The sequence below is a fragment of the Diachasma alloeum genome, unplaced genomic scaffold (assembly GCF_001412515.2).
Source record: "Diachasma alloeum isolate Michigan unplaced genomic scaffold, Dall2.0 Dall_scaffold_00183, whole genome shotgun sequence".
Classification (NCBI taxonomy): Eukaryota; Metazoa; Arthropoda; class Insecta; order Hymenoptera; family Braconidae; genus Diachasma; species Diachasma alloeum.
Window position 1 is genome coordinate 723,601 of NW_021680349.1, and position 69,444 is coordinate 793,044.

General features: G+C 36.6%; 5 protein-coding genes across 6 annotated transcripts in view; 1 reads left to right on the forward strand and 4 right to left on the reverse strand.

The window, feature by feature from the left end:
• LOC107047660 (glutamate receptor 1) overlaps positions 1 to 16,579 on the reverse strand; it is a 261,472-nt gene extending 244,893 nt beyond the window's left edge. For both annotated transcript variants that reach the window (XM_015270463.1, XM_015270458.1), the window contains exon 1: positions 16,397 to 16,579. In XM_015270463.1, coding sequence (XP_015125949.1) covers positions 16,397 to 16,568 — 172 coding nt within the window. In that variant the 5' untranslated portion in view covers positions 16,569 to 16,579. The remainder of the gene's footprint in view (positions 1 to 16,396) is intronic.
• Positions 16,580 to 24,657: 8,078 nt separating this feature from the next.
• LOC107047474 (transcription initiation factor IIE subunit beta) lies at positions 24,658 to 28,437 on the forward strand. Its single transcript, XM_015270249.1, has 4 exons — positions 24,658 to 24,834; positions 26,756 to 27,020; positions 27,114 to 27,320; positions 27,857 to 28,437. Exons 1-4 carry the CDS (start codon positions 24,773 to 24,775, stop codon positions 28,175 to 28,177), a joined length of 855 nt encoding a protein of 284 aa, XP_015125735.1. The 5' UTR covers positions 24,658 to 24,772; the 3' UTR covers positions 28,178 to 28,437.
• Positions 28,234 to 41,617, reverse strand: LOC107047480 (ras-related and estrogen-regulated growth inhibitor). Its single transcript, XM_015270254.1, has 6 exons — positions 41,336 to 41,617; positions 40,308 to 40,421; positions 30,791 to 30,847; positions 30,241 to 30,314; positions 29,168 to 29,434; positions 28,234 to 28,609 (listed from the first exon to the last, which is right to left on the reverse strand). Exons 2-6 carry the CDS (start codon positions 40,402 to 40,404, stop codon positions 28,454 to 28,456), a joined length of 651 nt encoding a protein of 216 aa, XP_015125740.1. The 5' UTR covers positions 40,405 to 40,421; positions 41,336 to 41,617; the 3' UTR covers positions 28,234 to 28,453.
• Positions 41,618 to 41,905: 288 nt separating this feature from the next.
• On the reverse strand, positions 41,906 to 44,341 carry LOC107046509. Its single transcript, XM_015269132.1, has 5 exons — positions 44,203 to 44,341; positions 43,803 to 44,133; positions 42,549 to 42,669; positions 42,062 to 42,473; positions 41,906 to 41,973 (listed from the first exon to the last, which is right to left on the reverse strand). The coding sequence occupies exons 1-5, from the start codon at positions 44,339 to 44,341 to the stop codon at positions 41,906 to 41,908; spliced, it is 1,071 nt and encodes a 356-aa protein (XP_015124618.1).
• Positions 44,342 to 45,092: 751 nt separating this feature from the next.
• On the reverse strand, positions 45,093 to 57,515 carry LOC107047468 (tyrosine 3-monooxygenase). Its single transcript, XM_015270243.1, has 6 exons — positions 57,045 to 57,515; positions 49,286 to 49,397; positions 48,565 to 48,678; positions 48,419 to 48,475; positions 47,151 to 47,970; positions 45,093 to 46,727 (listed from the first exon to the last, which is right to left on the reverse strand). The coding sequence occupies exons 1-6, from the start codon at positions 57,111 to 57,113 to the stop codon at positions 46,202 to 46,204; spliced, it is 1,698 nt and encodes a 565-aa protein (XP_015125729.1). The 5' UTR covers positions 57,114 to 57,515; the 3' UTR covers positions 45,093 to 46,201.
• Between the last annotated feature and the right edge of the window lie 11,929 nt (positions 57,516 to 69,444).

Sequence of the window (69,444 nt, forward strand, 5' to 3'; positions counted from 1 at the left end):
AACTCGGATTATAACAAAATAGCTTTCTACGCTTTTGTACGACCAATTGGATGGGGAGAGAAATGCCTTCCTGGATGGTACTGGGGATTTGTTATTTAGGGGACAATGAAAGTTTTAAGGGGCATAGAATAACTCCTGAAATATTATTCATAATATTTTTGAAATTGCATGAAGTCACGAGGTATTTTCTGTCCGTTTATTGGCAATTACCTTTATGACGTTCTCAACGTTGCACTGAGCCCGGGATCAAAATGATGATAAAATCTCTGACATTTTTTTACTTCTAGAGAACTATTTTTTCACTGAATGAAATGGCAAAGTATGTCCAAAATTTGAAGATAGAAAAATAGGATTGGGAAATCCATGTGAATAAAAATCCATTTCTGAAGAGAAATGGGTCTCTCAATTAGTGGAAATTTCTCTTTTTATCGAAACCGTTGCAATTTGAATATTTTTGCGTCGAGAAAAATTATTGATAATAATTTTCAAGGATAAAGAAGATTAAATATGGCTTTTCACTTTGGTTATTCAAAAATATTCATTTTGGAATGGGGGGGGGGATTATGTTTACCATGTTCAACAGTTATTTTTCTAACAGACTCCATTATATTTTAATTTTGTCAGCCGTATTTTTTCATTCAGCCCGTCGTAGTTTTTCATTCGTTCTCAAAAATAAATGTTTGAGTGTGGTGATGAGAGTCCTGCATTCTATTTCTCAAATGAAGAATTGCAATGTTCCCATAGTAAAAAATAATTTTACAGTTTTTCCGTATAAAAAAAAATTGTTGGCGCAAAATTTTCATAGTTTCTCTCTCTACCTCCCTCCCTGAAAACATCTGTTCTGTTCTTTTCAATAAAAGAACTAGGAATAACCCAGAAAAGATGTGAAGAAAGAAGTGAGATGGGTAAAGGCATCGAGGCGGCGTATGACCGAAGAAAAGAATTAATCGAGCGTATCCCGGCGCGTTGAGGATCGTCGGGTTCTCGTCTCCCCGACGATACAGCGTGCTGGCTATACCTGATACCTACACATAAATACTCGGATATAAAAAAAATAATAATAAAATCGCCCAGGGGATGACGGGGAATTCAGTTGAATTGACTCTACTATATATCCTCGGATAATCCCGTGGGCCATTGAGGCCCGTCCGAGCGAGTCAGACATCCGCGGTCTCATTAATTCCAAATTCCTCCTCTTTTCATTCAAGGGGCGCGCCAGGGGGAGCGGGATTTAACCTAAGAACTGAAGAGGAATATGACTGTCGTTGAGTCATCCTCGAAGCTTTTCGGTTCTACGATAAGCCTCAACTTTAGGGACTCTGTTACGAGGGCAACACACGAGTTTGACTGGTGAGGAAAAGGGCCAAAGGGTGGACGGTGGTGGAGAGTGTTATTTCCTCAGAAACGCTGGAATCCCGCTTGACGTACCACTGCGGTTGTGGATCCAATGGAAAACCAGCAACTCGTATTCAGTACTACGGGCTCTCTGTGTGTATGCCAAACCGTCCTACTACCCCCACAGATCGCGGTTTCAGGCCTAGAATTTTCCACGGTCTCGGATTAACGATTTTCAAAAGGTGTTTGTAACCCACATGAATAAAAAATAATGCTTCCATGAAGGGAGGAAAAATTTCCGGGAAAATCACTGCACTGAGAAGAAAAGATAATTCTGCCAATCAAATTTGTTTTAGACAAGAAGTTGGAGTGAAATTTTGTATGGAAATTACCGAAATTTGTTTCTCTGAAACAAATTTTATTGACGGAATTATATTTTTTTCTCAGTGTAAAAAAGTTGAGTATTCGTAGTGCAAAAGTCCAATGTGGGTGTTCTTCACTCCATATGTAAGGAAAAAATGCGAAAGGAATGGTGAATTTTTCTCGATTGCTCCAAAAAATTTAACCAAAATTTCGTCAAAAATATTCCACGGTGATTTTTCAATACAGTTTACTGTAAAAAATTAAATTCACTCCGTAGTAAAATTTGACTCGGGGCTGAGAATGAACTGAACTCTCAAAAAGAGAACATCAATGTCATTAACATTGATGTCATTAATATCAAATGTTTTATCCAAAAATATCAAAGCATGTTGAAGAAAAATGAAAACTTTGTTGTTATTGTGATCTCTGAGGAGGAACTATTCGTTGATATTGACGTTTTTTCTGTTGTTTGTATCAAATTTGTTGCGATTAGCTATCTTTTCACATATAACCGGGTTAGATATTAACGAGACTGAACATTAATCGAATCACGTGCCTGATGAAGCCAAAATATTAATGGAACCTCACGAAATGACAATTAGATAAATGTTGTTTTCATTTTTCTCCAAAATCCCTTGATATTTTTGAATAAATGACAACAATGGACATGAACCAGACCATAAACCAACTATTTTCTCCTGTGGAAATAGTCTCAGAGAGCAAGACTATATGAACCAGAACAAAAATAAATATTCTCTCTCGTTTCCTCTCCCTATTCTCGAATGAATGAAAATAGTGACAAAAATCCAGGTGCTGAGTGCTCGCCATCAGTCCCTCACGTCAGAGAGAAAAAAATTTAATTCCCAAGAATGCGAATAAGACTCTGAGTGCATTTCTCCTGCATGAATATGCACCCAAGACAGAGTATAATATCGTATTACATTGACTCCACACAGTGCCCGTGGAAAACAAGAAAGATGGAGAGGGCGTTGGTACACGTACAAAGACATAACGTTATTTTCGATAAGAAATGGCAATGCCATCGGAGCCGTCAGCCTCGCGTCTACCTCTCGACGCTTTTAAGGGATTCGCTCCCTGGAATTTTTAATATTCCCGCCACTCTAGTCGTTTCTCACTCACTTGGCCCACTTCTCTCTCTTCACCCTCTTTGCGATGTTAGAAATTGAAGGAAAACACCGTGGCATTCACAATGCCCACTGACGCGGAACATTTCACTCATCCTCATATCAAAAATTTCAGAAAATATGGTACACGAGGGGATTAATTAAAATAAACAAATCACATTCTTCCGGTAACTAAATATTTTATGATGCGATATTACTCAAATTTTCTACTGAAAGTAATTCACTGAATAACTGTAGACAAATGCGGCATAGACATCGTCGCGTAAACCCTGTAGAGTTTGACCTGAGGGAGAGAAGATGGGAAAACGGATCGGGTACAGGCTCAAGCGCACCCATTAAGCATCGTATTTCACGGATAGAGCGAAATGCTGCGAGGGTGGGAGGTGAGAGCGACCCATCCAGAGCACTCTACTCTCTTCTACATATATTTTTTTTCATTTCCCTCCCGCTTTCACCCGACCGCGCGCTATTCCACGGAGTAACGCAAAAGGGGCGTCGTGTAAACACCGGTTTTACCCGGAAATTTCTAGTCATAAAAATTTTTCCCTGTATTTGAGGCAAAACGGGCGTAGAAAAATAAGGGAGAAGTTTTTATCGTCTCGCTTTCATTTTTTTTTGTCATAAAGCAAGACTTGTATTGTCGATGGGCCTTTGATATTTTTATTAATTTTTTTTATTATTTATTTACTTTAATTTTCAAGTATAGAGATTTAAATTATGAGTAGGAAAACGTAGGGATAAAAGTACTTTTGAATTTTCTTTGAATGTCCATAACTTGGAAATAAATCCATCAATTGAGCTCAGTCTGGATTCGTCACGAAGAGGAAGAAATGTATTTTACAAAGAAAAAAAATACCACGTTTTACCAAGTCTTTAATGGATTATTAATATTAAAAAAATAATGCAAAGTGCTCCACTCTCCCCTACTTATGGATACTATACCATTTGCAATCCCAGAATTTTCTATCAGTTAACCCTGTTTCATTTTTTCATACTTTAGCGTGTTTCTTCACGCTTAAAAATTTTTTAAAAAAATAGAGTTCCTAGTTGAATGCTTCTATTAAGCGCTGGCATTTTCCGTTTTATTCTCGGGGAACTTGTTTAGCTAGAAAAGAAAGAAAAACGTTGAACGGACAGAAAAGCGACGCCGCGTCGCCCGGTGCGAGTAAGTCCCTGTTGATCGCTCGAGCGGCAGTGTTGCTATATTCACTGCCACACTTGAAATGTGGGCGTAGCGGTAAGCGCCAACGTGGCAGCAGCGCGCTCGGTTAAACCCAGCGGCGCTGCGCTAAACGTGCGATGGGTGAAGGCTGGCGAACGAGCGCGAGGGATCAAGGGTTAAGAAGTCTCTGTTTGATCGAATCATTGGAGAATCAATGAATGTTTGAATTGATTAATGAATTATCCCACGATAATTCGGAAAAATTGGAGAAGTTTAGTGACCTGGGAGGAAAATGTCATTTTGTGCCCGCCGGGGCGAAACAAAATTGCATGTGCACCTCGGGTGGGGAAAACATAACTTTCCACCACATTGTCCATGAAATTTCAGTTGTTTTTCCAAAAGTGCTTGAGGCAGATAAGTTGCACTCCCCGAAGGCCATTTTCCACCACGATGAAGATCAATTTACACACAGCTTGGCAAAAAAGTCTATTAAGAAGAATTCGTGTTGATTGTTCATGTTAATGCAGTATTGAATGGAACCCAGGACCGGCGGTTAATTAGCGGAGGGGATGTAGGGGTAATTAAACGATCATATTACGTAATGTACACATGAGATCCATGTCGTCATTGGAGTCGAGCCGTCATCTCTACAAACATCCAGGAGAGCGGAGGGGGTGTATGGGTGCATGGATCGATCGAGATACACTCAAGACCGTGGGGGTTTCCGGTGACCATATGTGCACACGGGAGATTTCCTTTCCGTATGTACACTGTGGATGACAACGATGTGTCCTATCATCGCTGGGTACATATCGCATGCTAATTTCCGGTTGAAAAATCTAATACCCTAGGCTTCCTCGGCTTATCGGAGAGATCTTCATAAATACTGACAACTGTTTAGATATTGGAAAATTTTATTTCGCTGCTTTCATATAGAAATGTGGAGAGAAAGTTTTCGCAGAAGGGCGGGAAACTTTTGAAAAAATAATCTCGCTATATTGGATACACGGCGGAAAATATTATTGGAACAAACAGGGGAGATTCTTTATTTAGGTGCATCCCCTGCGGCGGAGATGTTTTCATGGGCAATATATAACCACTTGGTTTTGAACAATGTACCGAGATTGTAGTCGATATTGTAGTCGATTGTAGGTATAGAAATCAGTGTTTTGTTACCAACTAAACCGGACGCACACCTCATTTACTTGTGAGATGTTTTCTTCATTTAAATTTCAAATGTAAAAATGAATGATGAGTGAAAAATTAAGGAATAAATTCGAATCTTTGATCAATTCCTTTTCACTTTTAAAGTGAGTCGATCAATACCCGCAATTGTTGAAAAATAAGAAAAGTAAACAATTTTCTTGAATTATTCAGAAAATTCGACAATTCTCAAATAGGGAAGTGAATAACTTTCTAAATTTTTCTCGAAGAAAAAAATAGACATTTTCCTCAAATTTTCTAAAAAACCGAAAAATTTTCACGGATATAGATGTTTTTGTGTATTTTCTAAAATACGCAATTTATATCCAAGTCAAAAAATGGAAAACAATGAAATTCATGTCATTCTCGAAAAACGGAAACTGGAATTAATTGAATTAATGAAAAATGGAATTCATGAGATTCATAAACGACAATTACGAGAAAACGAGACAATTATGACGCAAAGAATAATTTATGAGTTTGCAGAATTTGAAAATACTGCGTGCTTTTTAGCGACTTACTTTACGCGACTCAATGATCAATCGAAATTGAGGATCAGCGATCGGGCAGTTTCGACCTATTTCGATATAAAACAACTTCATGACACTTTCATCTCTCATAGATAGTTTTATTAGAGATACTAGACATTTACGAGAACTACTTTGATAATCATTGATTTCTATCACTGAAATTTAGCGCTCTATTGCTAAAAATTGGAAATGAGTTCCTGAAAATCATTGGCATGTCCCTAAAAACCAAAATATTTTTTCTTCCACGAAAAATTTGCAAATTCAGTAAATATCCAAAACAGCAAAAAATCATTAATTTAAAGAATTGATCACACTTCATTTCATCTGACCTACACATAAGATAACCCGTTCTACCCCAGTATTTTCAAAACATCACGGAAATAGACTCTGAAACCGATGAATATTTTTCCGTAAAACTCACTCAAACGATATTTTCTTCAGCCCAATTGGACCACCAAAAAATCCAAAAAATAGTGGAACAATTTCAAAATAAACTACCTCACCAATTATAGGCAATATTGGAAGCTCTCTTCGTCGTGAAAACCGTGTTCATGCGGTTTTGTCATTCTAATAGGAACACGATGCATCAATTATAGAAACGACATTGGGAATATATAACGCGTATGGGCATTGCATTACACAGCAGATCTACTCGCATAACTGGCTAACCGATCGTCGGCGATTATATCCCATGCAACTCTCTCTGTCATCCATAAATTATCCATTTGCAACGGAATTCAACGCATACCAGTGATATCCCAAATTACAACCGCCGGGCTCTTACACTATTTCCAATGATTGATCCTATTTTGCAGGTCGTTGTAAAGAATTGAATTAATCCATTAAAACTTAATTCTACCAAACTACTGAACACATTAAACGCTGTAAATGTACCGAGTTTCTTGTGTAAAAAGAGGCCACTGTGATTATAATTAAAGCACCTCCAATCACTTAGGGAAAATTCTAATCAAGCTAAAATTCGAAGTAAAGCGAAACAAGCGTACTCATTATAATGAGAAACAAGTGGAAAATTACTTTCGTCACAACATAATTACTATATTTTTGCTAATAAATTGATAAAATGCTTCCAAATGGAATTTCCATTGGAAGCAATTGGCAATGGATTTTAAATTGAATTCAATGATTCATTAAATCAATGATTCATTCAATTAAACATTGTTCCAATATTGGCAGTCGATATTACCCCAACTTTGAAATTGTTCACCGTTTCCTGAATATTGGTTTCAAAATAAATTTTTTCAATAGCAGATGATGCAATCAATCTCATGATCGAACTCAATCAAGATGGCATTGGGAACAATATTTTAAATCAGAATTGGATTCATTTAAACAATAATTTTTTCAGTTGTGGACAAACGATCAGTTCCATACACACACATACGTGTATACGGTGATAAACGTACATGCGGTGATAAACGATTGGAGGTATTTTAATTATAATCACAGTGACGCCGATGGTCTAAAATTGCATGTTCGAACTCCTGAGGCCAAAGTTAGTTATCCTGACACGAAAGAATGGAAATTTCGGATATGACGAATACAATGCTTCCCTTCAGAAGTAAAAAATGCAATTCTACCAAACAAATATGTTTCAGGCAAGAATTTATAGGGCGATTTTTTGTGGATATATCGGGCATTTGTTTGTCTGAAACAAATTGGATTGGCAGAATTACTTTTTTTTCAGTGTATCAACAGTACACATTATATTTTCACAATATACTCCTATTGCACACAAAAATTGTGCTTATTTAAATGTTCCCCGTGAGTTAATTAAAAACGTTATTAATTCAGGGAATTGTAGGACAAAAAAACATTGTATTTCAATCATTTTAAAAATGATTGTAGTCTGGTTGCACTTCCAGTAAAAACTACATTAAAGGGAGATTTTTAGTTTTTTAAATAAATAAATACATAAAAACAAATCATTAAAGCCTCACGGCATTTCAAATAGCTCATGCAACGCACTAACTCCCATGCAATAGTAAAAATTCCAATTTTCTTTGAATGTCTGCCTAAAATCTTGTAATTCTACTAGATTTATTCAATTTTTTGCTACAATTTTGATGAAGATTCCCGAAGAATTTCGGGATTAACCATGGACTGTCCATAATGTCCCTAACCTACCTACGATCCGCCAACTATTCCCCGCGATCTAATTGAAAAACCGCAACGAATTGCAGAAATTTTCTAGCAACAAACAATTGTATTCATTTCAAATCCTCTCGTCCCAAAAAAATATAATTAATCCCTCGTTCCATCCCAACTCAAAACCGCCCAGAACCCCAGAAATAAAATCCCCGAAATGAAGAGAAACACCCCGAAAGAATGAAGAAAAAAATATTCATTAAAAACTCCCTGCATTCCCTGAAATTTACGATTACACCGGACAACCGCGTAAAAAAGGTTGGCCAAAATCACGAAAAATGCTACCAAAAATGAGGTTAAATTTTCTTCAGCCAAGCCGTGCGTTAGGGAACACACGTCGCTGTGCTGTCTTGTTCGGGCAGTGCTGTGGCCATTAATCGCATTAGCACAGCGTCCGACGGGAGGTGCACAGTGAGTAGGTTTGGTGTTGTAGAGAGTGGAGCTCGGTACGTCGCGCGTACCTAACCACCAAAGGCCAGTTCGTACCAGAGACTGCAATGTCTATACAACAAACGCGATAGAATGAGAGGTATGGCACGAGAGAATGAGGAGTGGTACAATCCGACAGAAGGGGAGAAGATACCGAGGTGGAGAAGGTACACTCTCTCGGGGGTATCAATCAAATAACAAGAAAAGCGGCGCCAGGGCCAACGGGGAAATCCATCACTCGATTAGACCGTAATCGCCACGGGTTTCTCGCTTCTATCCTCCAACGATGCTTTGACTGCGGATGAGGACAAACGAGGATTTCGGTATAGCCCTGATTGATCGTTGCCCTCATCCCAATTCACCTCCCACCTACTGTTTTCAACGCCCCTTTCTTCACGAGTTAATAAAATTAATGAATTGTTCAATTCAACGTAACACTAATTAATTGGACGATAAAAAGTGTGAGTAATTGACTTGCCCACTGTTGAATGGAGTTTCGAAGTTTAATGAACAGTTTTTTTAATCAAACTTAACGAATAAGTGGAAACTTCCAATTAGGGGAGAGTGGGGAATTTTTAATTGAACCCGAAACCATCATATTTTATTGATTACGGTTGATTAGACTGTTGGAAAAATATTGAAGTTTGAGGGACAGACGTCTTGGAGTTTTTAGGAAGGTGACGTTGAGTGCGATTTAAGGGGAAAAAATTGTAAAATTTCAGATTTCACTGAAAATTCTATGGAATTCCTAATTTTTTAACAGCACAGAGATAAGAATTCTTTAACCTATTTGCATCTTCAATAAAATCACGAATGTTCCGTGTTAATTTATTGTCAATATTCAATTCATTCAAAAATGAAATCTATATTCATCTGAATTATTCTAGTTTCTATTAATTTTTAGGGAATAACTGGACTGAAATTGATGCACTCCATTAATTTTTTCATCAAACTAAATTTTTCACTCGGTCCTTGGCTACCAGAAATTTCAGCCAAAAATTTTCAAAAGTGTACAAAAACCAAGCAATAATTGATTTAGACTTATCATTTTGTCTATTATTCGAGATCTTTACCATTTACAAATCCTTACCAAGTCTAAGGTAAATATATTGTGATGGGGAATTCACATTTCATCGCGTATACCCCTCGGGATGATGGTTTTACTATAAGCGCGCTGTATTTATTAATAAACCAAGTTTTAAGAATCATTAAATTAAAAAGATATTAGAAACAGAATTTTTCTTATAATTTTCTCTGTAAAATTCCCACAAATGCTTTTTCACGTGTATTTCGGGTTCAATATAATATTCCTTTGATTTCAGTCGATGAACTCGCCCCAGGTTTGAAAAACATTAAACTAATAAATAATACCCTCCAGCCTTATTTAACTCCATTATGATGAAAATTTTTAAATTCCCTATATCTAGTAGAACGATGTTATTGTTCGGCCACAATGTAAAATACAGAATTTTTAAAACGAAAAGATATTTCAAGCAGAAATGTAACGGAAAATAGGTTCGATCAAATCACAATTTTCTCTGAAAAATCCTCTCAAATGATTTTTTACGCATATTTTCACATTGAATATTATCAATGGACCGTATTCCTTTCATTTCTGTTGATTGATTCGCAGATAAATAATGTAATGAATAAATAGACATTTGAAGTGCCACGAAGAATGGGTTCAATCAAATCACAATTTTCTCTGTAAAATCCCCTCAAATGGTTTTTCACACGGATTTTCACATTGAATATAATGGATAGATCATACTCCTGTCATCTGGGTTCAGTGACTGCCCCAAGAAATTTATAGAAAAAACTTTGGACCATTGAAAAAATACCACCGAGCCTTAGTTAGTTTCATTACGGTGCCATATACTCTGATATGATGGAAATTTCTTAATTCATCCCATATACTCTGCGGAACGCTGGTTAGGGGTAGTTTGAGCCGGCTTCTCCGGTTAAATATACAACAGCAGCGATAAAACAAGGATGGGGTAATAATAAGTCCAGTAGTGAGCGTGAAGCTGGCTGTAATAAGTCCGTCGTAAAGACAATCCGCTTTTCCCCGGTTTTTCAGCCTTAGCCCACCACCGACCAGCCCCATCCCACTGCTACTTCTTCGTGCATTTTTTTTTCTACAGATACTAGACAAGGGGTGGAAAACGTCTCTACCTCACACTCTCAGAGCGAAGGGATATGTAAAAAGGCGAAATATAGTTGTACGTTGGAAATTGGTTGAAATTTGGGTAGCCATTGGCTCTGATTTCTCAATTTTGAGGATTTGAATTCACGGAGAGAAATTTTCTAGAAAAATTCTAGTACGAGTACTGGAAAAAATCACAATCCACCGGCTGTGAAAAATTCTGGTGCTGTTAAGGTAAAATTTCTTGGTATTTGTAGTTAAATTTCTAGGGATTTCTGTGAAATTTTCACAGAAATACGGGGAAAAATTCACGTTTTTCCCAATAAAATTTCTAGTTTCGGCACTGGAAATTTTTCCTGGCCATCCCTTTGAGCCTCTTTTCCCGATGATATCTTGATAATAGTTTGAATTGTTAAACTCATCGTGAAAATGAAATTTGACATCCAATTAAATTTTCATTATATTGAAAATACGATAGGTTTCTGAATTTTAACAATTTAATTTATTATTAATTTATTATTAACTCTGCAATTTTCCACCTGTGTGTAGCAATCATTTTTTCTATCTATTACAATAAAACAAGAGAGGCTGAATGGAGTGCCAAAGATTGCTTAAAAGGGAAAAATATTTGAACATAATGATAATGTTGTAAATTTAAATTCAATTTAAAATCAAATTGTTCATGAAATTTCTCATTCATCTTAAAAATTCAATGAAATATAGTTTTTCAAGCCAAGTGATCATTGATATTTCAATCAATTCCAGCTTGAATTTCCAAACTCATCGTGAAAATGACATATTGCATCGAATTAAATTTTCAACCGCCTGAAAATACGATATTTGCCCGAATTTTCCCAATTTTCAATCATTTTAATTGTCACATGGATTTAAAAATTTAAATGTCATAAAATACTCGAGAAACCCCCTGATTCATCAACAACAAAATGTAACAACAACAATGTTTTTATATGCCCAAATTTCCTGTAAATTCGTCGTTGTTGAAATTTTCTACATTTCTTACTCGAAATTTCAAGAGTAATTTTCTACCTGTGTATAACAATAACCCTTTTTATCTTCTATAATAAAAAAATAAAAGTGAGGATGAAGGGAGCATCAAAGATTGCTTAAAAGGGAAAATGTTGTTTCAACATAATGATAATGAAGACGCATGTGCTGCCAAAGACCCCGTGGCGTTCTCATTCAGGTCAAGGACCCGTCGAAAGTGCAGTGCTGGTTAAATCACGCTTCGTCTCCCATTTCCCCCAGTGGAAAAGCTTAAAAGTTCCATCGTCAATGTGTACGTGTGCACGTCACCTGGGTCGACGTTACTCTCTCCCTCTCTCTGCACATAGTTTTTTAAGAGTGAAACAAGACGGGGGGTGGGGAGGGGGCTGGAGGGAGAAAAGGGGGCCATTGCATACGTTCGCGTATGTATTCCAGTTTTACGTTTTTCTCTTCTAGGAATTTTTTTTCCCTCGTTCCCCTTTTTTTCAAGCAACTGGACCTTTGCACGAGGCAAAGTGAGACGACGGTATTTCTATGGGTACTCATCATTCACTCCTCTTCCATGCATTCACCTCCCACTCTTTAGTCTCCCTCGGAATTCCACCCCGCAGAGTCTCCCCCTTTCTCTTTCACTTCTGCAATGGCTTCTACGAGCGTACATCCACGGGAATCTGCACTGATGGTAATCTGTCGGGCTTTTAACCACGTGTCTCGGCCAGGACCGATATAACCGAAGGGTTTGTCGATATTTTTTTTCTCTGTCCGCGAGAGCGGTTGAACGAGATTCTTAATAGCAATGTTGCTGAATTTGATTTAATTTAATTAGATTTTTTACACGAGTGGTGAAAAATTTCATCACAATTCACTCCTACACTGCTGGAAAAAATTTAAATTCCACGGACAGTCGACTGGTAATTTTCAGGAGAGTGATATTAAGGTATATCCCAAGATTGTAACACCCAAAAGTTAGTCCCTATGGATTTTCGGAAAGAATTCTTGATTTAATTTATTGCATTCTCAAAAGTCATTGCCTTTTTCCATTCTCATATGTTGTTGGTGTAGGCAACAATAACTGTTTTATCAAATAAAAAATTAATTGTTTGAATCATATAAGAAATGGTTTCATGAAATTTCCATCTTTTAGAGTTGAATATCGCAGAAACTATGTAGGACAAAATTTTACAAAAAATTGACCGTATTCGAAATTTATTGAATACAGTTTTTTTTAATATCGTAAGAACCGTTTTCTCATAAGCTGGAAAAATTGAGTTCGGGGGGCCATAACCCCCGTTCAGCCTAAGCTTCGCGTGTTAAAAGCCCGTATTTCATTATTTATTATTGCCTAAACTGTGCAGTCCAGCTATTATAACCATTATCTATGAAAAATTCAATAAAATCGTAAATTTTTGTTCAACGTTAACTTGAAAATTTCTTGACGTATATAGATGTTCAATGAAAACATGAATATTCAGTGCCGAATTGCACTGAATTTTCATCAATTGAAAATTCAAGATCACATTTACCGGAATTGTACTGATTTCTCTTCAATTTCAGGGAATAAGAAACCTGATATTAACAGTTGACATTGATTTTTCCATGAAATTCTGAATTTTTAATGACGAATTTAACTGAAATGTCAGTGAAACCAAAATGTGACAAAAATTTCTAAAAAGTGTACCCAAGTTTTCAGCTACTGGGCCATTTCCCTCACAAATACTGCAAAGATATTTCAATTTTTACCAAAAAGTTTGTAATCCTTCCTCGAGTTATTAACACTTCTAACTGAAGTTCTGAAAAAATTCCTGAAAAGTTAATCCGCTGCACGATTACCCATTTTTGAAACAAAAATTACCCCTTAAACATAATTCCACTGACAAATTTTCCATTCATATTTCAGTAACTATTGTTGCACACCAGCTTATCTCTCACATTTTGTATGAAATTTCAAACATGGATAATAACTCCCGAATTAATATCAGTTCCTTTGTCACAATCAAACCAGTTGACACTGCATAGTTGAAACTCATATCATTAAACCAGAAACAACAAAATTCACTCTGAAGAGGTTAAATGTCACGGAGAAGTTGACTTAATGAGGTCAGAATAATTTGTACTGAAACCGTTAATTATTGGGCAAATGTGGTAATGAGATTATTAGGCAAATCGCTAAATGTTCGGTGAACAGAGACGGTGTGAAGAGAGGAGAAAGGCCCACCAAGTGGCGAGTGATGAGAGTAACAGACAGGATGTCGCTACGTCATACAATTCCTCCCCTTCCAGCTGAGCCTTGGTGAATCCCTCTCGCAATACAGGAACGTTCCAACTACCAATGCCAAGCGATAATACGACCGCGTTAATGCGCTTACGCGAATAATAATACGATTCGCATATTCAGCGAAACCTATGATGATAGGTCCCTCTCGCTACCGCCTTCTCTCTCTCCCTCGCTCTCTGAGCCATCCCCGGCACTTGCTCTCCCCCGTTTGGTCTGTCTCACTCGATGTACCACCGCATTTTCACTCGTCTGGGTGCATTCCGAAATCCGATTCGTACTACTGGTATACGCGCACATTGCTTCGACTAAAAACCATCCCCTTCTCCTGGATTCACCGCCCCCCACCCTATGATCGATCCATTGGTCTTCCATTCAAACGAGCGTACCAAATTTCAAATGGAATTTCAACTGCATCTCAAGTGTTTCCGTCATCTCAATTCAATTGGTCGATGTTTCATTCTTGGCGAAATATGAATTTCAAAATTTTCTGGAGTGTTTTAAAAAATTCAGGAGAACTGCGGGAGAGTTCAAATTATGGTAAAATCTGACGAATTGATTTTTTTAAATATACGGAATTTAAGGGATGGCCATTAATCATAGAATTTTTCAATACTAAGAGAATTGGAATCTTATAGTGATTAAGTTTTTACGTGTAATCATCGAAATTAAAAAATAGCAAAATAACTGATAATATGGAATTGTCAATTCTCTGTTGAGTAAATAATACGACATTTCATAAAAATGATTTTTGATTGACTAATTAACTGTCAATCTTCCTAATTAAATTATTGATTGATAAGATAATTCGAAATTAGAATATTTTAATTGATGATTAATTTAATAATTAAACTTTTCAGAGTAATAGGAATATTAACAAATTGACTGGTTCAAAATTTAACGATAATTCTAATTTATGATTATGGCTATGTCTGCGGAATTTATCATGAATCATTTCGTGTTTTGAATGTTGGATATTTGTTATCGCGATTTAATCGCTCCAACATTTTGCATGGTTGATATGGATTTTTTTTCATATTGTTTTCCCATCTTTTTTGTTGTTTTGTATTGATATTTTTTGAATATGCAGTAATGGTATTGAGATTCGTTGATTGGCAAAGCTAAAGTGAGAAATTTCTTCCGCAGCACTAGAAAAATTGTCATGATATACCAGAAAAATTATCGTTTAGCACCAGAAAAATGATTGAGGGCATCATAATCTTTCAGCTGCCGCACGAGAATTTTTCTGGTGCTGCATAGTAACATTTCCAAGTATATGAATTATCACTCGAAATTCTGTAAAAATGTACCAAGCATGTCATCCACAATTTTTGAAAGTCAATCTTAATAAAATAATTTTAGAGAATACGTCCACATCCACAAAAGTGATGATGACTCAACTATTTCCAAAAATTATATATAAACTCAAACTCAAATGAATTTCCAACCGATAATATTCTCAACATAAAAACCAATCGCAATCATTTCGAAAATTAAATCCCAAAAATTCCGTTAATGAATTTAAAATCCAGTAAAAGTGAACACAAATCATAAAATTAAAAAAACACCAATAATACTCTCGCCCCATGGGAATAATCACAATTGTGGCTCAAGTCCAATACAACTGCCGTTATCCACTGCATTATCAGTGCATTCGTGATCATGGCATCCATCCAAGGTCGACAAACTGCATAAAAATAATTTCCACCCCCCCCCCCCTCTCGAGGAACAATAAAAATCAAGACATTTTTTTCTACACATTATCATGAGATATCCGAGTCTCGGTGGGAGGAAAACAAATTGTGAGGTGATAATGAAAAGGGGGAGTGAAAAAAAAGGGATAGGACGGCGGGGAAAAGTCGCGGAATACCTGAGCGTAGTTTCACACGACGTTCAACTTTCCCCCGTAACTCGCAATTGCGCCGACATCTAAAACTTGCCCGATGAAGAAGTTTCTCAATCTCACTGGTATACGCCGACGGCTATTCCCCCCTCACCCCCTCCTATTTTTCTGTATAACCCCTTTTATTTTTTTCCACTCGTGTGCATCTTCCACTCAAACTTTTGTGAATAACAAGAATGAAAATACGGCAGAAGACAGAACAGAATGAGAATCATTTGTATTCTCACAGTGAATGTCTTATTGAGTACTTTTGAATTGCGGTGAAGTCGTTATTTATCATAAAATTCACCCCAGAATAGGGGGACGAGGGTGCAGTCGTTTAGGACAAGACGGAGGGTGTCACTGTTACTTGATAGCTGAGAGAAACGATTCATTCTCGGGAGATAGTAATCAACCGACACGATAAACACACTATTCAAGTTTGTACACTTTGGAGATCGCTTTGTCACACACGTGTAGCCAACGAGATCAATGTTTTTTTGTAAGGGAAGAAGAATTCTCGTATAAATTAACAGATAAAAACAGAATTAAGAAAAAACAAAAAATGTTTTCTCTAAAAAAACGTAAAAAATGGAAAAAATTGTCATCTTTGTTTTTGCCAAATTAATAATGTTTCAAAATGGATAATTAATAAAACATCAATCAACTTCCCTTTAGCAAAAAAAAAATATATGATGTTCAGACAGTTTTTCTTCAATAAAACAAAATGAAGATGAAAATCATAAACAATAACTCACCTATAGGTATTTTCTCGCTAGCAGCGGCTGAAATTCCAGGCACGATGAACACGGTAACCAGTAAAACTCCAACACTCATCATCAAAACTCCATTCAACTTAAATTTTGTGCGTAAACTCTTCGTAAACGTAAGAGGTGGATTACCACCCTTAACGCGTACCGGGAGCATCATTCACGCTCCGTAGTCTGACACAAACTAGTATCGGGGTGGTTTTGACTTGAACTCGGGCTCTCGGTTGAACCGCCCCAGCATCCCGTTGCCTCCTCTCTCCTCCGTGCCCTCTTACCGCCCCTCAACCAGCCGCCCCCGTCCCCCCGGCACTATCCCACCGGTTTTCCCGTGATCACGCGCCGACTCCAGCAGCATTTCCCCCCTTGGCCCCATATCGCAAAGGGTGGAAAGCGTACGGTTAACGCGCATGTTACGTCACGCGACTCCCCCTGTGTGCCGGAGGGATGGGGTTATGTGGCCCCGGTACACTTTTCTATCGTAACGTTTCATGCTGATGCGGTTGTCTCTACACCTTGATTCAGCGCTGGAACTCATGCCCTTGCTCTGTCATTAGTTAGTTTTTATTCTGCACCACTGTATACTGCCTCAAATTATTTATTCTGAGGTGGTCGGGGCGGGACAGTGTGTTCACGTCTGCAATAATAAATAGGGATTTTTTGGGTTATTGTTTGGTGGAACTTTCAGGGAGAAAATTTTTCAATTTCTGGGGAACGATGGGAACAACCGGCTAATTTTTTGAATACATGGAGGGAAATTATTTAGAAAAATTCGAGGGCTGTTAAGCTACAATTTCTAGGGATTTCCGTGAAAATTTCATTTAAGAACGGGAAAAATTCATGTGCTACTCAATAAAATTTCGAGTGCAAGCACTGAAATTTTTCCCTGGCTGTCACTTTACGCCCTTCTTTCCCTGCTAGCACTAGAATTTTTCTGGAGAATTTCTCTCCGTGTATGAGACATTTTTTAATATGTCGTCTTTTCAATTAGAATACTTGCGATTGAAAAAAAAATTGTTCTTGAATTTGGAATCATGCAGTGTTTTTAATTTAAGGATATCTAAATACGTTTTAAAATTCTCGATAGAAAGAATCCTGTTTAATTTATCCTGAGATGTAAACATCCGATACAGGTAAAAATGAAGTAATATATGAGGTAACTGTTTCGACTTATTGTTAAATCGAATTTGTGATCGAAAATTAGTCATATTAGATGAAGTACTACTGAAATATTATCCTCCACAAATTGAGTTTCACCATTGTTTAAGGGGAAACCGCACTGAAATTTAAAAATCGCAGAGGCCTTTATTTATTGTGATGAGTTTACTACTTCTACTTCAGTTTTAATGTAAAAAAATAATAGTCAAATTGAAGTACGTAGTGAATCACTGAAGTCATTCTTGTCAAAACAATGCCAATAGAATGAATTATATAGAAAAACCAATATCTATGTACCATTCTCTACTAGTAAATATCCATTGAAAAACACACACAAAAGTTTCATAATTTATAATAGAATTGCCGCAAAAGACAAATAGAATGAAATTACGTGAATTCGGAGAAAAAAATCTTAACGCTGTTATTTCATGTATTTCATTAGCGAAAAGATGATGACAAACACCCTTCCATGGTTGCAGATATTACCAACAAATAGTATCTCTTGACATTTTTTCCAAAAAAATATCCATCATCAACAAAATATCCAAAACTGCAAAAACGACTTTTTTATTGTTGTTAGTACGTTTTACTGTGAGATAGGGGAAGCTAACTCTATTTTCTTGGTCAATTAGCCAAACGATTTTCACCCAATTTTTTTCTCGCCACGTTCTGATGATTCAATTTGTATTCACCCCAACCCTGACGCGATTCGATCCCCCCCCCCCGCAAATTCTGAAAAGTGTTTTTGTTTCGAAGTTGAGTAGAAATAAAATTTGATTTACTCGGCAAAGTTGGCTCGTAAATTTCAATCGAATTATTCGTGCACGGACTTTATTGGAAATGATTCAGCTGTGATTTTTCTGTTGGTATATTGGGGAAATGGATTTTAGCCATTCACTGGGTCAATCAGGAACTTTCCCAGTGTTTTCATTTACATGAAATATTTAATTCGACTCTGGTTGTATCGTAAACTAATATTTCATCGTTGGCCCCCTGTATTTGCCCACTCGACCCAAGTTTCGATCTTCAAACGAATGGAATAGACAATCTTAACACACATTAATAACTCAAAATCTCGCAACTAGATTCAATCATCGTTCAGGGCAATAACTGCATGCTCCATACGTCTGTGCAAATAAATTCCTAAAATTGAAGTTTCAAAGTGACATTTAATATATGTAGTTTTGAATAATATATCAACTGAAATACACTTGTCCAATGTTCCCACGGCATGTGTACTCGGAGGAAACCCATGAAGGGGGGGGGGAGTAGGTCCATCAAATTCTCCACTGCGGTTGCAGCTATTAACCCAACTGTCGTCTGGGCTCTAACTCATCCCTTAACTGTCGCTTGAGTTTAAATATGAATCTACGAATAATTACGCCTACAATTCCACTCGCAATTAAATAAATGAGAGTTAGAACAATGGAAGCTATCAGCAAGGATCTAGTGAATTGAAAATCCATAACTTTTTGCAATTTTTATTCGCCAAGTTTGTAGTTTTCAAAATAAAAATATATTGTATCGAGTCAGTGATGCTCTGAACTAACAATTAACATTACTCAGGGTAATATGGTTAATATAATTTTTTGCAAATTTTATATATTGAAAATGAGTTGTTAATGTGTGTCAAAATTCGATTTCCATAATAGAAAATATGAGATTTACAATTACAACTGATATTTTTTGTGATTTACAATTGATATTTTTAGTTTGTTTGAGAACTTTTGATTCTTGTGCGTTTCATGCGATACAATTCCAATAATTTTGTTTTAATATTTTTTTTTTCGTTTCAAGCTTGAGAGGGGCAGATTTAATTAAGTCATCTTGTGAAAATGATTTAAGAGCATCTTGAACAGTCTTGACAATTCCCGTCTGAATTTTCCGGGTTAAATCACGAACATTTGTATCATGTTTAATTTCCACTGAAATTTCAGGAAATCTTGTCATTGAAAAATCAAATATTCCATTGATTTTCTGTTCGAATGACCCGAAAATCAATAAAATACTATATTTTTCAGTGCAATTATTCCGTACAAATTCGGAAAAATCAGGAAACTTGAGGGAAAAATCGAAAATTCAGGTTATTTTATTTCTGGGTATTCCTTTTCCATTGAAAATTCAATCAAGTCACACATTTCTGCCTCACTCTCACTGGAAACATGAATTTCCTTGTATTTTAACTGAAATTTGAAATTTCATAACCATTTCTCCCTTAAATCGGATTCAATTTCATTCTCAGAGAATTACTACCAAATTTTTCATGAAATTTCCAAAAATTTCCAACAGTGAAGCTATTATGTTAGATTGAAAGATCTATTTAAATTGACGTGAGTATTTCAAAGGGAAATCATTAATTAGGAATAGAACAGAGTAAAAGTTTGTGGGTTCAGGTACAGAGTCTCATTACAGAGGCATTTTTAATTATTGAATATATTCCCACCTCTGGTGGAAGAGTAAACATACAATTCGTCTAGATTTTTCGTCCGAGAAATATTCAACTGTTACAATTGGGTGAATAGTCATAAATGAATTCACACCTTTGTAAAATTCAGTATAAATTACCTAATATAAATAAGATTTTCCAAATTATGCTTAGCTTTTACCTAAAATAACCGAATAAATATTTAATACGAACCATGCGTCAACAATGAATAATTACAAAACAAAAATCCAAAGTACATTCCCATCTCGAAGCAATCACTCCCCAACCAATAACTCCCACGAAAACTGCAGAATCGGACTGATCCAATTGACAGATAAGTGGACTTGTCAAAATAAATCAACCGAGAACAATAAAATTTAATGACTACCGCAGTGAGGAAAGAAACAATTCGTCCTTTCCAATCCCATTCATTACCCAAAAACAATAAAAATCATTGAAACTGAATCACACGCTCCAAAAACTATTGAATGTCTCTCGCACGATAACTCTCAAGCAGTAAACGTTTTTCAGGGTAACGTTATTCCCGGATACACGAGAGGTTGCGGGTATTCGTCGATGCTTATGATGCTTTATGGGGCACCAAAGCCCCTCTCCCCACATAAACGTTCGGATTTCCATGGCTTGTTGGTTCATTCAAGATTCTCCCAAACATATACACTTAAGCTCAAGAGAGTGCTGTTGCACGTGAAAGCAAAGTTCCAAACGACGTCCAACCGGGACTCTCACTACTCATATAACTTTTAAAAACCCAGCCCATTGATTATCCTATCGCCCCCCCCCCTCTCCCCACCCCCTTCACCACTCTCTTTCTTTCCCGACTTCGTTAAAAAAAATATAGATAAACTATGCATGTAGACCGAAAAAAGGAAAAACATTGACGGAAAAAAGGAGTATCATCGCCTCGTTAAACGGCCATTAAAACTTTTTCATCAAAGGAAAAAATTCCAGTGCAAGAATGGAAGGGAAATAAGAAATTCTTCAGTGAGAAATTCCTTACTCCCATGCCCCGCGGGAAAAACTTGATTTCACCACAGTTAGTTTAACGAGGCTAATCGATAATAAACTTTACAATGTTTCTCTCGCTTGAATTTCCAATCCCATAAAGTTGATGAATTCCAAAAGTAAAGGGGCGAGTGAGTAAACAGGAAGAGTAAAAAAATACTGGGGAATGAAGTTTAACCGGACGATTGTAAAATTTCTGCTTTTAAATCTTCGATGAAAAAAAAGCGAGTAACAAAAGAAATATATGGGGACGTGAAAAATAAAAGTAAAGCTTGTGAAACAAATGTGAGAATCGTAAAGAACCAGATTTGGCGGCGATTCCATCACCCCCATGGCCCCTCTGCCACTGGTATTTCCACGCTCGCAGGTGGACGATTCTTGTAAAACAGTTACCTACGTGATCCCGGCCCGCTGAACCCGTTTATTTCATCGGCTAAAATCGTTTGACTCGTTGGCTACGCTCGTTTTTCCGTCCTTTTGCACCATTTTTTTGCGCTCGTACGGAGAAAACTCCTCGTATACGAGAACTGATCGTAAAAGACGTGGAAAGAGCATCAAATCGTTGTGCAGTTTTCTGGAACACTGAGGCGATAAAACAGGCGGGAGGGGGGGGTGAAATCTTTTTCCTTGATTTTTGTGAGGCAACTGGAGCATTTGTCACATACTGACATTTAGGTTGAAGGAAATGAATTTACTTTTCAGTGGATTGTTTCATTCAATATAAATTCAATTCTGTAAATGAGGAGAGCTAAGGGAAATTGAATCTACAGGGGATTGGTGAGAGCTGTAACAACACTGGTTAAAATTTTTTGTCGAAATTTCCGAATTATTTTTTGAGAATTATAAAAGTTTAAGTAGCCTCAAATTTGAATGGAGTGGGCATTATATAGTTCGAAGTGGCTTCAAATTTGAGGTCGAAACGCCAACACTGATCACGTCATTTTAACAAATTGATGGAAATTTATAATTCAGCAGCACTAATCAACATTTAATACTTCAATTTTTATCACCTGATATTTCTCTTGAAGTTTCGATCAATGTAGTCATTGAGTATTCAAAATTTTATGGTAAAATCAATGGAAACTTGGAATTTCAGTCCAATTATCCTATTAAAATTTCTAAAAATCAGGAAAACTCAGGTTAATATATTCTCGAATGTTCAATTTTTTGAAAATTCAGCATAATTTGGCACTGAATATGCATGGTTTGATTGAAAGTTCAAGTAATTTGCAGAATTCTCTTTTTTTTTCTGCTGACAAATGTAAAATTTCCGTGAAATCTGAAATTTCATTTTTTTCAAGGCTAAATCGAATTCAATATGACTCTCCTGAAATCTCGAAAAATGTCGTCATTGAGATTTCAAAATTTTATGGTAAAATCAATCGAAGCTTGAAATTTCAGTCCAATTATACTATAAAAATTATTAAAAATCAGGAAAACTCCGGTAAATATATTCTCGAATTTTCAATTTGTTGAAAATTCAGCATAATTTGGTACTGAATATGTATCTTTCAATTGAAAGTTCAAGTAAGTTGCGGAATTCTCGTTTTTCTTCTACTGACAAATGTAGAATTTCAGTGAGATCTGAAATTTCAATTTTTTTTCGCTAAATCGAATTCAATATCACTCTCCTGAAAATGACTAGTCAACTGGCCACGAAATTTCTTTTTTTTTTCTAACAGCCAACTTAATTATATGCTTTAATTACTTTCTATTTATTTGTTTTTTTATCCTTATGCAATATACAGCGTATTTGGTTTTTTACAAACATACATTAAATTTTTAATGTAGTAAAGTAAAAAAGTTCTCTTTTTAAAACGAAGATAAAGATCTGGCCGTAGCTAAAAAAATAATGCTCCTATAATCCGTGCTTCCATAAAAAGCGAATGAAGTGATAAATGATTCAAAACACCCTGTGAGCTCTACTTTTCATTAATTATGTAAATAATGAGCGATTATAAAACAAAATGTCAAGAAGTGAATATTTGATGCCATTTTCTTGTAATTCTACTGATTATCGAGACAATTTACAGCCACTTTGGTTCTCTGCTATTTTATTCTGTGGTTTCCCTCAAATTCTATTAACAATACAAAGCGAAATGGAATAATTCAACTACATGTATTAATACTTCCAATTACGTAAATAACCGTAAAAAAATATGTCAACACATCAACTATACATGTTAATTATATAATTACTCCAACGAGTGATAGACATAAATATTAGAACTTTTTTCACTTCTCCACAGAAAAAGTCTTTTCACTTTAACTTGAACTCCCGCATTAATGACATAATTTTATATTCAACTAAATCTGAAAAAAAAAATGATTCTGTTTCAGGAAAAATTGCATAACGAAAAAGCAATGACATAAATAATTCACCTCATTAAAATATCAAGTGATGCTGTTCCCGCAAAATTGAATTACCAAAAAGCAATGAAACAAATAATTCACCTGATCAAAAAATCAAGTGATTCTGTTCCCGAAAAATTGAATAACCAGAAAGCAATGAAACTAATAATTCACCGTGTCCCTGAGAAACGCCATAACAAGTCAAATGAATGGACACAACGCCACCGGGTAATTCCGATATTACACCGTGGAGAGGGACTCAACCGTCACATTCTACCCCAAAGTGCCAATCGCTTGGCAACACAACGTACCTCATACCCCACCACCTGATCACTATACCGTACACTTTATCGGTATGCAATTGTACATTATGCAAACATGAGCACGTGTATACCCGTGGTACACCTATCTGAATCATTGCCATTGCAAACAATGCAACATCACCCAGCACCCCTAATGCATTCTGAAAGACGGTACATTGTAGTGTAGCTTACCAATGCGTATGGAAAACGATATGGCAAACTCTCCAGGGTCGACAGTTTCGAATATTGCCCAGCAAATAATTCAGCAAGCATTGAATTAAATTTCCAGCTATTTTGAAAATTGCCTCTTGGCAAATAACTTGACTGAATTGATTAGTACATTCGGATGTTTATCGTGTCCAATTATTTCCGACAATTGTCATTCCGTTTGTCCTTACAATTTAGGTTAATTAGTGGCCTCGTTAAACAGAATTATTGGGGGCAAAAAAATAGGGACCGATGGTCATTCCAAATACATTCACAAACAGTTGGAGATGCATTTCATTCGGAAAACTTCGATAAAAAAGAAAATACAGCGAAACAGATGGAGGTTATCCCTCACTTCCGGTACTTTATTTTTCGGCCATTCGTGTTTGGTTACTTTAATCCACATCTATGGGCAATATCAATAAATTTACGTTGCGACAGTGGATGGGATACTTTATTTTCAAACTGAAACAAGAGTTTGAGGACCCCTGCGCGACTGTGATTGACGTACAACCATCGGGAACAACTAAAAATGTCCATTTGTCCAGCAATTGGCGATGTCAACGAAATGGTTGTTTTTATTTACCGGTTTTCTGGGTTTTTTTCTCCATGTTTTTTCGGGTTTTATCGACGTTTATATCAATAAGTTTTATGACGAGGAGATATCTTGTCCTGCCTGACACTTTTCGGAGGATGGAATTGGATGGAATGTCGAGTGACGCGCGTCGCATGCGCGGGACATTGTAGTGCACGGAGAGATCGATAGGGGCGCTACTCGCCGGAGTATGCGGGTTGGAGGTTGGGGCAGTCTCACTGTTTTGGTCGACGTATTGTTTTGGTGGGCTCGTGGGATTCAATTTTTGGGAATAAATAAGTCAGATTGTTCGAGAATTACCCGAGATGGATCCTGCATTATTGAGGGAGCGGGAGCTCTTCAAGAAGAGAGCTATATCAACACCTGTGTAAGTGACAAGACAATTTTTAACCTAGATTTCAACTTTAGTAGTCAATATTTAGTTGACGTAACGAATTAATCTTACGTTTCGTTTATTTTTGGAGTTAGTTTTTTATTTTATTCACTTTTTTTTTGAGTTGATCTGCTGCAAATAAGTTGACAACTGGTCATTGCCGAAAGATTTCAGCCAGTGCATGTTTTATTCACAGAACTTGCTCCAATTGCGAGAAATTTCACAATTTATTTCTGGAACAGATTAACATACTTAATTTTGTTCATTGCTGGGAGTAATCTATAATTTTTACTCATTTTTGCAACTGGTTGTTCACAAAAGTCCGTGTAATTCACATTTTATTTATAAGATTGTGTCCAGTTGGGAGTTTGACGTATGAAACTTTATTTGTTTCAAATCTTTAATTTCGTGCTGATCACACTCAAACAAATGGAAATATATCAAGGGATATAATGCAGTCTTAACCAGGGAAACTATGTGCGTTGAAAATGCACTAATTTTTCATTGAAGCCGCTAAGAGCTTCATCGTTTATGCTATTTTGAATGAATAAAATTGGAGAAAAGAAAACTCTTCATGTCGGGGTTTCAAAGTTGTCCAAGTTCACGGTTGAATCTTAAATGATGGAATAATTAGGTTTTTATTTGTTTTCATTTTATTCTTCATGTGATCTGTTGCAAATAGCTTTGCACCCGCTTATTCCCAGAAGCCTTTAGTAAATAGATTGCAAATATCTACAGAATAATCTCCAATTGGGAGTTTTTCATATGAAAAACGTTATAAAGTTGATTGGAGAAGTGCGGAAGATGAAATAATTCAGTTTTTCTTCATTTTTGCTTAATTTTCAATGCTATTATCGCAAATATACTTAAAAACTGATCATTCATAAAAGCTTGCGGTTCATGCGTTACATTTTATCTACAAAATGATCTCCGATTGGAAATTTGAACATAAGGTAATTCTCCCTATGCACGTTCAGATATCGTGAGTTATCATATTTTAATTATTTTGGCAGTCTCAAGAATCTATCATGAGTGAAATATGATTGGGGTAAGTACTTTAGTTAATATGGAAAGTTATAGACACCAATGAACCGTGATTTATGGGAAAATAAGAGAGAAATCCCATTCATCCCATTCAACTGATGAATGACAGTGGATCAAAGTTTATGGAACAAATTCCAGATGTAAAATGCTAATCTTCTTTATACCTGTTTTTTAAGTTAATAACTCTAAATGAGTTCGAAAATTCCACTTTTCATTGAACTATAAAGGATCGCCTTACATGAAAAGCCCAATTTTCATGAATTTTCAAGATGAATAAGAAATTTTATGGACATTTTCATTGAAAATTAAATTTAAACTCACAGCATTGAGAATTCAGATGAAGCTGTGACTGAAATTTCAAGAAATTTCTAACAGTGCAATTAAAAGAAGAAGTACAACGAAAACAGGATTGATCCTATACTTTTCGGACAACCAACTGTCAACTGGTAACGGATTAAATCAATGAAAAAATTATTGAGATGATGGACCGTCCAATCGAAATATAATTTTGTGCCTCGAGATATGTTCTAATGTTGTTTTATTACAAAATTCGATCCTCACGATGTAATTAGTTGGGATATAATCTCCTTATCATTCAAATCACGAGACGAAGATACGGACATGTGCCATACGTGCATGGGGACAAATAAGCGGACGAAAAATAGTAATTATCATGATTAATATAATTAAACCCCAATTCTGAAGGCTTCACTATCTTGTTATCTAATTGAACATCCCTCACACTCATTTGGATAGAAATATTAGACCAATGATGTGTTCACCTTAGCTAGATGAGCGCAGCGATATTTCCCTCATGGTCAATAATATGGATGCAGAGAGCGAAATTATTTTGTGGTTTTATTCCTTTCAGCATTGAAAAAAAGAAAAGAGAGCCTGAGAAAGAGCCCAGTCGAGATGAACCGAGTAAGAAGAAACCGAAAGTCTCATCGGTGTCAAGTGCCCCAAAACTCGACAATGTCACCTACAAAACAATGCCTGGTAGCTCACAGTATAAGTTTGGGGTACTGGCAAAAATCGTTAAACATATGAAAACGAGGCATCAAGAGGGGGACGACCACCCTTTGTCATTAGATGATATTCTGGATGAGACGAATCAGTTGGACGTGGGCTCTAAAGTAAATAGAATGGATTATATCCTTACTCCCTGATTAACGTAATGTAAGGGTTATAATGTACTGGTACTAATTATTTAATTGATTTATTACCAGGTCAAACAATGGTTGGCAACTGAAGCTCTCATTCAAAACCCAAAAATCGATGTGGTTGATAACAAATTCGTATTCAGACCAACGTACAAAATCAGGGACAAAAAATCGTTATTGAGACTTTTGAAGCAACAGGATTTGAAGGGACTTGGTGGAATATTGTTGGATGATATTCAGGAGAGTTTACCTCACTGTGACAAAGCCCTGAAGGTTGGTAACAATTGAAGAAAATCGAAATTTCACTCATTTTCATTTCATTTTCATTTCATGAACACCCAACAGCACAAGGCCAGTTGCAGCATCACATTAAATTGTCAATTCATTCAGTTTGAATAATAAAATAAGTCATTAGAATATGTAATCTATGCAATTAATTTTCTAATGTACATTTTCAGTTGTTTTTATTATTATGATTTCTTCTTTTCTTTCGGTTTTATTTTTTTTGTGTGTTCATTTTTCGAAATTGATTAATTGTCAAATGAACCGTCGAAAAAAACAATGATTTGAAAAATCTTGTGTAGACTATTTCACAATCACATTTGAAACTATTGGATTCAGAGAAAAATATTAAATAAACTTTTTCGCAGTTCATAGAATTTCCCACAAAAATCGTCTATGAATAAACTTTCATAGACTGCAACTTATTTCGGAACTGTTTTTCTTCATGACTTCACTATCGAATTCATCTCCAGAATAATTCGAAAAGATAATTTAATAACATAAATTTCATTGGAAAAATGCTGCAGCACTTGCAACACGAGATTCTCTTCATAGTTCGACCCCTCGACAAGAAGAAAATAGTATTTTACAACGATAAAACAGCTCAATTACCAATCGACGAGGAATTCCAGAAGCTCTGGCGTGCAGTGGCTGTAGATGCAATGGACGATCAGAAGATCGATGAATACTTGGAGAAACAGGGTATAAGATCGATGCAGGATCATGGACCAAAGAAACCAGCCCCAATAAAACGAAAGAAACCAAGTAACAAACGAAAGAATCTCAAGAAACCCAGGGACAACGAGCATTTGGCTGACGTACTAGAGACGTACGATGAGAATAAGTGAACGGTGAACCGTGAAACCATCCGCATAAGTGAATTAATTCATCTAGGAAATTGAACTCGTTTAAATAAATATATAATTTTTATAATCACAAGTTATTCATAAGTACAAAATAAATATAATTTTTCTCATATCTCAGGGGCTTAATAATAAACTTGGTGAATTCAGATACAAAAATCATCAATCCTTTGGCAATTACAGATGACCATTAGTCTATCAGTAGAAAAATCTTATTCCTGTACATAAAAAAAGTAATTCATTGATTATTGTTTGTTGTGATTAATCTTTAGGAAGTGCAGAATCACTTTTTCCACGCGAATAGGCACGTGTTGCTTTGCTTCCCAGCATTCGATCCAACAGTGATTGTTTATTTCTTCGTCGAGCAGCTAGAACCTCCCGGCACAGCTCGTGAAATGATTCAGCCACTTGTGCAACCTAGATAATCAAATAAATAGATTTTCTGTTGATTAACAGTAACCTATAAGCGATATTACACGGGAATTAATTTTTCGAAATTATCGTTTCAATTTTAGAGGCGATTGTGGATTTTGTACTTTTCATTTGAAGATATTGAAATATATATACAGTTATCTCAGTTAACAATCTTACTCAGATGTGGATGTTTCATCCGTTATTTGCATTCAGTTGTTTTTCATTTCTTTTTATTTCATCAATTTTGCAAGTGTTTTATTTTCTACTTTTAACATTACGTAAACATTACACGAAGTTTCAAACTTCAGTTAAAATTCAGGTTGAATTTTCAATTAAACATGAATATCTAGAGACAAAATGACTTGAATTTTCACGATATAATTGAACTGAAGTCTTCATATTTCCTTGATTTTCAAAATAAATGATTTTCTCATGACGAGATTTCCTAAAATTTCAGCGGAAATGTCACTTGTCAGTAAATGCCGGGGATTTCAAGTGAATAATTTGATTACAATGAGGAAATGTTGATTCTAGAGAGGAAATGTATTTTATCAAAGTTACCTGTTCAGCAGCTGTAACTTCACTGAACCAGCACTCAAAGTCCTTAGCCAAAATTTCACCCTCCTCAGTACTGACTTGCCTCAAGTGTACCATGTCTGCTTTGTTGCCAACCATGGCCAGCGGCATAGCAGCCTCTGGGTCAGCAACAGCGAGTGCTTGTTTAGCTTTTCTTACAAAGTTGAAGGAACCACGGTCAGTTATTGAGTAAACGAGCAAAAGTCCGTCCGCCCATTGAAGTGTCTCCATGGTTGGCATTTCATCGTCACTCTAAAAGGCCAAGTGATGGAAAATCTCTAACTCAATTGCCGAAAAAAATTTGGACATGTGTCTTTGTCATCCTCTCTCATCGTGTTTCTTGCATATTATTATCAATTTTTAGTTAGTTCACACATCAATATAATTCCGCGCTTAGAATAGTGTCATCTTGTGTATTCAGCATCAAATTAAAAATTAAAAGTGAATTTGGACTATGGAGTCAGAGCTTCTTTTTATTCATATCGGAAATTCTGTTCAAAGTGAAAAAATCAATCGTCATTTTACTATATTGCATTTGGATTTTCCTGTACGTAACATCAAAAATGTGAGATAATCTCATCATTCTGGCTGTTAATTATAATCAACCTTGGGTAGTTCGGCACAGAATAAACATAAACACGGTAAACTGTTAGGCTGAATCACCGTTTAACTACTTTCGCAGGAAATATATGTAGAAGATATATTTGCTGTTTCAACTTTGTCCGGAGAAAACCTTAGTAAACGCAATATTAAGAAAGTAGAATTATTCTGTTTTCATCTGACCTCAATGATTTGGACAATTACGATTTGTTTATTCATGTTTGATAGAATGATCTTCAATTCTCTTTTGTTCGTTAAGCGAGCTTCATGAAAATTCGACGCAAGACGATTGTGCTCATGAAAAATGGCATACTTTCTCCATTCGTTCGAAATATCCGCCATATTCGAGTTCTCATTTTCGACTTGAGATATTGCCCTTGCATTTTTTTTCGAAAGGATGCAAATGAGTAGTGGATACGGAGTATCTTGAGAGCTTTCGGTTAGCATAAAAAAGTTACCTTGGGACAGGAGTCTAAAATTTCAAAGAGGATCGGCTCACCATCCACCAACACTTCGTGCTTGTAGCGGTTCTCTGAAATTGAAGAACAACACTTTTTGAAACTAAATACTTGGATGAATACTAAAACTAGAACTCGCTAAATAATTTATAGAAAATATCAAGCATCTTCACCAGATATTTTCTCAGCAAAGACCGCAAATACAACTCGGAGAACAACTTTATAATTACGAAGGAAAATCCCCGCAGAGCCTCAAAAAGATAAACTAAAATAACGCAGAAAGCTCGACCATTCCAATTATCCCGGTGTAACAAATTGTTGAGCACATTTAACAAATGTTGACATGTTTTCCTCGAAAAATCAATGTCGCACACTTCAGTCGTCTCGTGTCAACTTCGTCGGACTAATTTAGACCAGACGTGAGACCTCAAGGTATTCGTGCATGGAAAAAAACTCGAACGAAAAAGAAAAATAAGAGGGAAGATCAAAGGCGTTTCGTATTTTTTAGTACAATATGACTTAGACCTCATGAATTTTCGTTTGGCCTCACCTTGCTGATGATCATACTCCCCAATGTATCTTCTCGTCAGGAACCTCACGGTCAAGGCTGCAACAAATGATAAATTTTCAGCGCATGAGCAACAACTTCTCACCCAGCTGCAGCATTTCAATCCTCCAACAGCATTAAATCATTATTTACGAGTGTCGTTAAGTCTTCCGGCCAGCAATAAAACACGTATTAGCCCAGTTTCAATTGTTTACACAATAGCGGGTTGTGCCACGTGGACAAACACCGAAAATTCCAGTGTGAGGCCTCCACCGACGTTAATACATGAACAAATAATTTCTGAAAACTCAGTTGACCCGGAAATAAGTTGAAGAAATTTCTCAACTCACTTTCAATTGTTTACCCTCCTACCCTCCAGTGGTAACAAAGGAATAAATAATTAGTTTTCCTTAGATCCATGTAATTATCCGAGTGAAGAACCTATCCTTTTCTCCTGATGAATATTCAAACAGCCATCGTGGCTTGAATCGCAAACGATACCTGGTCTTTTCATCAGCCTGAGTTCTCCATAACACTCGACCGAGTTTTTTTTTTATTCATTCACTTAGAGAATACGGAAATGAGATAAACGGATCGAGGAGAACGAGGGAAATTCGGTGAAAAAAAATTAAAGGGAAGTTGAGTTCAGATGAAACATGGATTATTATGGCTGGTAGGTTCGAATCGGGGGTGATAAATAATTTCGAATAACTCCGGAGCAGCCAGTACCACTAAATATTCAGGGGATGCAAGTTCAGTCAGGAATACTCGCCTTCTCCATCGTTCACTCTATCTTTTTTCACCTTTACCTCGTTTTTTCATTTTCTTCTCATTTTTCGTGTTTCACCTTTTGGCAGGCGATTGGAATTCCCAGTGGCACCCGACGAATCACGGGAAGTGAAATTGAAAAAAGTAATTTCATTAGTTCTTTTATCGACAAAACAAAAGTCATAATTTTATTATCAATCATTTCCGATGAATTCTCATTAAGAGGAGGTTGACCCTGGGGAGAAAACTATTTTTCGCACGTTTTTTCCTTAGGAATCCGATTCTGCACGGAGAAAATATAAAATTAAAAATTTCTATGTGAACATAGTAATCGAAAAAAAATATTAAAATTTGACTTATTTTAACTGAACGTTTGCGATGTGAAATTCATGATTTATGATTTAACACAGTAATTTATAACAGAGAAAGGAGTATAAAATGCATGAGTCAAAGAATACTTTTAAAAAGTGTTAAAAACGCTTTATTTTTTAACCAATTTTTGTTATTGAACGACGAGAAATTCCTCAAATGGTATGAATTTTTACTATGCTAAAATTGAATTTTTTCTTACGATTTAAAACTTTACTTTATATTCTTGCGCCTCCTATATTTTATTCGAGGAAATTGCAGAAATTACAATGTTGATTAATAAAAACTCCAGCGGATGATGAGAGCCCCGATTGTTTTCAGTTCTTGGAATCTCCTCCCTCCGTCGACCACGTAATGGCCCGGGTGACGGATTCTACAATTCGAAAAAAATAAATGTGCGTGGAGCGAAATTATTGATAGTAATTTTCAAGGATAATAAAGAAGATTAAATACGGTTTTCCACTTCGGTTATTAAAAAAATCGCCATCTCCCTCGTTCTCTTCTGCGAATATTCATTTTGAAAGGGGGCGAGAATAATTTTTAAACCGACGAAGTAGAAATTCATGTTTATTCTCTTAAATTTTACTCGTGTCAATTAACAATTTAACTTTTACGCTACCATCTTCTACTGTACAGACTCTCAATTTTGACTATATACAACAGCAATTTTTCCAACAGACTCTATCATATTTTAATTTTGTCAGTCGTATTTCTTTATTTGTTGTCAAAATTACTACGTTAAACCGTGAATTTTCGAGTGCGGCGGGTGTAGACCTGCATTTTAGTTCTCATATTAAGAATTACTATGATCCCATAGTACACTGATAGAAAAGGTGGAACGATTCAGTTGCACCAAACGAGGCTTCTTAACTGTTACCGCGATTCGTTAATAGTTAACGAATCGTGGTAATAGTTAAAAAATCTCGTTTGGTCCGACTAAACTGTTCTATCAGTGTAGAAAATAATTATATATCTTTTATGTGTGTGTACCAAAATTGTTTCCACCGCTCAAAATTAGAGTGCCGATTTTTTGTAACTAAAAATGGGGTACTTCTATTGTTCAAATATTGTGTACAAACGTTATTTATGAATTCTTACTTTATCTAATGGTTCTGATGCATCTACCTAGTCTTTTGTCACCCTACAGTTAAGAGGGTTCCTTTCAATAATACAGATTTTGCTAGCGTACTTCCTCCCTAAAATTCGGATTGGTACATTTTTCCACACCGTTCCCATTCATTTTCCCCTCAGTCTGTAAAAATTCACTCATTCTAACTGATATTCATATGAAATATTTGAGAATAAAGTTGATCCCTTGAAAATGACGACTTGTTTAGTCGAGAAACGAACTTCACAATGCACCTTCTTCCCAATTTTTCACAATTAAGAAGCGAAAATTGTTAATCAGGAGCAGAAAACTATTAAAAAAATTTTAACATGCAAAATTTAAAAATTTTAAAAATTAAAAACTCTAATCTTGAGCCGTCGGAGACAGTTGAGGCCTTTAGAATCACATTTCTGAGGAAAAATCATGCAAAAATGGCACCTTTAAAAATTGTTCCCTTGAAAAACGAAAGTTTTTTTCAAGGGGTGAACCTCCCCTTGAACTGTCATAGATATTCCATCGATTTATCCTAATTTACTCATCCAGAAAGACAGTAAAATGAAAGTTGTGATTTTTGCGCTATTTTTCCCCACATTCCCTGTGGCAAAATGAACAAGTTCACTCTCATCATAATTTTTTCTCTTTCCAAGGCTTGTTAATCCAGAGAGACGAAAGGCGAAACGAGAGTCGGCAGCCTAGTGACCCGCTTCGAGGTACACCACACTATTTTTACCGTCAACCTGTCTCCCCTGTCGTTGTCGTCGGCAGTGGAAAAAAGATGAATAACATAAAAAAGGTTTGCACGAGGTACGTTTACTTATCGCTCATTTATTATCTCTTTCACATCCCGGGCCTTTTAATTCCGACGTTTTATTCAACGTCACGGGGAGATAACTCTCTGGGGCTCGTTTTTTTAGCCTGTCCTAAATAAAGATGCTTGGACTTGGGAGATATGAGCGAGAATTTTTCAATTAAAATCGGAAAATTCGGTGTTAACAAAGCCTTAGGGTTTTTAATTCAGGGATCAGAGGTGAGGGATTTATCGATGGGGTTGAGGTGAGGAAGAAGGTATTAAGACATACCAAAGGCTCTCGAAATACATCGGCTTGAGTGCGTGACCTGTTTGAAGGATCGAGTGAACTCAAAAACCTCATCCCATCGGAGCCCATTTCATTCTTCATTCCCAGCCTCTCTCTGGCACTGAACAATCCACCAGCAAAATACCATCGACACCCCATTCTAAAAATTTTCGCACGAAGAGAAAACTCTCCAAATGCCGCGTCTCAAAGAACAAAATATAATTTGTGGTTTGCACGAGAAAAAAACATAACAAGACAGAATTACGATGTTTCGTGCTTAACTCTGAGATTCAGGGCTATTCGAGGTAAAATGTATAAATAGCCTGTGGAAGTTGTTACGCAGCTGCCGTTTGTCGGTTTAGAATTATTTATCCGCTGTGTCTAGTCTGGAAGATTGATTTGCGATAAAATATTTTTACATTTTTTCACTCCCCCTCGGCTATCCAACAAAACCCGCCGTAAACTCTGAAACTATTTTCAACTACATACTAATTTCGAGGGCATCCCCATGAAATAATCCGAGAAGATAAATACATTGCGAGAATTACGTGGAGAAATTTTAAATATTTTTCTTCGCAAAAATGAATATCGGATTTTTCTCATCACCTCGTTATATTGAAATACGAGAAATTAATTAGTGATGAACTGGTTTGTAACTGGGTTTCTCTCAATTTTTTTTAATTACTACATTAAACTCCCACCGGTGAAAATACATCTGATAAAATATTTTTTCACGCTCCTGTGCCATCCAGTAAAACTCTCCATGAATTCTAAGACTATTTTCAACTAAAAACTAATTTTCAGAGTATCACCATAAAATAATCCGAGGATTACAAATACATTGCGAGAATTACGTGGCGAAATTTTGAATATTTCTCCTTTGAATAATAAATATCAGATTTTTCTCAACATCTCATCATATTAAAATCCGAAAAATTAATTAATTATGAACTATTTTATAGCTGGGTGTACCTCGCTTCGTCACCAATACAAATTCCTCCCCCATTTTTTTTTCAAATTTTTTAAAATACCACCACATTAAACTCCCACCGATAATACATCTACGGTAGAAGATTGATTCGCGAGACAATATTTTCTCATTTTTTCACTCCCCTCTACCGTTCAAAAACACTCATTCGTTCAAAAAAAAAATCCATCACGAGAATTATGTGGAGAAATTTTGAATATTTTTCCTCTCAAAAATAAATGCCAGTTTTTTCTCATCACCTTATCATATTAAAATCAGAAGAATTAATTAATGATGAAGTATTTTATACCTGGGTTTACCTCGCTTCATCGCCGATAGTAATCCTTCCCCCATTCCTCCATATTTTTTTACTACATTAAACCCTCACCGGTAACAATACATCTAGTATGAAAAATTGATTCGCCCCACAATATTTTTACATGTTTTCACTCCCCTCTGCTATTCCACAAAACGTGCCATAAACTTTGAGACTATTTTCAACAACAAACAAATTTTGGGAGTGTCCTCATAAACTAATCCGAGAAAACAAATGCATAATCTGTGAAAAAATGCACTACTTTTCGCCTCAAAAATAGACATCAAATTTTTCTCATCGCCTCGTCATATTGAACTCCGAGAAATTAATTAACGATGAACTATTTTATACCCAGTTTTCCCTCGCTTCCTCACCGATACTAATCCCTCTCCCATTTTTTTCTAATTTTTTTAAATTACACCACATTAACTCCCACCGGTGACAATACATCTAGTATGAAAGATTGATTCGCGCCGCAATATTTTTACATTTTTTCACTCCCCTCTGCTATTCAACAAAACGTGCCATAAACTCCAAGACTATTTTCAACGACAAACAAATTTTGAGAGTATCCTCATAAACTAATTCGAGAAAAGAAATGCATAATTTGTAAAAAAAATGCGCTATTTTTCCCCTCACAAATAGACATCAAATTTTTCTCGTCACCTCGTCATATTGAACTCCGAGAAATTAATTAACGATGAACTATTTTATACCCAGTTTTCCCTCGCTTTCTCACCAATACTAATCCCTCTCCCATTTCTTTCTAATTTTTTTTAATTACACCACATTAAACTCCCACCGGTGAAAATGCACCTAGTGTGTAACGCGGTGGGACTGCCGACGCTCATTACGCCAGAGAGCGCCAAAAACTCGGGCTAATTTTAATATAATGCGAGACCTTATCCGTTCCACCCCGTTTCGTTTCCTCTCTCACTCCTCCCTCCCGCCCTCCACGTCCCCTTCACATGAACACATAGCCCTCGATAAGAACGAGCTTAATGGAGCCGAGAGAGACATAGAGATAGAGACAGAAAACGAAATTAACGTGTGAGAAAAATTCAACCCCTCTGGGACAATGCATTCTTGTCACCCGTAATTTTTATACACACACCTCTTTTCTCACCCCCTTCTACATTAATGTTGATAAAACTTTCATATTTAATTTCCGTATCTTCCGTCATTGTTAGTGGCTCCCAATTCCAAATGCTTACACTGAGAAACATATTTCTAATATCTGAAACATATCTATTTGAGACAAGTAATTTTTTTTGAATCGCTTTGTTCATGCTTAACTCATGCTTTAAGGTATATACCTTAGAAAACCCTAACCCTGTTTTTCATAGATAATGTTTATCATAGTTATTGAAAACAATTCTAATTAGCTGTACTACACAGTTTAGGAGATAATAAATAATGAAACGCTGGCTTCTAACACGCGAGGCATAGGTCAAACGGGGGTTATGGGTCCCCCCGAACTCGCTTTCTCCATGTTACGATAAAACGGTTCTTACGATGTTTTTAAAAAATTAATCCGTGATAAATTGATAAGTTTCGAATACCGCGAATTTTTTACGCAATTTTTTTACGGTGAAATTTCGTGAAAGCATTTCTTATTTGTTTCAAACAGTTATTGTTGCCAATATCAACAACATACGAGGATATTTCAATAATAGAGGAAGCAAATAAAATGAAAATTTATGTTCAGGCATTTCTATAGAAAGTATCACCATAAAAAAGTTGTGCAGAAAATATCGAAAAGATTTCCTAATGAACTATTCCTTGATTCTCTATCGGAAAAGATTGGCGATAAACTAGGAAAATTTCCAACAGAAATCCTCTGCAAAATGCAATAGAAATTTCTAGCGAATGTGCCAAAACTTTCAATGAAATATGTCCGCGCGTGTTCCCGTAAAATTGAGTTGTTGCATCAACTTCAATACTGATTCTCTCTTCGTCAAAAATTGTAAATAAAGTGTTCTTTTAAAAACATGTTCCGACGCAGTAAATATGAAAATTGGACGACAATATTCAACTTCAGTATCATCCGGCATCGTTAGTGTCATCCAATTTCAACTGCACATATTTATTCGACCAATATTATTAATCTAGATCAAACGTTAGACGACTCAGCGAAATTCAAGTGGCACTAGACAAAATATTAAGTTTACTGTCTGGGCTGAGACAAACTGAGCTTTGAGCTGTCGTTGAAAGTGCCAAGGACCTTTGAAAATGCCTGTAGCAACTTTAATTCACACTGTAATTTCCGGCACACACCGAAGAAACTATTATTACTGTAACAAACTAAAATGCTCGATTGCTTGTAAGACGCGTCGGCACTTTCCCCCCAGTGTGCCGAGCTCTGCAAGAATCACATCTCTATAATTCAGAGGCCCCCTTTTCTCTACCTCCAACCTCCTCCAACCCCGGGCTCCAGGATGAGTTATCGGGTCCACATTATTCCCTCGAGTCGTAACATAAAGTAAAAGAGGGAAAATGGGGAAAAATGAGGGGAATTTATATTATGTTTTTACTCGCAGGTGCTCTAGGCCTTCGATTATTTGTTATCGACGATCAGAAATAATTACAAGGTTCTTTAATTATGGTTATGCCGTAGGTTTTATAGGGCATATTGATATGGACTATTTTTAGGCTCAGTTATTGAACAGCTGATAATGAATAGAGAAATCAATATTTCTAAATTAAGAATAATGTTTTCAAAATTGAGGATATTGATGTTGATTGAAGAACTTATTGAATGAACTGGGGAATTGCAAATGAGAAACTCAGGTGGTGGAAGCAATATCTGCAGTATTTTGGAGGCTACGGGGCTAAACAAAATTTAATTCCTCTGTTTTTGCAAAGATACCCTTCAGTCTCGTCAAGTACTCAAAGGAGAAATGTTCTTAGATTACGCAGCCTAGTTGAAAGATGGGCAAGCCATCCAAGAACTTTATTTTTTTGAAGTAAATAAATTAAACTTATAAATTAATAGGGGACTTCGCCCTCTGCTCACTTCGCTCGCCCCCCGCTCGCCTCGCTCGTTCCCCCCAAACTTCTTGACTATGTTTAGGTGTTCGTATAATGTAGAAAAGACATTGATCGAATGGTTCTCCTCTTTAAAACCTTTTTTTAAAAATTGAAATTTTTATTATTTACAAAAGACTGCAACCAACCTCTTGTTTTGAGACTCAACCATTGAATTTTCCATTCATTTACATAGAATATCAGATATACTCTTATTATTATTATCTTTCAGCGATTTGACCCCTAATAAATTGGACCCTTATATGACTCTCATTTGACGTCGAGACTAGTCGAGAATTATTTTGAAGAGATCATCACGGTCTGGAAAAACATCGAAAGTTTTGGAATCATCGCAATCTCGAAAGACATTGGATCGGTGCATCTCGTCACAATTCCAGGAGGATTTATCTTGCCTAGATCTCGAGATTTTCGGTTTTTTAAGTTCACGAGACGAGACGAGACAGATATCGAGACAAACATTTGAAAAACAGAAAATACTGAAACTCAGACGTGATGGATTCTTCCAAGTTCGTGACGAGATGCACCGATCCAATGTCTTTCGAGATTACGACGATTCCTAAACTTTCGATGTTTTTTTATATCGTGATGATCTTTCCAACATAATTCTCTTCTAGTCTCGACAGCATCACTACATATGACCCATACGAATCTATACATATATGAACATATTCGAGCGATGAGATAATAATTCATCCAGAATGGTATCATCTGAGTCACAGTAAGGGTCACAGATAAGGGCTAGAGTTAGGGTCACATTAAGAGTCAGAATCAGGGGCGTCTCCTTAATTTTTAAACCTCCTCATTCTTTTATTACATAGAGAGAATTGTGTTTGTGAAATAATTGTTTTTCTATTCGAAAACTTTATAATCAGGGGTATACATATTTTGTTTGCTCTAAATAGACGCCAGCGAGGTGAGCATTTATTCGAAAAAAGAAAAATGAAAACCGGCGCAGTAGTTTCTGAGATATTCAGGCAAAACGAAATTTAAACAAATTGTTATATATCAGGAACTACTAGACCGATCGCACTGAAACTGTGCGCCAAAGTTGAACTCAATCATAACTACCACGAGCCAAAATTTCATATTTTTATCGACAAATTTCACCGTATTTATGTTACATCTTCTGAGAATATATATCACTCAGAACCCAAACTGTCAAATACATATGTACAGACATTTCGTAAAGAACATCATTTCTCCACGTTTTGTAGCATTCTACACTGAGAAAAATAAAGTTAGTTCAGAAGTACGTCCTTACTTCTATTAAAAAACTCACGGCTTGGAAATTGACAAGAAAAGAATATCTTACACTGAGGAAAAATAACTCTCGTCAAGAGATTTTGTGGTTATTCGAAAGATGAGGGGAAATTGGTTCACAACACCAAAGCGCCTTCTCGAACATAGTCAAGTGGATTTTGTACTAAAATATTTTGGATTTGAGACTGAAATCCTATTAAATAAATGGATCCAACTATACTTGGTTTGAGAATAGTATATTTCGTAACGAGCTAAAAAACATTTTTTCACGAGTTACGAACAATATTTTTCATCACATTGTGGCGGAAATTGTCACAGCGTGATGAAAATTCTTTTTTTGAAATAACCAAATTTTCCTCTTCTTTCGGATATTCTAAAATGTTGTTTTCTTGTCAATTTTCGAGCAACGAGTTTCTTGACACTAGTAAAGACGTACTTCTCATAGAACTGTATTTTTCTGAGTGAACATCGTCTCAAAAAAGTTAAAAGTGTCTATTTTGCCCCATTCTCCCCTCCACCTCTTCTTTTTTATTCAATAACATTCACTTGAGATAATCAAATCCACAATCAATTTGCTATATGAATAACAATCCAAATTTATATTTTACCACTTTTTCCAACTCCAGGTGCTCCAATGACAGCGACTTTAACTTCACACAATGAGCTCTTCTTCCTCCTTATTCCCTTAATTGCATTTGACGTCATCTTACCAACATTTGAAACTGTAACACAAGAAAATTTTCGAAGACTATATTCCTACATTCTTAAGAAGTGAAATGTGATTGATGGAGAGATGAACCAACTGTTCTTAAGTGCATCGTGGAGAGTCTGTCTCATAACAATCCGAGTGAGGGGTGAACAGAGTGCTTTCTATTTTTGTGAGTGATGAGCCGGAATTTACGATTATTATTCAATTTTTCTTTGATTCACGAGGAATTTATCATAGAGCTGTGTTGATCAAGGTCGATGGAATTGTCAGTTGCTTGTGCCAAAGAATCAAGTGGCGCGGAAGGGGGTGGGGAGGGGAGAGATGACGCTGAGTGCAAGTTCAGTGATGCGGCCAGGGTCGCACGTGTCACACGAATAACTGCCACTATGAGGTACATAATCCTGCAATATTTATAATTTTTCCCTTCTTTCTATTTTCATAACAACACATTTTTTTCTATTAAAAAAGTTGCCTCGTAACATGATAAAATCGCCCAACAGGTGCACTCTCTTCTATTAAAACAAGGTTTTTTGTTTAATACATCTTTTAACTTTTACGACTGATTAATTTGTTTGGGTAACAACCACGTTGCTCTCTGTTATTGAACATAAAACTTAATTAAATCCACTGAACCTATTCAACAAATGAGTTCAGCATTGTTATGGAGAGAGGAGATTACAGCGACGAGTGCATTTATAGAACGCACGTGCTTCCCCGGAATTTCAACAATTTTTTATACTATTTCATTTTATCCTCCACTGATCCACTCATTTTCCCCCCCATTGTTACATTGTTCTTCTGCAGTTAATGAAATTTCATTCACGCATTGTCCCCAATTCCTTCCTCGTTATAATACCGTTATGAAAATGAACGAAGAATGTGCGTAAAACTCGGAACTTAAGTGTAATGAAAAAAATGTTTACTTACCTTCAATAATAATTCAGCTCTGTGGCTTAAGATTTTCCCGAATGAAAATTAATTTAACTCTTAATCACATATTAATTCAGTTCCTTCCTGCTTCTATTTTCGTACTTTATGAAGAGCTCCAGCGCTATGAGCATAGAGAATTTAATTATCAACTTCACTCATTCGTGCGTGTTTATTCAGTGGAAAAGGGGGTCACGTGTTTTAAACAGTTCGCGGGAATGAATTTTGTGTGAGAAAGGTCCGGTCCGTTTCTCGGTTGGAGCTCGACTGTCTTACCAGTCACTTGATAAACCATTCTTCTTCGGTCTTACCCAAGAGACCGTGCGATCTTTTTTTGACTCACACTCAAAACTCCTGCCAAACATTGCATCGATGTTATTTCCCATTTTTTCTTGGTTTCTCACCAGTTTCGTATTTATCCTCGTGATTTTATTGGTCATTTTTATAGCCTCGTGAGTATGTAAATAAACATTTCGTATTTATTGATGGAGTTAAAGTCTAGATCAAGGATTTAAGACACTCAATGCTTCATTATTTTCAAATCTCCATGTATTTAAATTGATTTTATTTTTAATGAGACCCTGGACATCCTCCAAAAATCCAGTGAAGCGCGTTCTTCATCATTGGTGTTACCCTGTCTGAATAATTAATAAGTCATTCATTACTCTAATTAGGAATTAACGAGTGGAGGCATCTGTTGGGCTCAGGGGACGACAATCAGATTACCATTCACCAGAGCGGGTCGAGCTACCACGTCCTCGTAGAGGTCTTCAACCCCAGCCTTGGGTAAGTCCACGATTCTTGGGGATCTCTGCCTTGACGACCCGCGAGATTTCCTCTCCGAGGGACTTGTCCCCTCGCTGATAACGTCGTCGGCCCGCTTATCCTCGTCAGGCCTGTTCCTTATGAGATTTTTCTTTAGCTGCTTTATCTCGATCTTATAATCACTGTTCGTTAAGAGCTCTTCTATTATCGCGAGAGCTTCACTCTCCTTTTGCTGTTGAAAATTTTTATCAGGAACTGTCGCTATCGAGCGAATTCTCCTCCGTAATTTTCGAAGTTTCTCCTCGAGTTTCTGGACCTCTGTCTCGTCTCGTCGAGTTCTTCTACTTTTTCTCTTTTTTAATTGATTTATTTCCTGGAAGGGAACTGGTTCGTTAAGAATTGCTATTTTTTTCATAGTGGTATTCTTCATTGTGTTTTTGTTACTGACATCAGCTCTACTATTTAGAGTCCTCGCATCATCGGTCTCGGAATACAAAGCATCATCATCTCTCCTTCTTACGGTGGACTTGCTCCATGTGCCGTCTACAGAGTTGCCATTTCTTGGTTCCCTAGGAAATGAAGCAATTTAACCCTTTGTTACTTGCGTCCACGGCAGCGCGCCTGTGAAATTCTATTTTTCGTCATTCCGGCCGTAGACAGCGATTTAAAAAAAATTGACTACACCTCTTACTACAATTACTATAATTATAGTCTCAGGACTATGCATAGTGCAACTCTGGGATGAAACTCGGGAACCGGAGTTGGACCAGGGCTCCGCCCAGGGCTCTCAGGACTATGTCTAGTGCTGAACTATAGAATTGTACTCCAATCTTCAAAAAATATGATTCGACATACGGCCTAAAAACTTTTCTAGCAAATATGAGTTTGCAGCCCGAACTGAAGGCGAGGGAAAATTTTTTTTTGGCCTTGTACATATCTCGCATTCTTCACAATGTCCGTAAACGGCGTTTGACGGACACGAAGTATACGACGTTTTACGGACAGTGTGACGAACAATTAGAAATTAATTTTAACTGGTTCGAGCCAATTTTGGTCTACGAAATCGGACACCTGAGAGAAACTCATGCAAAAAACGGTACTTTCAATTCAATTAAAATTTTGAAAATTTTTCCTCGAGAAAAGAAAAAGTTTTTTCCCAGGTTGGTCCTCCCATTAAATCGATTTATTTAATTTATTAGGAGAAGGTGGGGCAAAATAGACACTTCTTACTTTTCTTTCAATGTTCATAACTCAGAAACGAATTAGTCAATTGAGTTCAGCTTAGGCTCATCACAGGAGGAGAGAATTATTTTTTTCAAAGAAGAAAGAATATCCCATTTAAAATCCCATTTTAAAATATCCCATTTAAAAATCAGAATGGTACGTTGTTCAACATATTCGAAAATGAATCCCAAAATTTGCAGTATTGTTTCCACGCCAATTATTAAGATGTGCAACGTCAAAAATAGAGAAACCACAAAAATTGAATATTTCACTGTACATATCTCGAATTTTGTGAACCGTTTTTAAATGTGCTTAACAACAAATCATCCAAATTTTGCGTCCTTTGTACATTGCAAAATTTTCAGCAGCTAGAAGTGACTGAGAAACTACCTTAATCAGAAATTCAACGAGTTATCGGGATTTTGAAAAAAGTACCAACTGTCCATTTTGCCCCACTCGCCGTGTAGCAAATTATTACTTCAACATATAGATTTCACTTTCTCCGAATTGACTATGAGAGCCCCTCAAGTACTTCTGGAGCTGTAGACCTCGACCGGGATATAACTGCACCGTTGACAACTCTTGACTCCTCTCCTTAACGTCGTTACCTCGAGTTCTCATTCGAATTTCTTGTCTCCTCTGGCGTCTCTCTTCCTTGGAGCCTCTCGTGCCTTCCCGATGGCTCAGATCATTGGGGAATGTCACTCGTGCCTGATTCACCCCCTCAGATTCAGCTTCGAAAGAATTCAGGACTGATTTCAAGGAGAGGGCCACGAGATCAATGAGAATATGACAACCCTTGCGAAAGTCTTGAGAAGAAAAAATTCTTAATCATCATTGCTGATAAAAAATCGTTACAGTTGACTTATCACACTCACATGAACGTGATATAGGGACATAGTATAGAATCCCTCCAAAAATTGTGGAGACAACCGTCAGGAACTTCAGATAACCCCCGAAGCCTCCCATGAGTGAGTCTTTCTCTAAAAAAAAATTTCTCATCCCAACTGCAAACATGTTCTCCTCATAAACAACTCACTGTACCTCCCCAAGAGTGATTCCAACACTTTCAGAGATGAAAAAGCTGATCAAAAGAACTAAAAATTTCATAATTAACTAAAGAATTTTCATTGAGCTTCATGAACAACCCAGATAACCTTCACGACTAAAAAAAAAAGACGACTACATCAAAACGGAAAGCTTGTACTTCATCAGATATCATTTTATTTGTGTACTTTATAATACGATCGACAAATATTCATGGGATACAATGATATAGAAGGATTGAGTAATTGCACTGTGCTATGTGTCCTGAATACACAATTAATACTTTCAACATTTTTAAAGGATTTTACAAATCTCAAGGCATTAGAACACTAATTTTTTTCATTGCATCTACATTTTCTGTCCTCAAAATACTAATACTAATTAATTTTGGGTGAGAATGATTTGATGCGTTTCTGATTGGAACTCGACTGTTAGGATAGAAAAGACGAAACTATTTAGTTGTTGTTAAGAAGCCTATTAACAGCCCCGTTAACAGCAAATAAATCCTTCTAGCAGTGTGTCTTACCAGTCACTTGATAAACCGTTCTTCTTCAGTTTTACCCAAGAGACCGCGCGAGTTTTGACTCACGCGCAAAACTCTTGCCAAATGGTGCATCAATGTAATTTCCCATATTTTCTCAGTTTCTTCCCAGTTTCGTATTCATCTTCCTGATTCTATTGGTCATTCAAAGACGATAGGGTCAAAATAAAAAGATCGCACTTCAGCATATATCATTTTATTCGTGTACTTTACAATATAATACAAACAAAAAATATTCATGGGATACAACGATCTAAAAGGATTAAGTAATTGCATTGTGCAATGCGTCCTGAAACGCGGGTGAATACACAGTTAATTCTTTCAACATTTTTAAAGGGTTTTGGTGCACAGACAGGAGGTGCAATTCTAAAGGCATTAAAACACTTATTTTTCCGTCTCATCGACATTTTCTGTCCATAAAATACTCAGAAAATGAATTACCCGGCGTTTCCCTCTTTTAAAAAAAATACATAATCAATTAAATTAGAATACTTTCCATCGTTTCACGTGTAAACGCCAACAAATATAAAAACCGGAACCAAATCGTTGAATCCTAAAACACATTCATACCGACGCGATTGAGAGATCTACTTGTAATAGAACGTAAAACGCTGTCTTAAACATATCATCGAAATAATAATAATAATATCATAAAACCCGCGTTGAATGTTTAATTTAAGAGTTAGTTCGTTACAGCGGGCCAATTAGCAATCTAGGGGATCACACATAACGTTAGAATCGGAGATGACGGCCGAAGGGAACTTCAAGCTGCCTCTTCCGTATTTTTTTAATGAGAGAGAGGGATTAGACGAATAAAATAATAATACAATAATAATAATAGTCCGCCTCGTTTGATCGTCCAAGAGTCACGCATCACACTGTTGCCTAGCAGTTCATCCAAACCGGACTCTCGATTCTCTTTCCATTCCGTTTGGAGACAAAAAGGAAAGGTTTGCTTTCGGGGAGTGACGAGCAAGATACAACGCCGAGTCTTCACTTCGCCAAAAAAAAAAACTTATGACTCAGCGATAAATCTCACACTCAATCCATAAAATCGGATTGCGTAGTCCTGTGGTTTGGACGAATGCAAAACTAGTGATGGTGATGATGGAGACAATAATTGAGACTGAGAATCATGAATGACGACTTTATACAGGGTAAAATGACAACGACGAATGATGATGATGATGACGCTGATAAACACGACGGAGAAGATAATGTGAATCCTTAAATAACAGTGTGGATCACATGTCGGAGGGGTAAAAGTTATTTGGATTAGAGCGATTAATTTACGCTCGTGCCTTGATCTTGTTCATGGCATTCGTCAGGTGCGTCATCTCGAGATTGAGCTGGGACACAAGACCCTCGAGCCTCTCCACTGTGTCGAGAACCTCGACTCTCTGGGTGTGTGGGTTGTACCTGACCTCGAAGGGTCTGCTCATTGTTGACACCCAACGACGGAATTTGTCCTTAGCATCCTCGAAACTCTCAGCGACGTAGTAGATGGGCTGGTAGTCTTGGTCTTGGTACGGTTGAATTGCAGTGGTGCATGGATCGAAGGATCGGTGCTCGCATTTGTCGCTCAGAGAGTGAAGGAGTTCACCGTAGGCTGAGAGGAGACCGGCTCCGTAGGCCTTGACTTCTGTGCCCTCCTTGCAGAGACCAAATTCAACGGTGAACCAGTAGATGGTCGAGAGCTTTTCAATCTCCTCGTCTGATGCGCCGAGGGAGGCTAGACCGATCTCCTGGGAGAACTGAGCGAAGCTGGGATCGGCAAGCAGTGGCATATGTCCCAGAAGTTCGTGAATGCAATCACTGTAACAGGAGAAAATGAACGTGTAATACTTCTCGGGTTTTTCAACCCTGCATTGTTATCCTTCTCGCTATTACCGATTCTATTTTCGTATATTTTTGTATAGAGTGAAGACAATATCTGCACAAAGTGCGAAACCGTTGTCAATGAAATTATCCACGTCACCGTGTCGTTAAAAGCCAATTAGAGTTTCCATTACAAGCTTCAGAGCGGCAAGCTTGATTCCATTAAAATCTCTTTCCCATCCACCCACCAACACCAACTACCCGATTGACTCTACGTCTGTCGTCAAAACGCAGTGTATCGATTGCCAGCCTATCCGAAAACTTATACCACGTACCCTGCGGTCCCTAAAGCCCCCCCAAACTTCGTATCCCGCATGAATTTTCAACTTCCCCACGATCTAATGACATAAAAACACTTACGGCTCTGGTGTGTGGTAAGGGCTGTTGATGTGTCTGACATACTGGGTGCTTTGGAATATTCTGAATGCCAAGCTCGAGAGGAAGTCCCTGGCCGTCAGCAGACCAGCAGCTGGACGAAGGGTGAATCCAGTGTTTCTCTTCAAGAACTCACTGACCTCCTGGAGCTGAGGAATGCGGTGGGCTTCGAAGATCTTCTCCTCGCGCAGCTTCTTGAAGACTCTCTGGTACTCGATGCAAGCGTGCTTTGGCACAAGATCGACAACAGTATTGAAAACACGCAACCAAGTCTCGTTCTCGGTCTCAGTGTATGGAATGCAGGGAATTGGATCACCGTATTTATACGCAAATGCAATTTCAGCGATGACCTTTCTGCGTGCACGATACTCCTTGTCAGCAAAACCAGGATGATTCATGTCAAGATCAGGCTCGTACTTTGTCATTAGATGATTGCAGTTGTCAAGTTCAGACGCATGACGCGGAAACCACGGGTCCTTGATACTGACAGAATTGTCAGCTAGCAAAGAAACGTCACCAAGCGCCGAGCTCTGTCTCAAATTTCTGATCAATTGAAGGAGACACTGACGTGTCATGTCAACTTTAATAAGTACATCGAATTGCGTGCCCTCTTTGCGTGATGGTCGTGATTCAAGATGTGTCACAGTGCCCTTGAAATTTTCAACAGTTTTCAATATACGCGCGAGAGAACCAATTCCGTCGCGCAAACGCAGCATAAGGGCTGCTTTTTGAACTGTTGATTCACCCTCCGGGCTCTCGGAAATTGTCTTGGCGAGCACCACTTCCTCCTCGGTGAGTCCATAATCTAGGGAAAGTGAAATGAAAAAAGTGTTGAGAATGCATTGCGAGGGTCGTGAGTGAGAAAATAAATCGATTTAGAGTCCATTTGCTCAAATCACAATAAAGGAAAGCCAATAAAGTTCCTGGAGCACGGGAGGACGAGGCGTGGGTGTTCTCAGAGTGCAAAATAGAAATATCTAGTTATATTCCAGGGTGGAACACTTGAGGGAGGTAACAAAAAGCCATCTTAACGTTTACTTCTGAAAATGCACAAAGGTCATTTTCTCCCTTTCCATGGCTCTAACCCGCCGCGACAATGGGGGCTGTTTCACCCTCCATTTACTCCCCTTCACCCAGTTACCCTCGGACACTTAAGGACTTTCCTTGACATTTTTTTTCAGCAACTCAATCCCACTGAGGACTTTTACAGTTTTTCATTCCATTCATGAATCCAAGTTGACATTCGATCTTACCATCGTCAATGTTGGGTTTTCCCTCGCCGTCGGAGGATGAAGCTTCAGCTTTGGCTTCTAAAAATGACCACGACAACATTTAACAATCATGCACATTCCGGAAATTAAAATCAAAGAAGCAACTGGAAATTGAGAGAACAATTTACCTCCTTCTTTGGCGACGAATCTGAGTGAATCTCCCTGTTCGTCATCGCTGGATGACACGTATGGCTCCTCATGATTCTGAGTCTCTTGAGCGCAAGTTGGATCAGTGCTTGAGTCTAACCAAAATAATAGAACATAAACATAAAACGTGCCGCATGCAAACAACATTGAAATCATTTTTTTAATCTTTCAAGTGCTCTAGGTTTTTCTTGATTATGACACTTAGGGATATAAAAGTACTTCGTTCAAGCAACATTTTTCAAGCAAAATTTTAGTTTGATCGAAAATCTTGCCATCCCCATACTTTTTTGGATTTTTTACTGTTGAATATATTTTTTCGGGCATTTCCCCAATGAATATTGGGAACAATATTTTATTTCGAGCAGCGAGTGGACGAACTGCCTTTTTCGTTTACAAGTAAACGAAAAGACTTTTCGTAGACACGGAAACGAAAAGGCACTTTTCGGAACGAGGTGAACATAGCAGTAGTGCCAAAAAGTATTTTTGAGAACTAACACCTCCAAAAATGATTTCTATACTGATGGGAGTATTTATCCTCAATAATGCACGTCAATAAGTATTCCCCAGAGATCGAAACATTGGAATTGAGTCTTGGTAATATTTTCTCCTAATTTCATCAGCCAAAAATGGCAAGTTAACATCAAGAAAAACATAAGCATCAAAAATCATCTAAAAAATATTCTGAATGATATCGGCACCCACCATTGGCTCTATGACGGGCTTCCTCAAGCACGCTCGCCTTCGTTTGCTTCACCACAAGCGTCTCGAAGCGTGCATCGTCCACAAGGGACCTGCGACGTGCCGGATAGCCGTTCTGAAATTAATCAAAGTGAATCCAAAGTTAGACGAGTCAATTCACCCAACGTTCTCAAGCAGAAAATGTTCCCCCGTTGATCCTTCAGGCTCTTCCGGATCATTCTCGCAGGAGGAAATTACCGCGGAAATTGAGCCCAAGGACCTCTGACCACCTGTGGGTCTCAAACCCACGCGATTTCAACAATTAATTGGCTCGTGCCAACTTCACAGGTGGCTATTTCTCGCGCAGAAGTTTGAGAAGAAAAAAATCTCTAGTCACTTTATTGTATCGGTGAGTCGCGTGTGCCGAGAGAGTCCGCTGGCCAAAGTGGGCCAAGTACTTTTGCCGGCGGATAGACGAGCGATGAGTGTGCAGTTGCATCAGCCAGTCGATTATTCCCAGGTATGGGATGCGTATTAACCGGAATGCATGTTTTGCTTTGATGAAAAAACCTTGATCAAGTGCCCGACTGTCGCACGCCATTGACCTCGTCAGTCATGTCATTGTCCAAATCAATTTAATCATTGCATTAATTGATTAATTCTTCATTAAAAATTTTGAAATTTCAGGGGATCGTTTACATTCCCTGAGTGATGGACATTTTTTTGTTTCAAATTTTGGGAGAAATTGTCGAATTAGCGTGATTGGTTTTCCACAAAAGTTTAAATAATATTCATCATTAGCAAGAACAAGTTGTCGCGTTTTATAATTCTGAAAACTTGTGGTAAGTCTCTCGTAAAGGCATGTCTCCGTCCTCTCAGCTCAAGTAACGGGAAAAAACTCAATAAAAAATATCATAAAAAACGTGAGGAATTGCATGCTTAATAGACTGTTATGATGATTTATGGTAAATAAATAATATCTTTCCAATGATTGATTTCTCAATTTTCTATGGACTCCATTTTAAAGAGGAATTTTCACTTATTTGTTCAAGATTTTGGAAAGAATCATGAAGTTAGTATGATCGCGTAGCGAGAATGCAAATCATTCTGATTATTCGCGGGAATAAGTAGCGTCCATCTGTCTATAATTTACGAAACTCGCGATAAGTCTCTCGCAGAGATATGCGCTCCCCTCCTCTCAGTTTGAGTAATGAGAAAAAAAATCAAGAAAAAAATACTATAAGAACGGGAGGAATAATTGCGGCAATCAAATGCTAAACTATTACAATAATTTATTGAAAATTAATTTTTTAGTTTTTTCATCACATTATGTTCTTTTTTGGTATAAATTTGGCAAATAATTGTCAATTCAGCATAATCTCATGATATCACAAATTCAAAAGTTTGTGATTACTGTAAAAAACAAGTATTATCTCTAATAAACTAAACTTCAGAGAGAAGAATCATAAAAATGCCCATTTGGGAGGAATAGATGCAGTAATCAAAGCTACAAAAACTATTACAACTATTATAACAATCTGCTGAAAATTAATTCAGCACTGTCCAAACATTTGCTTACGTAACACTTAAAAGACCCCTATTATCTTCCTAATAAATTCACTATTCAGTATAATATCTGCTTTGATGGAATGCTCATTTTTTTTGTTTAAAATTTTGAAAATTCAGTATAATTACGTAATTGCAAAAATTCACAAGATTCTAATTATTGGCAAGATCAAGTATCTCTCTCTCTTTCTCACAGGTATGTCCCCCTCCTCTCAATTCAAGTAGAGATACAGAAAAACATCAGGGAAAAAAAATAATGAAAATACGGGAGGAATAAATGCAGCAATTAAATGCATCGCGATTAGCATAGTGTATCGGCGCGCGTACGGTTGAGAATTATCGTAGTGGATAAATGTGAAAGAAAAGGAGACGTGTCGAGCCTCCAACTTATAACGGTTGTATTCCCGTACAACACATTGAAGTGGCTAACGTTGACTCAGGGACTCACGCAGCCAGCCGCAGCCAATATTCTCTACTTTACAATCACTTCGTTCTCATATTTATAACATATTCATAATTATCATGTCGACAAGGACGATTGATTTCTCAATCCATGATTATCCATCCGATATTATTCCTTGTTGACGGCATCCCCTAGCCCCCCTTCCGCTTCGTGTATTTATTTTTCATTAAGACATCATGATTTTTAATTGAACGCTTGTGGCATCAGTGCGGGGCTTACACCTGATTTCACTGCCTTCGGAAAATACGAACAAGGTCTCGGTTTTTCCACTTGGCACTAAGTCGTCGCGTGATTACCTGTATTTATTTTATTCTATCGTTCACCGGATTCTTTACTCATTGTGGAGAACTTGCGTGATTTTTTAAAACCTTTCAATCTCAAATTTTGGCATTAACGATATCCAAGTACTTTATACTTTTGTAGCGGAACATTAGAGCTTCCATTTGAGCCTCATTTGATCCTAAGTTTCCGGACATTGTACAATGTTTTTATTATTTAAACTTTACAAGTCTGAATTTGAATTTTGATATTGAACCGTTAGAAAATATTTTTTAAAACTGATAAAAAATTATAAAGTCTACTTTTGCAGAAAAATTAACGAAATAATTTAAAGAATCAACCAATTTTCCATCGTAAAAATCATTTGTCCGGAATTATAACAAATTTATTCATATTTATAATTTTAACGAAAACAGATTTTGTGCCTAAAAAAATAAGGTTTCCGAAAGTTCGAACAATTTTAATTATTTATTAATAATCAATGAATGTTTAAAAAAATAATAATTCTGTGCAAAATGGAATTTGAATGACGTTGAATATTTATGATTTTTTCCAATTTTTTTCACGCGATTTAATTGACAAATTTGAATGTGAAAAATGATTGAATCTGTAGCGTAGTCTGTACCAAACTGTAAAACATACTTGGATGTCCTTAAATGGTTATGTTTTCAATTTAAGGTGGCTAACGTTGGCGGGAAATGACCATTTAGGGGGCTTTCGTCACGAAATATTGGAGGTATTGTTCGTTAATTAATCATTGATTGTCTAAAAATGGAGATTTCAAACACTTTGAGATCGCTAATGACGTCACAAGAGTGATCAAACGCTGGACCAATCGCAGATTGGCTCGAGCGAACCTAACCCAATCTTCACGTGCGTCTTATCCACTGGATGACGGCAACTCCCCTCTTTCCCCACACCAACTTTACTCGCGACCAACGGAATGCTATCCAGTATTACACTGTTAGAGATTTCTTGAAATTTCAGTCACAGCGTCATCTGAATTTTCGATGTTGTGAAGTTGAATTCAATTTCGAATGAAAGCGTTCACTAAATTTCTCCTTTATCTTGAAAATTCAAGATAATTCGAGTTTTCATGTTAAACAATCATTGATTTGTCAACGAACGCTTGAATTTTCAAACTCGTCGTGAAAATTGAACATCACATACAATTCAGTTTTCAATCGATTGAGAATTCAGAAAAGTTATTGCCTGAATTTTCAAAATTTTCAAGGGTTCTCATTTCCGTATGAATCTGAAAATCGAGAATTACTTGAATATTCAAGAAATTAACTGATTCGTCAGTGAAGACATAAGCTTTTTCATTTCAAATTTCAAGAGTAATCTTCTAACAGTGTACAGTCGGGTACTAATGTTCATGAACAAAACACATAGGATGCAAGTGCAGGCTGTTCACGAACTTAAGTCCACGACTGTACTTATACCACTTTATGACGTCAAGACCGAAATAATAGGTTGCAGAAACGTCTTATTTCCAATGATTTATTATAAAATATCTAGGTAATACCTCTACACAATTCTTTTCTTTGAAAAATAGCTCTTTGAAAAATTGAATCGGCTTTCTACCGCAAAATTAGACCCTTTCCCTCCCTGAAAGAACGATATGATCCGAAACTAATGACCTTCAAATATTTTTCTCACATCAATAACGGTGAAGAGCCATTTCGAAGACTTTCAAACTTTTACCAACAGTTTTACTGCGTTAGCGTTTAACATGATTTATCGGGTATTTATGTGCTAGTTATTAATGCGTACCTATATAGATTGAATGGCTTGAATAATCGCCGTTGTAGTAATTTGTCTCGACAAGTCGGTGTGACATAATCGACCAGATTACTCAGTAGGTTATGGGAAACATCATCGTCTAGCGTTTATCAATGGTATGAAAGTGCGAGTTATGCGCGTGACTTTCTCCGGGCGTTACTGGACTCCGAACAATTCTCTTTTTTTCGTCAATAACGAGCAGGTGATTCAATGCCGTTGAACTCCGATCCTGAATGGGATGATGAAATATTTTGAGAATATTTCATTTCAACTGTCATCGCCCTTCCGACCAGTAAATTATTATTTTTGTAGAGGAAAAAAGTTAGTCGTTTTCAGTGAGAATTTCGGAATTTTGGAACTCGGTCTTTCTTAATCTAGTGAGCTAAGTTAAATTGATATTCAATCTCTCCTGAATTTGATCCCTTTCGACTGTTCTTGATTTTGAGAACTTGACCTTTCTCAATTCAAGGACTTGCCGGTTCTCATTTCAAGACCTTCTTCCGCTTGAAATAAATAAGTTTTAATATTTAATTTTAGAGATCATTCTTCTAGAAATGGACGAGCAGTTTTCTAGTTTGAGGACAATGCGCATAAAACCTTGAATTTCGCCATTTCAGTGACTTTGTTCTGAACACTAGAAACTTTTTATCTTTGTATTATTAACATTAATTGATTTCGTTTTATGAATTCGGTATCAGTGGGGGAAGAATTGAGGATTCTTATAACAATAAAAATTGGAATGAAATTTTTCTGCAACGAAAACTATAATTACGACATATGATATGAATAGATATCCTAAACTTCAGTTGCGTAGGTCTTTGGGACCAAGGGCAGTCCACCCGGAAGAAAATAGACAAGGCCGAAAATTAATATTTGTTTACTATTGTCACAAACGAGATTTTTGGACTGACCTATATTTTTTTGTGTGGGAATTCCATAAGCAATGGCCAAAAAAATGTGATTTATCTATTATTTGATTTACTGAACTGAAAAAAATTGATTTATGCAGAATAAACATACTTGAGACAAGGAAATGGCTAAATTTCCCAAATAGGATCTTCATTTAGATTCTTGCCTCAAAATAATTTGATTGATTTGAATGAATGAATAAGTAGAAATTTAAGTAACAGCTTCATGTAAATTTTCAATTTTCAGTCATGAATTTAAGTTCAATTTAATGTCTAATCGTACATAGAATTTTTCATCTGGAAAATTTACTGAAATGGATTTGAATTTCCAAACTCTTCGTAAAAATGAAATATTAGTTAATGATACACTCAATGGATTGAGAATTCAGAGCAATAATTACCTGAATTTTCCCGATTTTCGATCATTTTCATTCAGTATTTCAGGAATTAACGGATTCTTCGATAATAGCATGAATTCAGTGATCGTGTAGGGAATTAAACTTTCAAGAATTTTTACCAAAATAAAAATTGCAATAATTTAGCTGAACGTTTTAATATTTTTGAAAAATTTTTAGTTAAAAATGTGAAAGTTTACTTGACTTATTCGATTTTTTATTAGAATTGTGGTAAAAAATATTGCCTATGCAATTTTCCATTTAAAAAAAATTCAATTAACGATTGCTTGTGAATTTTAAATGTTGTGAGTCCGAATCTGATTTTCACTAGATTTGAAAATTGAAATTTCATTGAATACTCAAGAAATCAGCTAATCCGTAAACAACAACAGATAAGAAAACATGTAACTTATTCTTTGCTCCAAACTCCCAGCATTTCAACTTGAAATTTCCAAACTAATTTTCTCCCAGTGATTTTGTTACAAATAAAATCAAATTTTTTGTCTCAGTATACTAAGCCCTCCGTCAATTTCCCAAATTTCATCAGGGCCCCGAGAATGTTCCCGGACTGCAGGCGCCGAAAAAAACATCAATAGAATTTGTATAACGCGGAGAAAGTCGAGACCGGTGAAGAGGTCCGCACTCTGATGCCCAAAATAACGCCCAGGCGTGTTTAACATCTTTCTCATTCTGCGGTAATCTGCATTCTCATTTTGAGCGAGGAAGGGTCACTTAAATTGATCGGGTTCAACCCCCGATGGAGCGATGCCACCCCCAGACGCCAATTAATTAGCCCTCAACATTCTTTTTGAATTCAAAAATTAATCCACCCCAGTCCCATTAATCCCGACGAAATTACCCTTCTCGGTGCCGATTAACTGTATCGGTTGTCGCGATAACTAGAGGCATCTCGAGAGCAAGTGGAATAGTCCGAGAGTGATCAGCCAACCCCGACAATTCACTCTAAAAATCTACCGATTCACGGTCAATGACTAAACCCCAGTTCAGGGACTCATTCTCACAGCAAAAACGAATGTTTGAATTTCACACATTTTTTGTAGACATTTTTCAGATACTAAAAAACGTCTGAATGAGACGGAAATTTGTCTGAATTTGAGACGAATAGGTGCCTAAACATTTCAATTCATGTTTGAAAATCAAACAAATTTTCATTTCATTCCGACGTTTTTTAGTGCCGGAAAAATGTTTACGACAGGTGTGTGAAGTTTAGACATTTGTTTTTGCTGTGCTTGCACTGTTAAAATTTTTCATTCGGACTTTCCGTGTCCAATCTCGGAAATTTTTATCATGTGAAATTTCAGGAGATCTTGTCGTTGAAAAGTAAAATATTCCATTAATTTTCTGTTCCAATGAATGCTTGACTTTTCAGTTCCATTATTCCGTGAAAATTCAGAAAAAAATAGAAAATTCATGTGATTTTGTTTGGGAATATTCATGTTTCATTGAAAATTCACTCAAGTTGTGAAATTTCCGTCTCACTTTCACTGAAAGCTCCCGAATTTCCTCGAATTCTACCTAAAACTTGCAACTCCATACCCATTTTTCCCCTAAATCTCATTCAATGTCGTTCTCATGAGAATTAGTACAATATTTTCCCTGCATTTTCGAAAAATCCCTAACAGTGTGCGCCCACTAAAAAATGTTACCACCCGCAAGTACAAAATTTCAGTATAATCATTAAAAAACCGGAATGATAAGTTTATTTATATCCGATTCCATGCGTTATCTGAGTATCAAAACAAAATAAACCGCAAACAGGTGGCCTTGACGATGGAACCGTCGATTCAGGACGATGGGCCAAGGATTCCCCACCCATTGGATTTCAGTGCCCCATAAATACCAAAATCGTTAATTCCCCCAGAATGAAAAATGTTAAATTCCACGATAAACGATATGAAGATGGCCCTATTCCAATTAACCGTCCACGGCAAGGTCGTTGTGCAACCATCTTGACAATTAAATCCCGTGAACTTTCTCCATTCGTCATTCGCTTCCCCCCAGCCTCTGTGTGTATTACCGCTGATCCCGAGGATAGTTAGTGAAGGATTTCACTCTCGATGAACAGTTTGTGTGCTACGTGACGAGGAAGCAACGTACACCGGAAAAAGAAAGATGAAAGAGGACAAGATCATGTGTGAAATTGTGTCGCCGCGTTATTCCATGCTTTCGGTTATATTTACTCTTTTTACATATTTTTCTGATGTAATTTTTTACGGATGTTACGAAAGATGGACCGGTAGTCACGTAGCCCGGAATGCCATCGATCATCGACTCGTATTTTACCCGTTTACTTGAACTTTCCACTGTCGCCAAGAAATTAAAAAACCAAAACCGCGGGAAAAAGGGGGAATGACAGGTCGACTCACCTCGATGCTGTACGATTTTTTGATAGCGAACATCTCGCGATTCTTCTGTGCCGCTGCGACAGCCATCATAATGTCCTCAATCGTGTTTCCTCGACAAGAATTATACTCCAAAGGATAAACAGCCTCCTCGAGACGCTTCCAAGTTCAACAAAAAGAGAGTGACTGACACACGCCGGAGCCTCACTGCCCTTGAATCTTCACAAATGTTGAACGTTGATTTAGATGTTAATCAGGACCGACGAAAACTTGGAGTTGATCCAAAAAAAAACTCGCGAATTCCTTCGACCACAAAAAATTAACTCCTCTGTCTGTCGTGCAATTGGAGCTTTAATTGTCACGTTGTTGAATTGTTTTCTCCTCCAAGATTGTTGTTCGAATATCACTCCAGAGATTTGATTAAAAAAAAACAATATCAAACGAAAATGTTATTTTTTATCTCACGGCTGATATTTCGTCTCCTGCTTTGGCGAAGCGAACGAGCGAATGCGACGTCGGGGCGGATTGCCGCTGCATATAAACGTTACCTCCCTTCACCGCCTCGCGCTTCGGGTCAGGGGTGCCCCCCCACTATTTTCCCCAGGCAAGGGGGAAAAAAAATTCCCCCCTGTAGATGATGACGAGAATGAGACAAATGCGGGTGGGAGGTTTGAAAATCGTTGAGGGCTTTCGGGTAGTCCACTATCATTCTTTGAACAACTTCAATACTTTCATTATTCTCATACACGGATTAATGGTACTACGAACATGTGATTTGTGCTGGAACCACGCGCTTACCTCCGTCTACGGTGTATCTGGCATTCTCATTGGTTGGGAATTTTTTTTCTCTTCTTCATCTCAATGAACGAGTGTCGGTGTGTGTATGTGTTTGCGTGCGCAGGCATGGACACGGGGAGATCCCGTGCGTTTAGAATTGTCGGATATCGTGGCGATTGCCTGAAACCAATAGCTGATTCATTGGGAGTGTGAGGAACGTTTACTTGTCAGTCAACGAACGGCTGTTGTTGGCTGTGGGTGATAACTGCGTGGGATATTCAGAACCCTTTGGCTTGTCCTCCGCGAACGGCGTCTTCGGGGGCCGGCGGTTTGCGTTGTTTGTGGAGTTTGTTTGATGGATATTCCGGGTGGATTGGGGTGGGGGTTGAGTCATGATTTAATGAGTGATTTTATTTACTCGCAGGATCAGGTGGAATTCATTAGGCTGGGATCCCAAGGAGATTTTTATTAGTTGAATTATTTATGATTCTGCTCATTTACATGGATTTTCATAGTGGATTGAATAATGGAATGCTGGCAGAATTCAAACGATACTGATTTTTTTTTGAGTTAATGAATACGTCTTGCGCGCTCAGGGTCTTGACAATTTAGTAGCGAAGCGGTAGAACGGTTCAAGTCGAAAATGGTTTTGCTCTCAGCTGAGTTTGCGAGGAATATCTCCGAATCTGAAGGAGATAACGATTTCTTCGTAATGACTTATTTGTAGCACTCACTTTGCTCTACAAAAAAGGTTGTGACAAAAAAATTGCTATCTCCCTCAGATTCCGAGATATTCACTAAAAATTGAGCCATAGTCAAGATCTACTTGAACGGTTTTAACGCTTTGCTACTGAATTGTAGTAGATATTCACAATAAACTTGTGATGAATTTCGTGTTGAGCACCGTAACATATGATCATTTAACAATTGCAAAACTACGGATAACAACGCAAGGGTTGAAGCAACTGATAATTTTAATTCAAAGTTGCCGTGCGACTTAGTATATTTCTAACCTAGGGAGGTAAAATAAAGGAGCCGTGCTCACGAGTGGAATTACGTTGTAAGTATGTTAGTAACGGTCCTTTATTTTACCTCCCGTAGTTAGAACTGTATTTTTCGCCCCGGCGTAGGCGCAAAGTCAGATTTCCCTCCCGCGAAGCGCCGGGATGAAAAATATTTATCTACCCATTTTCATGAACAACATTGAAAATAGAAATTTCTTAAAGTTTCTAGTAGTGTATGTACTAGAAATTGTGAACATGCTGAGGAAGCTCAAATTTTTGGCTTTACTTTGTCATTTTACATTGCCGAATTATTTTTACATGTTTCAACAAATCCGTTGATGAATCGAAGAAGTGCGAGGTATTGCAAGAAATAAGTACAATTTCGTCCAAATTATTTTATTCGTATATCCCAAACTCGTATGTTGAAAACAAAATGTGCAAAGGATTCGAATTTTTCTCATATAATTAGTCTATTTATTCCAGGAAGATCCGTAAAATGATTTGTTCGAAATTTGCAGATTTTCCCTGAACATGAACCAACGCACATCAGTTATTAAACCATGTATGCTAATTCCAGTCGTCATGGGCATTTTGTTTATAAGGAAAAATCTGGGAAATTCACATTGAGAAATCGTGGCGAAATAAAATCGAATGACGTGGTAAATTTCGACTCCGTAGTTTAGGTGATCATGAGGGATAGGCGGCGGTCAATAATGACATTGAGGGCAGTAGACGTCATGGGAAAGACCTAAAATTCTTTCCAGAATCTAAAGTGGGACAACTCAATTTGATCTCGTAGTTGTTTGTTTCTTAAATACAATTAAAATTTGAGGGACAAAACAGTCAATTTTCTTCATTTAGAATGACATTTCCTCCTCTATTCAATTATTAGGGTCATGACCTTTACTCCCGTTGAATATTCAAATAACAAAAACGAAGTTTTTCCATATCAATTATTTTCAACATTTTCAGTTGAACATCAGAGCTTCCATTTACACCTTATTTGGCCCTGGGTTGTCAAACATTTTACGATAAATTCATTATTGAGACTTTAAGGGCCTGAAATCGGTTCTCTATTTAAAACCGTTAGAAATCATTCTAACAATCTAAAAGAATTACAAATTCTACTTTTAGCAAAAAAGTCATAAAATAATTGAAAAATTTTAATTGCTGGTGTTTGGGAAATGTGCGCAAATAATTTATAAAAATTAGTCTTACCCCAACAATTTCATCAACTAAATTGTAACAAATGAAATAGATTTCATACCGGAAACAAATTTGAATGATGCTGATTATCTCCGAATTTTATCAATTTTTCCAACCAATTTTATTCAAAAATGTAATAATCAAACATCTTCCAAAATGTATTATTTGGCGCGAACAAAACAGCAGAAATTGAAAATGTTAATACCCGGTTACCCGATTTTATATGCCAGATATATACAGTTACCCGATTTTGTATGTAATAAAATAATTTCAGTTCTGTATTACGATTTCGCGTATCTGTCCCCCAAACATTCTAAAATTGTTTCATAATTTTCTAAAGCATAAAATCAATCTATTCATCATTTAAAAAATATTTTTGCCACCATTTACGGCATGATAAACAGTCACTTTCAACCATGAAATCTGCAATTTCATGAATTTTTCCCCTCTTGTGTAATCGATCGAAGATCAACGTGACTCGTGTAGGATATTGACACCAATTATTCGGGTCCTAAACGATCGCTTCCAAGTTGAATATGTAGTTGCCCGGAGGCAATAATGCCCCAGACGTCACACCTGATAACCCAACCTGGGAACCCCGGCGCCTGTAGCAGACGCTGGAATGCCACCGACGAGCCATCAAACTTCTCGCGAATCGCACGTCAGCCCCTTCGCCTCGCGGTTCACCTAGGAATTTCCACATTAAATCAAAAAAATTTCCACCATTTCCATGCAAAAGGAAAATAATCCTAATGATGAGGAAAAAAATTCCCTGAAGCGAAACATTGTAACACACGACATTTGGATATAATTGAACTAATTCATATGCACTAGTATGCGTGTAGACAAACCTGATCTTTACTTTCATGTACCAAGGCCAGCATCCCAGCCTTACGTTTACCCACAGACGTTGTGGCACTTGATCTACCGAGCGATTTGTCGTCGTGTTAACAAGACATTGCATTCCACATCAGCTGACTCATTTGTGAACCCGGTCCCTCATACCCAATATCAATATCACTATCAATATTCATTGGTAAGGACACAAACCAGCTCCAGCGAATGTTAATGACTTCATTTCGACTTTTTTCTGCTTGAAAAAACGTGAATGACTTCATTACGAAACGCTGGAAAACATTTTCACGATCTGAACGAAATTAGAAAATCTAGCTTGGGAAGAGGATTTATGAAATGATAGAAATTTTTTTGAAAATTTCCTCTTATGATTTAATTCATAAATTTGATTACTGAAAATAACTGAAAATAACTTCTCAAATCTTTATTCATCAATTCAGGATATTCAAGTATCTCTTACAGTTCGGTACAGACCACACTATAGATTCAACCATTTTTTAATTTTACCGCATTTTTCCGAAATCCAACATTGTCAAGTGAAAAATCAAGTAAATAATTACTAATTCGTATGAAATTTCTATCTACGCTATTATGAACGAATCAATTAATTCCGGGAATATTCAACGTAATTCCAATTTTCGGATAATATAGCCACAGAAATTATCAGAAGCAATGAAGATTCAGGCCGTTGTTCACAGAGAAAATAATAATTTCCAGAAATCTATCACAAATTGTTGATAGTATTGCACATTGACTACTATGACCCTTATCATCAGTGATTTTCATCTCTGAAATTTGGTGATAAAATCACTGAGTGCCTCTAATAATTGGAGATAAATTCCTGAAAATTAGTGACATTTTCTGGAAAATCAAAACTTTTTTTCTCTGTAAATTTATTAAAGTATGAGTCCATGGAAAATTCAATTGAATGTAATGTTCAATTTTCACTACAAACAAATATTGAAATATTAATGATCGCTTGCAATAAAAACTCAATATCGTTGATGATTTCCTATTAAATTGCAATCAAATTCAGAACATTGTGAATTTACCTACATTTTCTTCAGCTTCCAAAAATTTTCTTGTATCCAAATATTCGATAATTCTAGTAAAGATGAATAGCGACCACAAAATATTATAATTGTGACTGAAGTTATTGGCCTTTTTTAGCGAATTTCACTTGACAATTTTCATCGACACATTTCTCCCCTTGATTTTTCGGTCTGATGATTATTAACCAGAAGCACGAGAGCAATATTATTCGAAGGGGGATAACTACACGTGTCATGTTCACGGGTTGATGATTATCGCTGTGAATCTCAGTTAAACATCAGAACGGGTCTTCCCTGACATGTTGTGTCATCTACCGATTGACGCACGTCAATAAGAGAATTCGGCCTGAAGGTATAATGTCACCACAAATGCAACTCATCATGAAAATTCCCGTCATATACATAAAAGAACAATTATATAATAAAAAAAACGATCGACAGAGAATGAGAAAGAATGGTAATGCGTAATAATACTAACCGCCTATGATTCCCAGAAATCAATAAAAACGATGTTTAACTATCGAATTGGCATAATAGACAATCAATTGGTGAACAACTAGCCAAATGCTAATGTCCTGCAGTTCGTGTTATGTAATGATGATGGAAAAAATGATCAAGCCTAATGATTTCCTAGATGCAAATCGATCGGCCGAGAAAAAGCCTTGAACGACTGTATATCAGGATATAAGTTACCAACAATGACTAATGGGAGAGTGATTCAGGGGGGCTCGATTATGATAATGTCCCGATAATATTATGCTCATCCAATCTATTATTCTCGCGTCTGACATGATGTATCAATGCATCGGCGAACGTGACAAGATGTAATGTTTAGCGGGATTATACAGCAATTGATGACCGCCGATGAGTGAATTAATTTATGGGTTCTCGTTTTTCTGTGTTTATTTCTGTTTGCTTGAAGCTAGATTTCTATTTGAGGTGGACAATGTCAGGGGAGCATTGACGTACCCACAATGGGGCATGTTACTGGCATCTCGAACACTTCATCAAACCCATCCTCAAGGATTTTAATGTTCATGGGAATAGTCAGGACGAAATGGATTGCGTTGGATTACATGAAGTGAAATTTCTGTTAAAATTCACGTGAAAATTCAAGTGATGGGTGGGCAGGCATTTTTTCCAAAACTCATTATTTACAAAAATAGTACTCTTACGAAAGTGCCAAAAAATTCGCACAAGACCAATAATAAAATTTTTAATTATAGCAGTTTAAGAACAATGCAGAAAATTTTACATATCCGTTTTTTACAGGGAATTTTAAGAGTTATAAAAACGATTTCCGTGAAAATTTTATCTTTTTGTCAGAAGGCTGTCTTGTTTTGTTTCTTTCCTAGTGTAGGTTTGTGGTGTTGTTGCAATAGTGGGGCTTTGTCGGAATTTTTTCCAAAATTGAATTAAAAAATGAAGAATGTCTAGTAAGAATTAAAATATTTTATGTGAAAATTGCCTAAAAATATTTCAATTTTATCTACAGTTATTTCATTTCTACTAGAAATATAATAAAAAATCACAAAATCCTAGTGATTCAATTGTAAATTATAATTGTCAACAGAATTTTTTTCTCGTACTCATATCAGTCATGAATTAATAGAACTTTAACAAATGTCAATGAAACAAAGATTTTTTAAAGGAAATTTCACGAACTAAAACAACGATTAGCATAAAATTTTTGCCATTCCATTTCCATTCGGAAATATTCACCAAAAACTACACCTCAAGTCAAGTTTTTCCTGTTCACATAAATACTTGCCTATTCGAATCATTTGAATAATTTATACGCCAAGAATAATCCGTTATTATGACAGTTGACTAATTGGGTTTATTTAATTAATGCAGACAATTTAAACTGATTTCGAAGGATAAAAAGTTGAATTAATATCTAAAATTAGATCGAATAAATTAGTGACGAACAATTGGTCGTATTATCCATTGTCATTCAGTCTAATATTAGCACTTTACGCTATTTTTCCATTACATTTGTGCACGTCTGATGTATGGGATCCTGGACGTTACTCCACTGCGTCAGTCCGAGCATAATGTCAATGTGTGACAGAAAAAGAGAACAGGAAAAAAATGAGAAAAAAAATTACGCAATTGTACCAACGGACAGGTCAGTGTCGATATGCTCGACTGACTGTCTCAAAGGTCTCTTACTTTGGATAATTAGTGGCTCGATTAGAATAGTCAATATATCGTGTGTGATTGTCAGAGATGCCAAAAAATGACATGACATGTCACTGACCCATCATGTGACACGTTAGTGGTTGTCGTGAGACGGATGGGAATATGAAAAATTCTTGTTATGTGACAAAATTATGGCCAATTTACTTTCTGACCGTCACATTACATCTAATTAGTGATAATATAACTTCGGATTCGGAGATACCCCCATGGTTTCACCCAAAGAAAAAGGTACTTCTCATTAGTATCGACCAGTACTTCGGGGAAGTTCACATCGTGAAAAGTTCGAAGAATACGTGTCATCTGAATTTTCTGTGCCAAATTCCGGAAATTTTTATCGTGTTCAAGTTCCATTGAAATTTCAGGAAATCTTGTCATTGAAAAACAAAAAATTCCATTGATTTTCTATTCAAATGATCTAAAAATCAATAAAATACTTGATTTTTCGGTTCAATTGTTCTCTGAAAATTCAGAAAAATCAGGGAACTTCAAGGAAAAATTGAAAATTCATGTGATCTTGTTTCTAAATTCAATCAAGTTGTAAAATGTCGATCACACTCCCATGGAAAACTCATGAATTTCCGTGAATTCTACTTAAACCTTGAAATTCCATAAACATTTTTTTGCGAAATCCGATTCAATGTCCCTCTCATCCTTGAGTAAAGTAACACTTCTGCCGATCAAGTAAAAATAGTACTGGGAGGAAGTAGCTGTACTACTTTCTGCTCGTACTTTTAGTGTCACTCTAAATCTCACGGTACCTGGACTGGTTTTTCCCTCAAATAAGGTTTTCCCTTTTCCTTCGGCGAATGCGGTACAGGGGGTTGGGGGATGAGAAGGGAACAAATCATAAAGACCCGAAAGTGTATGCGAAAGAAAAAAATTTTTTTTTTATAGTTTATGAATATGGCTATCTCTGGACTGTAGTGAAAATTTTATTTACCTATTCAGCACTCTTGGAATTGAATGATCTCGTTGTAGACTATTATTGACAGTCATTACCACCGGGCAATATATCAAACCTCAAAAAATATCAGTAATTTATTTATCGAGATACAGTAACAATGACTAATTTGTCATTTTTTATTAGTTCCCGTAATTTCCCATGTTTTATGATCCCACTCATGACATTTTTATTGCACGTAACTAGCATTTTCGTGTGATAATAGCCACGTGTACGTTGGAAAATCACGTTCTCATCGGGTGTATTATTTTTTATGATCAAATCGATGATGGAGCGAGTGAATATTACTGTTAGACAAAAGGGGAAAAGGTATTACCAGTCAAAGGAGTGTGGAGTGGACGTAACCTTGGCGAATGTGTGCAGACAATCATCTGATACTAATTCGATTGATCAGCTCGACTTGATAAATTTCATTGAACATCTGAGAACTGTTGAATTGACCGCTGTTTTTCCTCATTCTTTCAGAAGTATAGAATGGACCTTTGAATCCTTCAACTTTTTTTACCCTTCAAATTTCTCGGAAAACAGGGACTGGAACAATGGGATGAAATCATCATTTTGAGGATCACCCTGGGGATCCTCCAAATTTTTTACAGTCGAATTTATTCGAAGAGTTCGACTTTCATCTATCTTTTATATTCAGGCGACCCAAGCGGTCATTCTCAAGATCAAATAGTGAGTTCATTCGAGGTTTTTTTGCTTTTCAAATCGTAAACTTCATCTTGAGGTTGTCATTTCGAATGTTTAAGAAAGTTAACTGTTAATGTTTGACCTCAAAGCTTTTTTTAAACTCCATTTGACTCTAGGCTTCCGGTCATTATGCCAGTGGTTTCACTCAATTGATTTTTTAAATTAATTCTTTGTATTTCACTCTCAGTTTTATTCTACTTCTTAACCGCCGGAAAAAATTTCAAACTTCTGGAATCGCAATTGAGAAATTATTTATTATTTGTTGAAGAAAATTCACGAAGTAATTGACAAATTTTAATTGTTAAAGAGAACTAACTTTTTGATGGATAGTCTATAAACAATTGAATTTCTAGCTCAAAAATCTTCTTTCAAAATTGTAATGCATTTGTTTATATTTAGTTTTACCAGAAATCGATTTCATATATAAAGATTTCAAGTCCATTCTTGATCTTCAACCGTTAGGAAAATTTTGTTTAATTTTAAAAAAAATAGAAAGTTTACTTTGTGAGGAGAATTGATAAAATAATTGAATAACTGCCCTGTTTGAAGATTACGACATTCTTTTATGAATAATCTATGAACAATCAATTTTTCATCCTAAAAATTGTCTCTCTAAAATTGTAACAAATTTCCTTGCATTCAGAGTTGTTTAAAAAAATTTAAAAAAATTATAGTGCTGGTGCTAAAAAAATCTCAATCCACCGGCTACGAAAAATCCTAGTGCTGTTAAAGTAACATCTGTAGTGATTTGTGTGAAAATTTCATATAAAAACTGTCAAAATTCATCTGCTGCTCAATAAAATTTGCAGGGTCGGCACTGAAATTTTTCCCTGGCGGTCATTTTGCGCCCCTGTTTCCGGGTTAGCACTAGAATTTTCCTAGAGAAGTTGGCTCCATGTATCAGTAAAAAAAGGTTCACAAACGTTTGCACAATTTTCCATAATTTATTTACACCAAGAGAATGTTTTAAAAAACTGATTTTTGTAAATTGACAAACTTAATGATTGCAGACTGAAAGTGACAAGATACTTGTGATCCACAAGTCATAATTTCCAATATTTGAGGAAGTTAACTGTTAATATTTGTCCTCAGAACTCATTAACAACAGTCGCAGTCCATTGGGACCGGTATAGCCAATGCAAATTGACAATGAAAATGTCTAGAAAGCGTGGAGGATGAAAAAACCGTAATAATTGTGCTCCAGACAAAGGCAACTCCATCATATCTCTCTGAGTGAGGAAAATCCCCTCTTTGATTAGGTTTTGCTCATTTTACGTGACTCTCCGCTTACTTCTGGCTTTGGGTTTCTCCTATCCTTGAATCTGGTTCCGAAATACAACGGCCACCAGCACTTCCGTCAGCAATACCAAAGATTTATTCTCTCTTCCGTCGTCAACACTACCAAGTGACTCAAACACTGCACCATTAGCTTTAAGGATAATTCCATTCTTGTAAACAACTGTCCAATGATAATGTGTACGTGCTGATGCAATCCAATGATCACTGCCCCTACTTTTGGTAAAAGCGCAATGTGCAATGGGAATTCGTTTGAAGGACATCAGTTGAGTAGATCCAGTTGAATAAAATCATTTTGATCTTTTGTTTCGTGGCTTTTTTTATTCTGCTGAACGTGATTCCACTCACGCGGGTCTCTCAATTGGTGATTCCCCCGGATTCTCATGAGCATCATCATCACGGAACTGGTCTGGGTGGATTGGGTTTAATGCACCAGTTGATGTTACTAGGGGACAAAAAATGTCCTCCCATTCACGATGATATATTTCAACGGGAAGAGATTCATCGCGCTGGGATTTCCGACTTTGAGTGCGTCAGGGGATTATGGGGATGGAGAAGTTGAGTGAGTTGGCGGATTTCTACGGAGTATAATTTATGGCGTGGGAAAATATGTGCGAAAATTACCGAAATCGTCGAATTAATTTGATGAATACGGGGAAGAAAACTGAAATTTCATGGACAGTTGTCCGCACGCTGTCCGTAAATATTCAGTACAAAATTTAAGGGCTCCCCTCATCAGTAGGGCAAAACGCAGACGGCTTCAAGCCTGATTGCAAAATAATACTTGGGGCCGAATTCAATACATTTTTTATGGAAAATTTACAGATTTCCATTTCACTTTTTTCGTTTCGATCCATTGATTGTTAAATGGGACGAATAATTCACAATTTTTGCTTACTTTCATTCTCTGTGATTTCGTAACTATTACACGAACATATTTTTTCTCTGTGTTTATCCATTTTTGTTTAAATCCAATAACTTGTAATTAACTAAAGAAAAGACTCGCGAATCCATCGAGTAATTGAATAAAAAATTCAGTAATGAAGTTGAATATTCAAAATATGAAGAGAAATTTCGAGTTTACATAATTATATGTCTAAATAAATACACAATTAATTGATTTATCATGACAACGACTTCACGCAACGGAACTTTTTCTCATTGTTTCTGGTCACGAGGCAATGATAAAAATTACAATTTTTCTCATGATGATTTATTCCATTGAATCACAGATAATTCCAACGGATAATAGCAATTTCTCTATCTGCATTAGTACATATAATTTGAAATATGATACATGATTACCGCTATCAGCCACCAGTATCAAATTAACTCCACAATGTGTGATTGAAAATTAATCCAATGCAGAGAGTCTGAGGCTTTATTCAAGGGTAGTGACACCTTTATTTCAAGGTGAATTAGTGCCCATTGTTCTCTAATCGATGTAATTGCGTTTACCTCACCAACAGGTGCACTGATCTAGCAATTTATGCTTGAAAATTCTCACACCTTCTTTTCATTCTCTTTTGTCTTGAATTTGAATGGACTCGTTAATTGTGAATGAGTGAATGAATGGCAGCCGATAGGAGGTACATCCCGGGAGACAATTTTTATATTCAACCCTACTCAGGACGTATGATATAACCGGAGTAACACGCGCTACCTGTGTGCAAAGCGACCTTGTGTTCAGCACTCGGATCTGGATATGTCAGTAAATGCAAATGTAATGTTGATAAATCACGCTATTGACCCCGTCCTCACCCGAGAAATTGAGCCGATTTTACAGTGTAATTTACAATCACAGAGAATATAATTTTTTGATGTTCAGGGACATGTGGCTGATTTTCAAGAACTTATCCGCATACACAGGGAGAGAAATTTTTGATAAAAATTATCCTACCGTTCTATAAAAGTGTATCATGAGTCATTGTTTGCTCATTTTTATCCCGAAATTTAGTAAAAATTAATATATGATGATCAAATTTTATTCTACGTTAGAGAAATTTTATCCTGATGCATAATAAATTTTACGCCGAGAGAAATGTTCAGTAAAAATTGCGGAACTCACAATTCGCTCACCGATTACGAAATCGACTCGGAAAATTTATCTGACGGTATCGTAATTTTTCACAGGAGATTCAGATAAAAATTACGGAACGCTCTAGAAAGAACCCGTGACAGTTCCGTAAAATTTCCTACAACCACATTTAAGGCCCTGACTATTCGCACCATTGCGTGAATCACTCCCGTACACTCCATACACTCCACGCATGCGTGAAGTTTGTGTGTTTCACGCAGCCGAATTTTCATACTGCTGTGTATTTCACGCAGTTGAAGTTTCATACTACTGTGTGTTTCACGCAGTTGAAGTTTCATAC

What these genes read in the sequence shown, in the direction of transcription:
- LOC107047468 (XM_015270243.1), bottom strand. Translation starts at nt 57,113, where the DNA reads ATGATGGCTGTCGCAGCGGCACAGAAGAATCGCGAGATGTTCGCTATC. An exon ending in AAAAATCGTACAGCATCGAG is followed by an intron (nt 49,398 to 57,044) that starts GTGAGTCGACCT and finishes GATTAATTTCAG; the next exon opens with AACGGCTATCCGGCACGTCG. An exon ending in ATTCGTCGCCAAAGAAGGAG is followed by an intron (nt 48,476 to 48,564) that starts GTAAATTGTTCT and finishes GGTCATTTTTAG; the next exon opens with AAGCCAAAGCTGAAGCTTCA.
- LOC107046509 (XM_015269132.1), bottom strand. Translation starts at nt 44,341, where the DNA reads ATGTTTGCAGTTGGGATGAGAAATTTTTTTTTAGAGAAAGACTCACTC. An exon ending in AGTGAAATCTATATGTTGAA is followed by an intron (nt 42,670 to 43,802) that starts GTAATAATTTGC and finishes TTCATTTCCTAG; the next exon opens with GGAACCAAGAAATGGCAACT. An exon ending in TCGACCCGCTCTGGTGAATG is followed by an intron (nt 41,974 to 42,061) that starts GTAATCTGATTG and finishes TTAATTATTCAG; the next exon opens with ACAGGGTAACACCAATGATG.
- LOC107047474 (XM_015270249.1), top strand. Translation starts at nt 24,773, where the DNA reads ATGGATCCTGCATTATTGAGGGAGCGGGAGCTCTTCAAGAAGAGAGCT. An exon ending in AGAGCTATATCAACACCTGT is followed by an intron (nt 24,835 to 26,755) that starts GTAAGTGACAAG and finishes TATTCCTTTCAG; the next exon opens with CATTGAAAAAAAGAAAAGAG. An exon ending in ACTGTGACAAAGCCCTGAAG is followed by an intron (nt 27,321 to 27,856) that starts GTTGGTAACAAT and finishes AAAATGCTGCAG; the next exon opens with CACTTGCAACACGAGATTCT.
- LOC107047480 (XM_015270254.1), bottom strand. Translation starts at nt 40,404, where the DNA reads ATGACGTCAAATGCAATTAAGGGAATAAGGAGGAAGAAGAGCTCATTG. An exon ending in ACCTGGAGTTGGAAAAAGTG is followed by an intron (nt 30,848 to 40,307) that starts GTAAAATATAAA and finishes CATTTGTTGCAG; the next exon opens with CCTTGACCGTGAGGTTCCTG. An exon ending in GGAGTATGATCATCAGCAAG is followed by an intron (nt 30,315 to 30,790) that starts GTGAGGCCAAAC and finishes CTTCAATTTCAG; the next exon opens with AGAACCGCTACAAGCACGAA.